A 72,089-nucleotide genomic window follows, 5' to 3' on the forward strand; every position below is an offset into this window, starting at 1 on the left:
GTTGGAAGTGTTTCCAAGGTTGATATGATCAAGCATCGCACGCTCCCTCTACCATCGAGATTGGTATTAAAACCTAAATAATTGTTATTTGGTGTTTGCGTTGAGCATAGACATGATTGGATTATGTCTATCGTGATACGGTTATTCATTTAAGGAGAATAATGGTTACTCTGTTTATTTGAATAATACCTTCAATGGTCTTACACCTAAAATGAATGGTTTATTGAATCTCAATCGTAGTGGTACACATGTTCAGCCAAAAGATAGTAATGATAGTACCACCTACTTGTGGCACTGCCACGTAAGTCATATCGGTATAAAACGCATGAAGAAGCTCCATGTTGATGGATCTTTGGGCTCACTCATTTTTGAAAAGTTTGAGGCATGCGAACCATGTCTATTGGTGTATATGCATGAAGAAACTCCATGCAAATGGACCGTTTGGACTCACTTGATTTTGAATCACTTGAGACATGCAAATCATACCACATGGGCAAGATGACTGAAAGCCTCGTTTTCAGTAAAATGGAACTAGAAAGCAACTTGTTGGAAGTAATACATTTTGATGTGTGCAGTCCAATGAGTGCTGAGGCATGTAGTGGATATCGTTATGTTCTTACTTCACAGATGATTTGAGTAGATGTTGAGTATATTTACTTGATGAATCACGAGTCTGAATTATTGAAAGGTTCAAGTAATTTCAGGGTGAAGTTGAAAGATCGTCGTGACAAGAGGATAAAATATCTATGATATGATCATAGAGATGAATATCTGAATTACGAGTTTGGCACAGAATTAAGACATTGTGGAAATTGTTTCACAACTAATACAGCCTAGAACACCATAGTGTGATGGTGTGTCTGAACATCATAACTGCACCCTATTGGATATGATGCATACCATGATGTCTCTTATCGAATTGCCACGATAGTTTATGGGTTAGGCATTAAAGACAACCACATTCACTTTAAATAGGGCACCACGTAATTCCGATGAGATGACACCGTATGAACTATGGTTTAGAGAAACCTAAGCTGTCATTTCTTAAAAGTTTGGGGCTGCGACGCTTATGTGAAAAAGTTCCAGGCTGATAAGCTCGAACCCAAAGCGGATAAATGCATCTTCATAGGACACCCAAAACAGTTGGGTATACCTCCTGTCTCAGATCCGAAAGCGATAAGGGATTGTTTCTAGAATCGGGTCCTTTCTCGAGGAAAAGTCTCTCTCGAAAGAATTGAGTGGGAGGATGGTGGAGACTTGATGAGGTTATTGAACCGTATCTTCAACTAGTGTGTGGCAGGGCACAGGAATTGTTCTTGTGGCACCTACACCAATTGAAGTGGAAGCTTATGATAGTGATCATGAAACTTCAGATCAAGTCACTACCAAACCTCGTGGGATGACAAGGATGCGTACTACTTCAGAGTGGTACGTAATCCTGTCTTGGAAGTCATGTTGCTAGACAACAATGAACCTACGAGCTATGGAGAAGCGATGGTGGGCCTGGATTCCAAAATGGCTCGAGGCCATAAAATCCGAGAGAGGATCCATGTATGGAAACAAAGTGTAGACTTTGACAGAACAGCTCGATGGTCGTGAGGCTGTTGAGTATAGATGGATTTTAAAAGGAAGACGGACAATGATGGTAAATGTCACCATTAAGAAAGCTCGACTTGTCGTTAAGATGTTTTCAGACAAGTTCAAGGAGTTGACTACGGTGAGATTTTCTCACTCGTAGCGATGCTAAGAGTCTGTTGGAATTATATTAGCGATTACTGCATTATTTATGAAATCTTGCAGATAGGATGTCAAACATTGTTTCCTCGACGATTTTCTTGAGGAAAGGTTGTATGTGATACAACCGGAAGGATTTTGTCAATCCTGAAAGATGCTAATAAGTATGCAAAGCTCCAGCAATCCTTCTAAGGACTGGAGTAAGCATCTCGGAGTTGGAATGTATGCTTTGATGAGATGATCAAAGATTTTGGGTGTATACAAAGTTTATGAGAAACTTGTATTTCCAAAGAAGTGAGTGGGAGCACTATAGAATTTCTGATAAATATATGTTGTTGACATATTGTTGATCAGAAATGACGTAGAATTTCTGGAAAGCATATAGGGTTATTTGGAAAGTGTTTTTCAATGGAAAGCCTGGATTAAGCTACTTGAACATTGAGCATCAAGATCTATAAGAATAGATCAAAACGCTTAATGGTACTTTCAAATGAGCACATACCTTGACATGATCTTGAAGGTGTTCAAGATGGATCAGTCAAAGAAGGAGTTCTTGCCTGGGTTGTAAGGTATGAAGTTAAGACTTAAAGCTCGACCACGGCAGAATAGAGAGAAAGGACGAAGGTCGTCCCCTATGCTTAAGACATAGGCTCTACAGTATGCTATGCTGTGTACCGCACCTGAAATGTGCCTTTCCATGAGTCAGTCAAGGGGTACAAGAGTGATCTAAGAATGGATCACAGGACAGCGGTCAAAGTTATCCTTAGTAACTAGTGGACTAAGGAATTTTCTCGATTATGGAGGTGATAAAGAGTTCGACGTAAAGAGTTACGTCGGTGCAAGCTTAACACCTATCCGGATAGCTCTGAGTAGAGATACCGGATACGTATAATGGAGCAACAATTTAGAATAGCTCCATGTAGAACAGTTATTTGAAATGGCTCCAAATATAGCGTAGTAGCTGCATCTACAAGATGACATAGAGATTTGCGAAGTACATACGGATCTGAAAGATTCAGACCCGTTGACTAAAACCTCTCTCACAAGCAAAACATGATCAAACCCAGAACTCATTGAGTCTTAATCACATGATGATGTGACACTAGTAAACTCTTTGGGTGTTAGTCACATGGGGATGTGACCTTGAGTGTTAATCACATAGCGATGTGAACTAGATTATTGACTCTAGTGCAAGTGGGAGACTTGGAAATATGCCCTAGAGGCAATAATAAATTGGTTATTATTATATTTCCTTGTTCATGATAATCGTTTATTATCCATGCTATAATTGTATTGATAGGAAACTCAGATACATGTGTGGATACATAGACAACACCATGTCCCTAGTAAGCCTCTAGTTGACTAGCTCGTTGATCAATAGATGGTTACAGTTTCCTGACCATGGACATTGGATGTCGTTGATAACGGGATCACATCATTAGGAGAATGATGTGAATGGACAAGACCCAATCCTAAGCCTAGCACAAAGATCGTGTAGTTCGTATGCTAAAGCTTTTCTAATGTCAAGTATCATTTCCTTAGACCATGAGACTGTGCAACTCCCGGATACCGTAGGAGTGCTTTGGGTGTGCCAAACGTCACAACGTAACTGGGTGGCTATAAAGGTACACTACAGGTATCTCCGAAAGTGTCTGTTGGGTTGGCACGAATCGAGACTGGGATTTGTCACTCCGTGTAAACGGAGAGGTATCTCTGGGCCCACTCGGTAGGACATCATCATAATGTGCACAATGTGATCAAGGAGTTGATCACGGGATGATGTGTTACGGAACGAGTAAAGAGACTTGCCGTAACGAGATTGAACAAGGTATCGGGATACCGACGATCGAATCTCGGGCAAGTATCGTACCGAAGACAAAGGGAATTGTATACGGGATTGATTAAGTCCTTGACATCGTGGTTCATCCGATGAGATCATCGTGGAACATGTGGGAGCCAACATGGGTATCCAGATCCCGTTGTTGGTTATTGACCAGAGAGTCATCTCGGTCATGTCTGCATGTCTCCTGAACCCGTAGGGTCTACACACTTAAGGTTCGGTGACTCTAGGGTTATAGAGATATTAGTATGCGGTAACCCGAAAGTTGTTCGGAGTCCCGGATGAGATCCTGGATGTCACGAGGAGTTCCGGAATGGTCCGGAGGTAAAGAATTATATATAGGAAGTGCTGTTTCGGCCATCGGGACAAGTTTCGGGGTCACCGGTATTGTACCGGGACCACCGGAAGGGTCCCGGGGGTCCACCGGGTGGGGCCACCTGCCCCGGGGGCGACATGGGCTGTAGGGGGTGCGCCTTGGCCTATATGGGCCAAGGGCACCAGCCCCTAGAGGCCCATGCGCCAAAGGGACAAGAGGAGGGGAGAGTCCTAAAAGGGGAAGGCACCTCCGAGGTGCCTTGGGGAGGATGGACTCCTCCCCCCCTTGGCCGCACCCTTCCTTGGAGGAAGGGGCAAGGCTGCGCCCTCCCCCTCTCCCTTGGCCCTATATATAGTGGGGGGAAGGGAGGGCAACCAAACCTAAGCCCTGGCGCCTCCCTCTCCCTCCCATGACACATCTCCCTCCTCCCGCAGCGCTTGGCGAAGCCCTGTTGGTATCCCGCTACTTCCACCACCACGCCGTCGTGCTGTTGGATCTCCATCAACCTCTCCTTCCCCCTTGCTGGATCAAGAAGGAGGAGACGTCGCTGCTCCGTACATGTGTTGAACACGGAGGTGCCGTCCGTTCGGCGCTAGGATCATCGGTGATTTGGATCACGACGAGTAAGACTCCATCAACCCCGTTCTCTTGAACGCTTCCGCGCGCGATCTACAAGGGTATGTAGATCCACTCCTCCCTCGTTGCTAGATGACTCCATAGATAGATCTTGGTGACACGTAGGAAAATTTTGAATTTATGCTACGTTCCCCAACAGTTGCCTTGTACTAATGGAATCTGACAAGTCTCTAGTGTTTGAAGGGTATCGGAAAGATGATTTGTACGTGGTAGAATTCTCAGCAGGACCAGAACTTACAGTATGTCTTCTAGCAAAAGCTTCTGAATGCTGGCTCTGGCATCGAAGTCTAGGGCATGCTGGCATGAGGAACCTCCACACCTTTGCAAGGAAGAAGCATGTCATAGGCATCGAGGGCGTCAAGTTCAAGAAGGATCACTTATGCGGTGCCTGTGAAGCAGGAAAGATGACGAGGTCCAAGCATCCCTCGAAGAAAATCATGACAATGACTCAACCCTTCGAACTGCTCCACATGGATCTTTTCGGTCCCACTCATTACTCAACTATTACTACTACTGCTTGTCTCTATGGCTTTGTCATTGATGATGATTATTCAAGAAAGTTGAAGAAGCCTTCATGGAACCTGAATGGATTCAAGCTATGCAAGAAGAGCTTCAACAGTTTGAGCTGAATAATGTATGGGAACTGGTTAAGCGTCCTGATCCTCGCAAGCACAATATAGTAGGCACCAAATGGATATATCGCAACAAGCAAGATGAGCATGGTCAAGTTGTCAGAAACAAAGCTCGTCTCGTTGCTCAAGGATACACTCAAGTTGAAGGGATTGACTTCGATGAAACATTTGCTCCTGTGGCTAGACTTGAAGCCATACGCATACTGCTGGCCTATGCAAATCATCATAACATACTTCTATATCAAATGGATGTGAAGAGCGCTTTTCTCAATGGCAAGATTGAAGAAGAAGTGTATGTTGCACAACCGCCTGGCTTTGAAGATCCAAAACATCTTGACATGGTGTACAAGCTCAACAAGGCATTGTATGGCCTCAAACAAGCCCCTCGGGCTTGGTATGACACACTCAAAGACTTCCTGAAGAGCAAAGGCTTCAAATCTGGTTCCCTCGACCCCACTCTCTTCACAAAGACATATGATGGTGAACTGTTTGTGTGCCAAATATATGTGGATGACATTATCTTTGGCTGCACCAATCAGAAATACAGTGAAGAGTTTGGATATATGATGCAAGAGCAATATTAGATGTCCATGATGGGTGAGCTGAAGTTCTTCCTTGGTCTTCAAATACGTCAGCAACGCAACGACATCTTTATATCTCAAGAGAAGTACCTCAAAGATTGCCTGAAGAAATTTGGTATGCAAGACTATAAAAGCATCACGACGCCAATGCCAGCCAAACATCATCTGGGTCCCGACGACAATGGTAAAGAGTTCGATCAAAAGGTATACCGCTCCATGATTGGTTCTTTACTTTATCCATGTGCATCTAGGCTAGATATTATGCTTAGTGTTTGCATGTGTGCTCGATTCCAAGCGGCACCAAAGGAATCGCATCACTTAGCTGTGAAGCGAATTCTTCGATATTTGGCTCACACCCCAACATTAGGATTATGGTATCCAAAGGGATCAGAGTTTGATCTGGTTGGATTCTCGGATGCTGATTATGCTGGTGACAAGGTGGATCGCAAGTCTACATCAGGCACATGTCATTTTCTGGGACGATCACTTGTATGTTGGTCTTCAAAGAAGCAGAACTATGTATCTCTCTCCACTTCTGAATCTGAATACATTGCTGCTGGATCTTGTTGCGCTCAGCTTCTATGGATGAAGCAAACACTCAAAGATTATGGCATTCATCTGAAGCAAGTGCCACTCTATTGCGACAACGAAAGCGCCATCAAGATTGCCAACAACCCAGTTCAGCACTCGAAGACAAAACACATTGAAATTCGTCATCACTTTATCAGAGATCATGTTGTGAAGGAAGATATTGACATCATACACGTCAACACTGAAGAGCAATTGGCAGATATCTTCACCAAGCCCTTGGATGAGAAGAGGTTTTGCAAGTTACGGTGTGAGCTAAACATCTTGGAATCCTCAAATTTCCTGTGATCAGGCACACATCCTAACACTTATGCATATTGATGACTTAGATGTGCAACACACGAAGTAAAGTATATCTTCAATCAATGAAGACATGCACTCTAAGTGTGAATACATTAATGTGGAATTTGACTTCGGAGCGCCACGATAATTGTGCGCCGTGTCTTGGTCTAATACTTCATATACGGTGGGTAACACCACCACCAAATTCTTCTGTTTGAAGTATTTCACCCATGCGTTACATTTGCTATGTCTTCACATTTTGTTTGTATTCATTCTCAAACTGTCTTCATGATTATCTTCAGTATGTTGGTTTGATTATCTTTCTCACACACACATATATATATACTAGTGTTCTGTCCTCTACAGCATTCACTTATAGCTATGTCTTCTTATTGAATCTTTTGAACTAAGTGAATGTGATCGGACCCTAACCTCTCTATGCTTTCTATCTCAAACTCTATCTCTCCAAATCATATGCATTTTCTTGAAACTGCCGAATGTCTTCTCTGCGTCCTTGTCAGCAGAAGATACAGAGACAAACATTAAGTCCGCTTTCAATGCTAATTCCTTCACCTGAAACCCGGAGAAGTGGGAACGACCACCCGACAATCCAGGCATGTGTGGGAACGTGGAACAACCTCCGATATGTTGCATGATGGCCACGTGTCCTTCAGACGTGAATTGCCAGGGGCACCTGTGTAATAACACTGTGCCGTCCATGTCCCTATAAATACACGCCTCACCACAGTCAATATCCTTTCTTTCACTCTCGCACAAACCCTAGCGCCACCGCTAGCTCTCGACGATGCCGGCGACGAAGCGCTTAGATGCCGCGACCTCTCCGATGCCGTCTTCACGCCGGCCGCGGACATCGTCTTCTCCGCCGTCGCTGTAGGTGTCCTCCGTCGCCAAGTTAGGGCATGGACAATCGAACTGCTCAGCCTCATCTCCCTCTTCGTCTAGCAGTTCTTCATGTGGTAAATAAAACTTCCTTTTTACGGCCCCTTTGATCCTATAGATTCCTCACTTTCTGCCACAAGAAGTTTCTATTCACACAAGTTGGATCTATTTCATACTGCATCTCATAATATGCCTAGTATGTTCACTTATGCTTCACAAAGTAGTTATATTCCTCACTTGTATTGATCCATGGATCCATACAAATCTGGAACCAACTCTTTATCTATGAGTGAATGTCTTCGCACGATGAGGTCAATGTCTTCTAAACTGATTTATCTTCAAAATCTTCTGAAAATGCATATGACCTCTTCCCCTTCCCTCGCACCTTAATGCTGTCACAGGTACATGTCCGTGGGAGAATCCCTTGGTTCTCATAGTCTGCATTCATTTGCAGAATTCTTACAGCATCACATTAACTCTCCCGAAGCCAGTTCATGTTTGTCCAGCAAGCGAAAACCTTTGAAAGCCTTTGAACGTGTTGAAGCCATTCAGTTTGAAGTTCATGGTTGCAGAGAAATCAGTAAGGAAGGGTGGCAGACAGCGTCGTGGGGGAACGTCAAGAGATTTGCCTGATGACCTCTCAGAGCTTTACAAGACAGATACTGAAGAGGATTACAATCAGCGCAAGACCCGAATCCAATGGATTCGAAGATATTGGGCAGAACAATGGTTTAAGTACCGGTTTGTGACCCAGGAATATGCTGAGAAAAATGCCATCAAGCGACCATGGGGAGACATCCTATACAGAAATCTTCAACCCAGGTCCAGAGATGAAGCCATTGAACAAGGCTTCTATCCCTGCATGGTCCGTGGACCACAGCCTGCGGATGCACACCCATCGTCATTGCTATGGTGTCGTGACGACAATCTGTTCAAACGCAACTTCCAGTTTGCCAAGAATTTGGCGAAGCAGAACAAGAAGTCATTGGGACTAGACTTCAACCCTGGTCCCTCTGCTCCCCGTGCCGATGGCACCCGCGAAGCTGAACCCAATCTTGTTGGGCCCTTCTACAACCTGGAAGGTCTCATCACTCATATCATGGTTCAAGGGACAGCCGTGGAAGAGCCTGTAGATGACGCTGAATCTGATGAAGTGCCTGCACCGCCGAAGCCAAAGAAACTGAAGCAGCCTAAAGCTTCAAAGCCTGCCTCAGCACCAAAAATCTCACGGGCGAAGCCACTGGCTACTGCACCTCCTAAAGACAGTGTGCAGTCTGAAGATTTGTCACGCATCTCCAAGCCCTCGAGAGTCAAGATGCCTTTGCAACACACCAGCCAAGAACTGACTGCTGCTGCTATTCTGCGCAACGACGCCATTGATCTGTCCAACGATGAAGATCTTGCAGATGACGCTCTTGAGCAACTGATCAAGAGCAAAGAAGAAGCAGAAATCTTCAATGATTTTCCTCTCTTTGATGTGGCAATCATCCACAACTTCATTGATGAGTGGTTTGACACGCCCAACCTCAGCTTTGAAGATCTGCAACTTCCAATTGGCCTCAGTGTCGCCTTCCACGGCGCCATTGCTTCAGAGCTAGCTCTAGCTCGGCGCATCATTGAACTGAAGCAAAAGATTGACTTTGAGAAAGCTCAGTTCAAGAAGCACATGGCCAAGCTCAGCGTGCAAGAGGTCAAAAAATTCAAGATCATGTTGCACGAGCTCAAAGAAGCCTTTCTCAAGAAGCGTGAAGAAGCTCAAGGTTCTCGTGAGCACATGAAGAGCCTGGCTGACAAGTGTGTGCAAGCCTACAATGAGGCTGAGAAGCGCAAGGCCCTTGGTCGTCCTGGCATCGATCCCAGGATGGCTGCAAAGAAGAAGAAGAAGCCAGCTGTGGCCGAACCCGAAGCACCAAGGCAAGAAGCACATCCCATTGTCTTCCCAGCCAGCATGACTGGCTCGAAGCCAAAGGTCAGGTCAACCGCTTCAGAACTGAAGAAGACGAGGACTGCTGCGGCTGAAGCGAGAAAGAGGAAACATCATGAAGCCTCTACTGCTCCTCCCTCCAAGAAGAAGCACAAGACCAAGAAGGATCGGGCTGCTCCCATAGAGCCCTTAGTTGTTGAACCTATCTTCATGGTTCGCCCTGCCGCTGAACATCAAGAGCGCCAACTGACTATCCATGAGCCTGCTTCCACAGAGGCTCATGAAGCTGAAGACATTCCAGCAGCTGATCCCACCACTGCTGAAGACATTGGTCACCATGACAATGTTGAAGATGATGTAGTTCTTCCTCAGATCGAGCACAACTTGGTATCATCGCCTGTGCTTACGCACAGCGAACTCATCAGCATTGGTCGTCCTCTGACGCCAATTGCTCAGGATGCATCATGGGATGATCACCCACAACAACAAGTCACACCACCCCGGCAAGAAGAAGAAGATGACTTTGAGGCCCAGCTAACTCCATCTCCAGAGGCGTCGCCAGCGTTACGCAGGATTCTCAAAGGACCAAGGTCTCAAGTCCCTCTTTCGAGCGTTCCAGAAGGAGAAGTGCCCCACCAATCTGTTGCACGTCAAGTGTTTCCAGATGCCACTCCTACTGTGAATGTCTCCGAGTCTAAGGCTAAAGCTGCTGAAGACATTCCGGCTGCATCAGCCGACGACACACAAGAAGAAGAACGTGTCCCTACTCCCCCCATTACTGAAGAAGTTGTTCTCGAGGAGAACGTGTCTGTGCCCGACCCTCCAGCTCATCAAGTGGAGGTTGAAAATCTTGAGGCTGCCACCACCAACACAAATGAAGCCAATGATGTTGTCATGGCTGAAGCAAATGTGGAGCCTGCACCAACCAATGTGCCAGAAGTCAGTGAAGCCAATGATGCTACTGCTCCTGCGCCTGCTGCTGGTCCTCAGTTTGACTATCACATTGAGCACAGGCCTCAGGTACAGAAGCCAATACCAAGGTTGCCCAGGTTTCCAGGTCCTGCATCAGCACCCGGATCCTTTAATGTCAACAGCTTCAAAGCAGACAACACCTTCTTCAATAGCTCCAAGAACCCATACTCAAGGGAAAGAATATCTTCTGATCGGTTCTAGAGCTATCCGCAGCGAAGTTATTACTCATGCATTCTGTACAATCAAGGTCGCATTTTCCCTCATATGCGTCTTGACACTGAAGCCATAACTGGTCTGCCTTGTTTGGAAGAAGCTCTGAATTGCTTCAAAGAGTCTGGACTGTTGCCTTTCGTCACCGACCAAGAGCACTGGAACGAAGAGTTGCTGCTCCAATTCTATGCCACTCTTCACATTCGTGGCTACAACAGAGATCCGAAGACTTGGGTCCTTGAGTGGATGACCGGCAATGTTCATCACAAAGCCAAAGCCTTTGATATCATTGAGCTCACTGGTCTGCCCACTCCTGGAGATCTTTATGAACCTGGTTGTCAGCTTCACAGTGCAGCTATGGAGAGCATCTTTCAGAAGTCTGAACCGAACATGAGTCAGATTCTTAGCATGATGAAGCCTTTGCCTCCAAATGCTGCATACCCTAAGGAGTTCTTTGTTGAAGACCTTGAGTATCTGCCACGCACTATCTATCACATTATCAGGCGAACTCTCTAGCCCATCAAAGGACATTCTCCACATGCAAAGTTGGAAGGTGCAACGAAGACTTTCGTCTTTTATATTCTTCACGGAAAATGCTTCAATGCCCAAGACTTCTTCATCTGCCAACTTGCTGCATCAGGATCTGATCTTTTTGGCTTGAAGTTTTATGCTCCATGGATAATGCGGCTGATCAAACTACACTCAACTGTCTCATATCAGCCCTCTGCTCACAATCATCGGATCTCTCTGCCTGACGTTGATATGTCCGTTGAAGCCATCTATCAAGAGCCTGCCAAGGAGCCTCTTAGTCTTCAGAATGCTGAGCATCAAAGTTTCTCTCAAAACATTGAAGGAGTTGAAGCAGTCACTCGTGTTTATCCTCTGGCTGGTACTACACGTGCACCTCATCGTGCCCTCACTGAAGCCACTGAAAGCACTATTGCCCAACGGCCCAAGAAGCGATCTCGTGTTCTCAATGACCGAGAGCTTCTGGTTGCCCTTCATCAGAAACAGGATATGCATCATGACTGGCTGAAGCGCCAAATGCAAAGCCTCTTGGTGGATGTCAACCGCATTCACAATCTTGCCACCAAGAATGCCTTTGTTGCCCATGAAACCTGTCGGCGTACATGGAAAGGGCTGACGCTTATGTGTTCTGAAGATGATCTTCGGGAGGATGGCTTCTCTGAATGTTTCAAGTTTGACTCCACACCTCCAAGAAGGACTGTGCTGCGACGAACTCCGTCTCTTGAAGACTCTGAGTTCTCTTCCTCCGCGGCAACTGAATGCCAGAGTGATCAAGGACGAAGACGATGCCACTTCACCGCCCCCTACTTCTGCACGCATCGACACTGCCCCGAGTTCGTCTGCACCACCGAACAACACCGACGACCTTGCTGCTTCACCTACTCCTCATGGGAACGAGTAGACGCTCTATGTATTCAAACCTTTTTGGTCCTTGCTGACAAAAGGGGAGAAGCATATGAGTTTGATAGTCTTCAAGCGGGTCCATATGGGCGGTTGCTTTATGTTTTGCCTAGTGTTTACAACTCTCGTTTTGATACATTTGGTTCTTTGAGTTGTAACACTTAAACTCGATGGTCGTCTGCTACTTATTTGCTATTCTATGATGCAATGATAAATTCCGCATGTGCGACGATAAATTCCACACTTAGATCATTTTGCAGACATCCATTTTTCATTATGCATGTCATTATCTTCACATACTTTTCATGCATGATGAATTGTCATCATAAGTTGAAGAGGATCTCCACAAGTACAACCTGCCATGTGCATTTTCATTCCAAAAGCAAATTACTTATATGCACATCTTCAGGGGGGGCCTTGCAACTAATGAAGACAATTCCCTATCCTTTACAATTTCACATATTATATTCTCCGTTGAAAACTTCAACTAGTTTGTCATCAATCACCAAAAAGGGGGAGATTGTAAGTGCATCTAGTGCCACCCCTAGTTGGTTTTGGAGTATTGATGACAAACCTAGTTGAGGGACTAATGTGTTTGTGAGAGTTGCAGGATAACACAGGTAGAAGTCCCTCATTGATTCGGTTTTCCTACCAGAGATGACCCCTAAAAATGTATAAAGACATTGAAGTCAAAGGTGGTATGTGAAGACATTCACATTGAAGACTATGACAAGAGAAGACATCGCGTGAAGACTATGGAGCGCAAAGACTTAGCAGTTTCGTCGTTCTGTGTTTTTCTTTGTGGAGTCATAGAAACCACCATACTGTTAAGTGGGGTCCAAGAGAACCAGTCAGAATGACTGAAGTGATGCTTAACCAAAATCATATGTCTTCGAGTGAAGACTATGAGAGCAAATCTTGTCCAGAGTTGGATAAGTCAGCTTTGCTTGTAGCCCAAGTAAAGTTGCCATGTGTGTTTGAAATCTGACCGTTGGAACATGTGTCAGTTCCTTAGTGACCCAGGGTCATTTCGGACAAATCAGGTCGGGTTGCCTAGTGGCTATAAATATTCCACCCCCTACAACCATAAACGGTTGGCTGCTCAGAGTTAGAGTATGGCTTTTGTCGTTTGAGAGCAACCCACCTCGAAGCCTTTGAGAGAGAATTCCTTGCGAGGATAAAGCCCTAACCACCCAGAGCCAAAGAGTGTTAGGCATCACTTAAGTCTTCTTGTCTGTGTGATCTGAAGACTTATTACACTTGAGTACTGTGAATCCTCCAGCCGGTTAGGCGTCGCGTTCTGAGCATCCAAGAGTCATTGTGGATCGCCGGTGAACGAAGTCTGTGAAGGTTTGGAAGTCTACCTTGAAGACTTACCAGAGTGATTGGGCGAGGACTGGGTGTCCTTAGCTCAAGGGGAATAAGGTGAAGACGAGGTCTTCTGAGTTGAATCTCAGCCTCCCCAACCAGACGTACAGTTGTCACAGCAACTGGAACTGGTCCAACAAATCGTTGTCTTCAACGAGTCACTGGTTTCATCCTTCCCTTCCCTTTCCTTACTGTTGGTCCTTGTGAAGTCATTGTATGATTGAATTATCTTTTGTCTTCACTGAGTGACTACTTGTTCTGATTGGCTTCACATTATCTTCCTACCTGATCCTTACTGCCTAGCTGCTATTAGTCATTGTGCTTTCACTTCATTGAATACTTGACTATGTTTTGCCTAGTGTAGTCTACCTTCCGCTGCATGGTAATAGGTTTATTTCTATCGTTTGTCTTCGAAGCTTACATGTTTTGAAGACTTTCATAAAAATCGTCTATGCACCCCCCCCCCCTCTAGTCGATCACTAGCACTTTCAGTCTCCACACTAGATGCCCGTGTCACTCCGGTAACTCTCGATGAACTTTTTGCCATGCTCAGTAACTTTGATCAACGCATGGCACAGTATCATGGTCCCGGTGGTGGCTTCAAATCATCGGCCAACTCTGCATCCAGAGGAAGCGGTGGTGGCTCTCGCTCGCGTTCATCTTCCCGTGGCAAGGGGAGGTTCGGCTCCAGCGGAAGTGGCTACTCCAACAACTACTTCAACAATTCACGCGGCGGCGGGCGCTCCGGTAACTCCAAAGGGCGCCGTGGTGGTGGCAGTAGTGGTTCCAACCGGTCCCGTACGGACTTGCCTCGCTGCCAAATTTGTGGCAAGCCTGGCCATACGGCAAAGGACTGTTGGTACCGCTACAAAGAACATGACAGCGACTCCTCACAAGATGAAGAGAAAGTTGCTGCGGCGGCCGATGGCTCCTATGGAATTGACACAAACCGGTATGTTGACAGTGGTGCCATCAACCACATCACCAATGAACTCGAGAAAGTCACCATGAAGGAGAAATATCGTGGCAAAGATCAAATTCATACGGCCAGTGGTGAAGGTATGGGTATAAGTCACATTGGCCACTCAATTTTTAATACCCCTAGTCGTAAAATTCATCTCAAAAGAATCCTGCATGTTCCTAGTGCTCATAAGAATCTTCTCTCCATTCATAGAATTACTATTGATAATCATGTTTTTCTTGAATTTCATCCTTTCTTCTTTTTGATCAAGGATCAGGCCACGAGGAAAGTTCTCTATCGAGGTAGATGTGTTCGAGGGCTCTACCCGTTGATTCCGGAGTTTAGAAGGTTCAATAAACAAGCTTGTGGTGCTATCAAGCTTTCGTCCACACGATGGCATGATCGTTTAGGACATGCCTCATTTTCTTTGGTTGAAAAATTACTTAGGAAAAATAAGCTCCCGTTTGTTGGTGAGCGCAATGTTGAAACTATTTGTGATTCATGTCAGTGTGCTAAAAGTCATCAATTACCATATCCCATATCTACTAGTGTCTCCACTAAACCCTTGCAATTGATCTTTTCTGATGTGTGGGGACCGGCCCCCTCCTCTGTTGGTAGACACACGTACTATTTTAGTTTTATCGATGACTATAGCAAATTCTCATGGATCTATCTTCTCAAAAAAAGATCTGATGTGTTTCAAGTTTTTCACAACTTTCAAGCACTCGTTGAAAGAAAGTTTGACAGTAAGATCATTGCTGTCCAATCCGATTGGGGAGGGGAATACGAGAAACTCAATTCCTTCTTCCAAAATATAGGCATATCTCACCAAGTATCATGCCCACACGCTCACCAACAAAATAGGTCAGCCGAACGCAAGCATAGGCACATTGTTGAGGTTGGCTTGGCCCTCCTCGCAGGAGCCTCCATGCCTCTCAAGTTTTGGGATGAGGCCTTTCTAACAGCTGTTCACATCATCAATATGCTTCCTAGTCGTGTCATAAATAATGAAACACCTATGGAACGTCTCCTCCACACGAAACCTGATTACACCTCTCTTCGTGTTTTTGGGTGTGCGTGTTGGCCAAATCTTCGGCCTTACAATCAACGCAAGCTCATGTTTCGCTCAAAACGGTGTGCTTTTCTTGGCTATAGCGCCCAACACAAATGTGTCAAGTGTCTTGACATCTCCACTGGTAGGGTATATATCTCACGTGATGTTGTTTTTGATGAGACAACATTTCCCTTTGCGGATCTTCATCCCAATGCCAGTGCCCTACTCCGCAAGGAAATCTTGCTTTTACCCTATCATCTCTCCGGCTATGATCAAGGGGGTATTACAAATTGTGATGATCATATGTTGACTAACCCTACTAATGGTCTCCATGAGCTTTGTGATGATGCAGAAGAAAACAGTGCAAAAATCATAGAAAATAATGAAGAAAATGGCGCCGCAGACCCTTATTTCATGTGTCCTGGCTCGGGGGACATATCCACCTCGGGATCAGCGCAGGTGCTACAGCCAGGCAGCAGATCTTCCTCGGATCCCGCGCCTGGCAATGATTCTGCCGCGCCAGCCGAAACAGGAGCAGGCAGGCGCGCCGCTGAATCTGCACCAGCCACGCGGCAGAACCTGGTGGGCGGCAGCACTTCCCCTCGTGCGCGTGACTCCGCGCCTGACAAGCGGCGGGCCGGTACTGGCTCGGGCCGCGTTCAGAGTCAGGCCCAACTGCGTGTGTACACACGTCGTGCCGCTACTCGTCAGGCGGACGCAGGGGCAGATTTGCTCAGCCCGGGGCCCAGGCAATCATTGGGCCATGATGACGCCTCCAGGCCCGGATCTTCTGCGGTGATATCGGCTTCCACACCACGACCCAGGACCACAGAAGATCCCGCTTCGACATCGCCTGGTGACGCTGCTGTTTCTGGAGGCCCGCGCGGATCCTCCTCGGGATCGGGTGAGGATCAGTTTGATCCAGACCCGGGATCCTCTACGCCGGATCTCTCTACAGAAGCGCCTGCTCCTACTCCTCCACGTCGAACGCGACTACAACAAGGGGTAATTAAACCTGTTGATTATAAACACGTTACAAAATATGGGCTGGTATGTTCTACAGGTGAACCAGGAGAACCCAATACACTTGAGGAAGCTTTGGGTGATGCAAATTGGAGAAAAGCAATGCATGATGAAATCATAGCACTTAAGAAAAATAGAACATGGCACTTGGTTCCTTCACAACGAGGTAAAAATCTTATTGACTGCAAGTGGGTTTTTAGGATTAAAAAGAAAGCTGATGGAACCATTGACCGTTACGAAGCTAGACTCGTTGCAAAGGGTTTTAAACAACGGTATGGTATTGACTATGAGGACACGTTTAGTCCAGTTGTAAAGGCTGCTACTATTCGTCTTGTTTTGTCCATTGCTGTGTCCAGGGGATGGAGTCTACGTCAGCTAGATGTTCAGAACGCGTTCCTCCATGGTGTTCTGGAAGAAGAGGTTTACATGAAACAACCACCTGGGTTTGTAAACACACATGCACCACTTCATGTGTGCAAACTTGACAAGGCGTTGTATGGACTAAAGCAGGCACCAAGAGCATGGTATTCTCGTCTCAGTAAGAAGATTCAAGCACTTGGTTTTGCTCCCTCAAAGTCTGACACGTCATTGTTCATTTATAACAAATCAAGTATATCCATATATGTTCTCATATATGTTGATGATATAATTGTGACAAGCTCATCTGATGAAGCTATAACTGCACTGTTGAAAGATTTGAGTACAGAATTTGCCCTCAAGGATCTAGGAGATCTGCATTATTTTCTTGGTATTGAGGTAAAGCAACACAAGGATGGTCTTCACCTCTCTCAAGAAAAATATGCAACAGACTTGGTAAAAAAGGCTGGTTTACAAAGTTGTAAGCCTGCGCCCACTCCTTTATCCAGCACAGAAAAATTATCTCTTGTTGAAGGAGAGCCCTTGAGTTCAGAAAATGGTACAAAGTACAGAAGTTTGGTAGGTGCACTTCAATACCTAACACTGACTAGACCAGACATTTCCTTTGCTGTTAACAAAGTGTGTCAGTTTGTTCATGCACCTACCACTGTTCATATGACTGCTGCAAAGCGTATAGTAAGATATGTGAAAAATACGCTGAATGTTGGCCTAAATTTCAGCAAGTCATCTTCTACACTTATCAGTGCCTTCTCTGACTCTGATTGGGCTGGTTGTCTAGATGACAGACGTTCAACAGGTGGCTTTGCAGTTTTCTTTGGACCAAATCTGATATCTTGGAGTACCAGGAAGCAAGCCACAGTTTCAAGATCTAGTACAGAGGCAGAATACAAAGCATTGGCAAATGCAACAGCAGAGATCATATGGGTGCAGTCAATTTTAAAGGAACTAGGTATGAAAAGCACTAGAGCTCCTTGTTTTTGGTGTGATAATTTAGGTGCTACCTATTTATCAGCAAATCCAGTCTTTCATGCTAGAACTAAACACATTGAGATAGATTTTCACTTTGTTCGAGAAAGAGTTGCAAATAAACTTTTGGATATTCGGTTTATTCACTCTCAAGACCAAGTTGCGGATGGTTTCACTAAAGCTCTACCCACAAGAAGCTTTGAAGACTTCAATCATAATCTCAACTTGACGAAGTTGTGATTAAGGGAGGGTGTCAAACATGAGATATTGCGTGTATGTCAAGGAGTTGCGCCGGTATAAGATCATCCCGTGGAGTAGTTAGTTAGCTAGAATAATATGTAATCTTTATCTTTCTTATCTCTAGTATTCTTTCTCTCCAAGAGATGTATCCCAACAACCTGTACGCGTATCCGGGCTCGCAACCCAGCTATTTAACACGCAACACGTCTGGCCAGGAAAGCTAAGACGTTTACCGCATCGCACAGTGAACTCTTTGATGGAAATCCTTAAAGGGGCTTCGGGACCGAGTCTTAAATTATCCAAAAGTTCAATCTCACCCATCCTATGTGATGATTATCTAGCCACATTCTGTTGCAATATGCTCAGCTGTAGGCTCGCTCACTGAACTGCAAAAGGGCTAGTAAAGAGGACGTTCAAAGATTATTGGACATCATAAGGTCGCGTCTTGCATCATGGTAATCTGCAATGTTAACGCAGAGTGGTCATCCTGTGTTGGTCAAGTCTGTCCTAACCCGCATATAAATCTTCAATCTGATTTCTCTTGATCCTCCTCCTTGGGTGTTCAAGAAAATTGACAAGATTTGCAGGGCCTTCCTTTGGAAGGGCTCTGAAATTGTTGAAGGGCACTGCCCTGCAAAATGGGGGCCTTGGGGTCATTAACCTTACTGGCATTAGTTCTGCAATGAAGCTTCGCCGGGCGTGGATTGCTAGGATTGAACCTGATAAACCTTGGAGGCATTTGGATCTTGTCGCTTCGGTCCCAAACAATATCAAATCCACGCCCAAGGTGGCTGATGGCCTTACTGATGGCCGTTGGTTGAGAGACATCAAGATTAAGTTCACCATTAAAAAAATTATTCAATTGCTTAATATTTGGGATGTCATCAGGGTTAATCCAACTTGATCCATCTCAGGAGAATTGTTGGAGTTGGAGGTTAGAACCTTCCGGTCACTTAACTTCCAAATCAGCATACCGAGCTTTCTCCCAAGGAGTTCCTTTATGTGCCTTTGCAAATGCAATCTGGAAGACGTGGGATCCCCTTTGTTGCAAAATATTTATCTGGCTAGTTATCCGGAAAAGGATCTGGATCGTCGATCGTCTCGCGAGGCGTGGCCTCCCACATAACGTGGAATGTGTTCTTTGTGGCAATTCGCTGGAGGATACTGACCACCTTCTGGTGGGTTGCGCTGTATCGTGCATTTTATGGAGTAAAGTTCTAGATTGGATTGGGCACCCTATGATTTCACCCTCCATCGGTGTGATGCCCATATGTTTTTTAAGCTGGTGCAAAGCGCCTCCAACAATTATCTGATTAAGTTTTTTCGCTGTCGAGAATGGCAATATTGTGTTGAGGGTTCTCTACTGGTATGTCTGAATTTTCTGCCAGTCTCACTTCATTCCTCAACGTGAGGCTGGAGATTGGCACTTTCTATTTGGATATATTGGGCTCCTCTCAGCTCCTGCTGTAGCTTCTGTTCTTACAGTGATCGCGCTCTTGTCATATGGTGGACTGGGGCTAGTTTGAGTTTTCAGGAGATAAACAAAGTGCTCTCGATCTGCTCCTTAATTTCCCTGTCCTCCCTCTGCCCCGGCCACCGACGAGGACCTACCTCGTGGTCCGGCAGGGACAGTGGGGGACGTGTGTGGCCAAAATCATGGATCAGGAGACCCACACCCAGTGGCGGCTCGGGAGCTTCCATACGCCCGAGCTCGCGGCCAAGGAGTACGACCGCTGGTAGGTCCGCTACCACAGCGCGGCGGCCCGACTCAACTTCCACTTCGGCACGGCTCCGGTCCACCTCGTCACGGAGGAGCCGGGGGTGGTGAGCTCGGCTATGGCACGGGAGGGCTGCGAGGCGAGGGAGCGCCTCGAGGCCGAGGCCGCCGACAGGGCGTACATGCAAGAGCTCTGCCGGCAGCACCTGAAGCTTGTGGAGGCAGAGCGGATGATCTTTGCCAATGGTAGTGGCGAGATTATCGTTATCTCCTCCGACAAGGTCGAAGGCGGCGAGGACGACGGTGCGAAGGGCAGCAAGGACGAGGAGATCAAAGTCGAAGAGTGGAGGAGTGTCTTCCCCGGCGACGAAGACGACGACACCAGCACGGACCCAAATCACGACACACCGTACCTGACGAGGAAGGATTGGCTCAACCTCACATTCGATCGAAAGTACTTTAGTTAAGCTTAATTTAGTTTAAATTTGTGTTTTATATTTGGTTCTGCAAAACTATCTATGTATATGTTTGAATGTGGTTCAAATTGGTTTGAATTTGATCAAATTGAAGTTTACTCCGTTAAGTTTAGGGAATCGGCTAGAAACGGCAAAAAAACAGTAGAGTATATATATACTCTACTAAGGGTTTTACTTTATTAACTTATAGGGGACTGGCTAGAGATGCACTTAGCTGATTGTGCGATTTTGTTAACAGATATGTTTTTTCCTGGAGCTTTTAGCTGTTTGTGCGTTTTGTTGTCCTTTTGTATCCCTCTCCTGTTCTAGTTTGTCTTCTTGCTTTCTCCTATCTATATTATTGTTTTCATTATTTTTTGGAATGTATTTAAAATTCAAAGCATTAAAAAAAGAACTTCAGGAAAATCATGAAAGCTATTTAAAATGCATGAACAATGTTTTAGTCTGTGATCTCTTTAAAAATTCATGAACATTCTCTAAAGTTTTGGGAACATTGTTTAATACTCCCTCCGTCTTGTGTAAAAAAACGCTCTTATATTATGGGACGCAGGGAGTATGTACTACTTGTTTTAGAGAAATTGTTTTTGAGAGAATTTATCTTTTTTTTGAGACATTCGAGAGAATTTACAAAAAAAATCTGGCTCAACCCCGGAATGGGCCCATGTATGCGCCTAGGCAAGCTATACCCCGGAATGGGCCGAACCGAGTGCAAAACAAAACAAAAAAGAAAGAAAGAAGGGAAGCAGAGGGCGGCGGCCACACCAAGATTTCGGCGACCACGGAGGGGCGGCGCGTCTCAACTGCCTTATTTCTAGCCATACGGGCGGCCCGGCAACTCAAGCAGTCCACGGGCGCGTGGAGCACGAGAGCGGCGGCGACGACTCCGGCGACCATGGCACGGCAACTCCGGTGAGGCTCTCTTGTGGAGTAGTGCGCTCGTCATGGTGGTTCTGCTCCGACTCGGGGTCTAGCTAGGCACTCTGCCATTGCCTATTTGCAATCCGAGCCCGGCTGGGAGTCATGTTAGATCTGTCGCCTCCTCCTTGCCCTTCCGTTTATCTATAAATTTCTTCTCCTCTACTGGCAACCTCGTAACCTCCATCAGAATCAAAAATTCAATCTTTATATCCAGTTATTAGTGCGGGAAGATTGATAGGAGGAGTCGAGGAGACATGTCCAAGCGTCAACACTCGCACCTCGACGGCGACCTCACCGGGAAAAGGCCGCGGCGTGCGCCGAAGAAGCACCTCTACCTAGTGCTGGATGATTGGGACACGGGCTTCAGCATCTACAAGGTTGATGCCGACACTTTGCAAGATACTACCTGCACCAGCGATGTGCAGTTTGGGTTCCCTGACCCTCCCGTCCTCCGGTTTCCCGTGCCAGTATGCCATCTTGGCATGAGCTTCACGGCCTTTGGTCACAGCATCTTCATCGCCACCAACCCACACTGTCCACAGACTCCCATCCTCGTATATGACACCGAGATAGCGGGAATCACCATCGGGCCAAGCCTGCCACGTTCACTGCTTGGTGGCATTGACATCTCTGTGGCCACCGGTGATAAGTTGTATGCATTGACATCTCGCCATGACGGCGAGCAGCACTCTTTTGAGGCCATGTCATGGGCAGCCATGGGAAGCGATGAGCTTGAGGATCCACGGCCAGCCATGGATTGGTCCTGGAAAAGGGTGCCATCGCCACCGCCATTTGCCATGGATGATATAATTTCCTCTTACGTGCTGCACCCGGACGGGCACACCATATTCATGTCTGCACACGACAGTCTTTATCAACATGTTCCAAAGGGTACCTTCTCATTCGACACCAAGCGTTCTGAGTGGAGGTGGCGTGGGGAATGGGCTCTGCCTTTCCAAGGGCAAGGCTACTACGACAGCGAGCTAGGCGCATGGATTGGGCTCCATAAAGACGGGTACATTTGTGCCTGTGAAGTCGCCTCCCGCAGCCGCGAAAGTGCTGTGCAGCCATATTGTAAGATTGCGAAGGAGAAGTTGTTCCTCAAAGTCCCGGAGCGGCGGCTGGCAGCAACAAGGGCCAATCTGCCATGTCATGCAAACAACTTGACAGCCGACACTATGCCGTTTCTAACTGCTTTTTGTTCTTTGTTCGTCCTATCTTTAAGAGGAGAGCATATGACCCGTTCTTTCATTTTTTAGCTCACTGGCCATCCGCTGGCAATTTCAGGCTTTATACCAAAAAGAGATCTGCAACAATATTGGAAAGCTTGGGTTCCATCCAATCCTAATTCCTTATGCATGAACATATAAGAAGTGAACCGATACAGAAACTCTTGCTTTTCCTTCTCCATGAACGCAGTCATCGCGTAGGAACCAAGCTCTCCAGAATAGTAACATTAGCTTCTCCCTTGTGTCTTCATCGCACTTCGCTAAGAGGCATTGGAGCCAGTCCCTCCCTGTGTACCTGAATTCTTTCTCTGTGGGTAAAGCCCAAACTTTTCTCATCTCACTCCGGAGAGCTTTAGCTTTTGTGCACGCCACCACTGCATGGAACTCATCTTCATCCTCCTGACCGCAGATGGTACAAGTTGCAATCTTCCCCAAGGTGCGCCTGACTTTAATTTTGATGGTGGCCAGAGAATTTGTTGCAATTCTCCAAGCATTTATCTTTATTTTCTGGGGTATTTTGGACTTCCAAATCAGGTCCCAGCTGCTCCTATTATTTGCTGAGCCTGAAGAGCTAGATGCCTGGGCCTTATCCCTCACTTTGATTTCCTCGGCCAGTTTATACGCACTTCTTATAGAGAAAATACCTGTATTTTCATGATGCCAAGCAATGATGTCCGTAGACCTCCTGGTGGGCAGTTTTATCCTACAGATTGCCTCTGCATCGTAAACAGGGAAGATTTGGTGAATGAGTTCTGAATTCCATTCATTGCTGTCCGGTTTGATGAGCTGATTCACCCAACGAAGGCGTGAATTCCTTATAAATGTGGCCGCCTTTAATCCATTAATCCTGGGGATCCAATTGTCTCTCTGTATCCTAATTTTTCGTCCATCACCGATCCTCTAAATGACTCCTTCTTTCAGGAGTTCCAGACCAAATTCAATGCCTCTCCATACCGGCGATGCGTTAGTCGCAAAGACTGTATCTAGTAACTCCCCATTCGGGTAATATTTGGACTTTAGAACCCTAGCACACAGGCTGTTCGGATACTGGAGTAATCTCCATCCTTGCCTCGCAAGCAAAGCCTGGTTAAAGGACAGCATATCACGGAAACCAATTCCACCTCCCCGCTTCGGTTTCACCATTTGTTCCCATGACATCCAGTGCACCTTCCTGTGTCCCTCTTCATCACCCCACCAAAAGTCCCTAATAAGTTTCTCATACTTTTCACAGAAACTTTTGTTCATCTTGAAAATTCTCATTGGGTAGGTGGGTAATGCTTGAGCAACCGAGATTATGTGGACCTCTTTTGCTGCGTGAGACATGTACCTTTCATTCCAATCCGAGCATCTCTTCACAAACCTCTCCATAATAGGTTGAAACTTTTCACCCTTCATCCTACCCTCCGGGGTTGGGAGGCCAAGGTACTTGCTCTCAAAGGATGATGCCACTACCCCTAGTGTATCCTTAATACTTTCCTGGACATGCACTGGACAGTGTTCACTAAATAGTAAGGAACACTTCGCTTGACTCAGTAGCTGCCCCGTGCCTCATTGGAACTTTTCGAGAACCTCCTTTATCACTAAAGCCTCCCCATGTGAAGCTTTAAAAAATAGCAAACTGTCATCAGCAAACAACAAGTTGGAAATCCCTGGGCTTCCCCTAGCCACCTTTATGGGAGTTATTCTTTTAGCTGCAATCTCCTTACGGAGGGTGCTAACTAGTCCATCTGCTACCAGAAGAAACAAATATGAGCTTAGGGGATCACCCTGCCGAAGCCCTCTTGTGGGTATAAAGGATTCAAGGAGTTGGCCATTCCACTTGACAGCATATGACACCGATTTGACACAGCTCATTATCCACCCAATCCATGTTTGGCAGAAGCCCGGTTTGTGCATTGCTCCCTCAAGAAACCTCCAGTCACATCTGTCGTAAGCTTTGGCAAGATCCATTTTGTACGCACAGTGAGTATTCGATCCATTCTTGCTATGTTGGATCTTATGGAAGCACTCGAAGGCAATGGTCGCATTATCGGTAATCATCCTGCCGGGAATGAAGGCGCTCTGCGTCTCTGAGATGATCTCATCCAAAAAAGGCCTTAGTTTGTTTACCAGACATTTTGACACCACCTTGTAAAGTACATTGCATAGGCTGGTCGGTCTATAAACCTTCAGACCTTGTGGATCACTCCCCTTGGGGATGAGACAGATAACCGTATCATTTGTACCTGGTGGCATAATCCTTGACTTAAAGAATTCTTTCACAGCTTGTATAACATCTTCTTGCACTAACTCCCAGTTCCTCTGAAAAAAGCAAGTGAGCTCAATAGGATGGGTCGAGGGCTGTTCTAAAGAAGGCAGGCTATTGGATTGGCTACTGAACCAAAAGGAATTGTTGAAAAACTGATTTCTCAAGAAAACACAATGACACCACCAGCTAAGAAGTCCCCTGTAAGTATGGGGTATGCCTTACCTTACATTTTTATTCATTACATTATTGTGGTCATGCATTTTATTAGCACATATGAAAGCACCTCGAAAGGACTCTACTCAATCTTTATCACTGTTACAGGAACTGCAAGTCAACGGGCTCTAAAGTCCTGAAGTGTAGTGCTAGGAACAAGCTAGGAGTTCCAAGGAGGCTGAATTTTGATGCTCATCACAGGTACCTCAGGTGTGCGGTAGAGATCGAAGACACAGAGAGTTTGTATGATTATTCTTTGAGGTACAAGATGCACGAGTACTGTGAGCTCCCTGGATGTAGAGATGTCCTGAGCTGCGAAGAGGTTGCTGAGATAATGATACCGACCACTCTGAAGTTATCTATGCTTCGTAGCAGAGTGATCTTGATGCGTTCATTTAACAAAGTTGTCAAGCTCCATCATGAACACTTTGCTCTTGCTGGAAACTTTTCCTCGAAGAACTTCCAAATCTATCAAGATGACTCCATCAAGTTTGATGGTCTAGCCGAGGGCGCGATAGTGGAGTACCGTGAGGCTGTTGGGGACCTTGACTACCGCCAATTTGTTCATATGGTTACCGAGGAGGTATTTCATGGTCAGAAGCTACCATTTGATCTGACCGAGTGGCTAAGGATCATATCCCAGGGAGTGAACGCGTGTGATGGCAGCCTACTCTGTAGTCATATTGACCTGATGGAGCCTTATCAAGGATATGGAAACTTTGTCTCATTGTTTCAGCTGTTCTGGAAAGTCAAAGATACCGCTGGTGGAGAAGATCTTCTGAACTCCTTGGGACATTACAAAGGATGGAAATCTGAAGGCCTGCGTTGTTCGTTTCTTCGTGATACACTGAACTACGAGGACGATGATGGCCATAGATTTGAATATGAAGATGACATAAGAGGCCTTCTGAGGTTGTTGATGAACTCCTTCCGTCACTTAGCAAAAAGCCACTGCAGGCTCGCTATCTACCTGATTATGAATGAGTTCCGCAGGTTGCTATCTGATCTTCAAAGGGCATTGCACTAGGGTGGCTACCTCAGTCACCTCTCTGTGAATTACAGCGTCTGAAAGCATCCTACATTGTACTTTTGCACACAGTAAGATTCCGTCATCTGATAGAAGGCCCTCGCAAACTCTGTACGTCCACTTGTGTATGACCGCACATGATTCAAGCCATGCTGTAAATCTCAATAGCAGCCTTAGCTCTTCTGCGCCGAGAATGTGTGCTGCAGCAGCAGGTCCTCATCCTTCCATTTCATCATGGACAGGTACAATGCAATGAAAGCTGAAGGCTGGAGACCTGGTGCTCTGTTTGAACACAGCTTGTAACTAGAAAACGGATAGCGATTTGATATTCTTCTTTTCTTTTTGGGCTGTATAGTAGAAATCTTGCCCTTCTTTGAGATGTCCTTGTGGTGGACACTTACATTTGTGTGTGATGACTGGTGTATGTCATTTACGCTCTTTGGTATGCGGTGGAACATCACCTGAAATCAACATATTATTTCTTTCTGGTGGTTTTGTTGTGAACTTGTTCCTAATGCCATGATAGTGCTTTGTGATGCTGGCGCGGTGGAGCTTTATACCCTCTTGACATGTATGCATTTTATTCTGCACTGGAATATCACCTGAAGTGTATTTTCTTTTTCTGTCTGTATTATTTATAATGCCATGATATACCTTTTTGTCTTGATGATTGATTCATGTCAGTTATGCACCGGAGTGTACAACTGCAAAATCACATCCTGTCCTCTGCAGCAGAATAAAGAATAAATTATCTTTTCGGTAGATCATCTCTCTCCCTCTCTCTCTCTCTTAGCTTTGCTGTGTAAATGGAAAAGCTATGAAAATTTTCCTTCAGTTAGTGAATTGATTCTCAAAACACAAAAGGGGAGTCAAGACCTGAGGTCAGCTTTAGTTTGACACCAAATGAAGCTGAAAGACTAAGATTCAGATCGATAATGTGGAGCATGTCTCCTTTCGGGCTGCGGTCAGACGTGGGTAGGAGCCCTCGGAGATTTCTGCTTCTCTGTTACGTTTGGCGTAAAGGAGAAAAGATCACGGTCAGTGAGGGCATCCTCAATGGCAAGTGGATGAGAGGAGTCCAGCGTATCTCCTCTCCTCTTAAGATCACATGGATATCTTCATCACAGTTTCTTTGGTCAGCCTATGATGCTCATTTCTTTCTTTGGTCAGATTCAGAACACCAACAGCCGCAACATTTGGCCCTTCCGAACTAAAGGTAAGATCAGGTTTTCTCTCTGGCTCCTTCAGAACAGACTGTGGACTGCTTAAGCTGGGTTTCAGTCTGCACAGATTTTCCTTCTCCTTTAATGCTTAAGTAGAACTTCTGATATTCCCTGTAAAAAAGTTAAAACCACTGTGGTGGCTTCAGCAGAGATTCAGTCTGCACACATAGCTTAAGTTTCTCTTGCGTGAAGACTAAGGTTGGTTTTCATCCTTCTGAAGTCAAGTTTATCTGCACTTGCACATATTCAGAATCTTCAGTAGATTCAGAGATCTACCAGTTTAATCATTTTCTTTACTGAATCTGAAAGTCGATTCATATCAATCGGACAGTCAATACTCAATAATCTACAACTTGAGGCATGGACGAGCTTTCCTCGTTTCTCTCTTCAACGCGCGCACCAAGCCACTCGACTAGAGAATAGAGATCAATTTTGAGTGCCGTGCCTCCCCATGTGCGGGGTGGTGTAGTTTCGTTTGTTTTTCTTCCGGTTTTGCTTATACTGGTTCATAATAGATAAACATTTTTCAAAAGAGGATCAATTTTGAAAAATCATGACCATTTTTAAAATTGCAATTTAAAGTATTCACGAGCATTTCTTAAATATTTAATTTTGAAAGAACCATGTACTTTAAACAAATGGTGTACCTCTTTTTTATAACGTAGGAATGTATTATTATTATTATTATTATTATTTGAATATATTTAAATTCAAATCATTTTAAAAATAAACTTTATAAAATCATGAAAGCTATTTAGAATGCATGAACATTGTTTTAATCCATGAACTCTTAAAAAATTCATGAAAATTTTATAAATTTTGGGTAACATTTTTTAATATGTATTTTCTTGGTGGCTTCGGCCGGTAATATGTAGTCCCTCCCTAAAGAAATATAATAGCGTTTAGATCACTATTTTTACAGAGGAATTATTTGTTTTAGCGAAGTATATTTAAAGAAAATTTTATCTTTTTTGAGGATCTTTTAGAGAATTTATCTTATTTTTTAGCAAATTTAGAGATTTTTTTTGAGAATTTATATTTTTTTGAGAACTTTATTTTTTGAGGATCTTTTAGAGAATTTATCTTATTTTTTGAGATTTACAATGGAGGCGTCTGAAGAAAGAATAGCAGACGCGCAAAGTAGCCCTCAAAAGAAAAAAAAAAGCAGACGCGCAAAGAAAGGAGGGGAAGCAGAGGAGGGCCGGAGCGCCGCCGGCCACATCAACATTCCGGCGACCCCGGGCGCGGCGGCAACGACTCCGGCGACGACGGCGCGGTAACTCCGGTAACTCCTGGCTGTCCTGTAGGGGGTTCCCATTGCCGGGAGTTGGATTAGTCATTTCGTGCTTCTGCTCCGACTCGGGGTCTAGGTCGGGAGTTCTATCTGCAATCCGAGCGCGGCCGGGAGTTGGATTAGTCACTCCAATCCGAGGCCCCGCTTCATAAATAAGGGGAGGGGTTCCAAGACCTATAAGTAACACACCATTGCCAGGTTAGATAGATAGATCTGGATCCCCATTGTCGTCTCCTTGCCCTTCCGGCTCGTTTCTTCTCCTGTACTGGCGACCTCGTAACCACCAGAACAAAAAAAATCAATCTTTAGGGCCGGAAGATCCATTGCAGAAGCATGCCTAAGCGTCAGCACTTGCACCTCGACGGTGACCGCACCGGAAAAAGGCCGCGGCGTCCGCCGAAGAAGCACCTCTACCTGGTGCTGGATGATTGGGACACGGGCTTCAGCATCTACAAGGTTGATGCCGACACTTTGCAAGATACCTGCACCAGCGACATGCGGTTAGGGTTCCCTGGCCCTCCCGTCCTCCGGTTTCCTGTGCCAGTACGCCATCTTGGCATGAGCTTCACGGCCTTTGGTAACAGCATCTTCATCGCCACCAACCCACACTGTCCACAGACTCCCATCCTCGTATATGATACCGAGATAGCGGGAATCACCATCGGGCCAAGCCTACCACGTTCACTGCTTGGCGGCATTGACATCTCTGTGGCCGCCGGTGATAAGTTGTATGCATTGACATCTCGCCATGACGGCGAGCAGCACTCTTTTGAGGCCATGTCTTGGGCAGCCACGGGAAGCGATGAGCTTGAGGATCCACGGCCAGCCATGGATTGGTCCTGGAAAAGGGTGCCATCGCCACCGCCATTTGCCATGGATGATATAATTTCCTCTTACGCGCTGCACCCGGATGGGCACACCATATTCATGTCTGCACACGACAGTCTTTATCAACATGTTCCAAAGGGTACCTTCTCATTTGACACCAAGCGTTCTGAGTGGAGGTGGCATGGGGAATGGGCACTACCTTTCCAAGGACAAGGCTACTATGACAGCGAGCTAGACGCATGGGTTGGGCTCCGTAAAGACGGGTACATTTGTGCCTGTGAAGTCGCCTCCCGCAGCCGCGAAAGTGCTGTGCAGCCATATTGTAAGATTGCGAAGGAGAAGTTGTTCCTCAAAGTCCCGGAGCGGCGGCTAGCAGCAATAAGGGCCACTCTCGCGTACATGGGCAACAGCAACTTTTGCCTTGTCGATTGTGTGCAGCGCGACGGAGTGGAGCCTACATGCATCGTCGATTGTTGCGTGCTCCATATGAGCACGTTTGGGCTTAAGTATGATCACAGGGGAGAGCTGCAAACCACGCACCACTGCTATAGCTCTTGTGTAGTGTCCAAGCATATCCTGTCCTTTTCTCCTGTAGTGTTCTGGATGTAATTAAGAAGTGTTTTGCTTGTTTTATGCAAGACCTGCTGTGTAATCTTGATGTAAACTGCTGTGATATGTGGCACTACTATGAAGAGAAATAAAAAGAAGTTGGTTCCCTTTTGCAATTTTCTTGAACCTGAGCCCAGAGATGGTCACATCACATGTTTCAAGAACTAGAAGCGGTGTACTTTTGCTGCTTGCAATATCACGATTGACAGGGATTACAAAAGGTGGTGCAACTAAAGAAGTGTTTATTCATTTTTTTCCTCCAAAGATTAGATAATCTTGTATCTAACTGCCATGATCACTCTTTCGCAACTAAGAGTCTAAGATCCCCATGTCTAGTCACTATATCTTATTTCAGGATTAGTGGCAGGGAAGTGTCTAGTCATCTCTCCTCAGGTAGTCATCAGAAAAACAATGGCAGGGAAGCAGGATTAATGGCATGGATAGATAGGTAGAATAAACCTTGAACGCAATACCTGTGTTATACGTGACTAACATTTTTTATCAAGTCCTCATGTACTACCTTATATGTTCATGCATAAGGAATTAGGATTGGATGGAACCCAAGCTTTCCAATATTGTTGCAGATCTCTTTTTGGTATAAAGCCTGAAATTGCCAGCGGATGGCCAGTGAGCTAAAAAATGAAAGAACGGGTCATATGCTCTCCTCTTAAAGATAGGACGAACAAAGAACAAAAAGCAGTTAGAAACGGCATAGTGTCGGCTGTCAACTTGTTTGCATGACATGGCAGATTGATTTAAATGCAGTAACAACTTAACAATGGCCTTGGGCATAAGTTATTCCGGAGGAACAGTAGACCAGGAAGCATCCTTTCTTGCAACTTATAACCCTTTTTTCTATTAGCCCATAAGATAGAACCACACACCAAAAGATATAACAGCATCCGCCTCCAGGTTAGAAATAGCTTCATCCAAAATGTCAGCCCGTCAAGTAAGAGCATCTGAGCATTTGAGAAGGGCATTTTAACTCTTTCTGGGCAGCACACAGAGATCAGGCAGCAATTTGAGATGGTTGTTCCATGGCTGGTACAGATCATCCTCTTTCCTTATCTTCTCTTTGATATTCTCATTTTCACATTTCTGATTGTTTGCTGGTTTATTTTCTTTTCAAAAAATCCGGTGGTCAATGGCAGGTTTGTCCTCAATCATGAAGAGTTGAAGACCAATCCTTCCAGTGCGGATTTATTTATCTTTTGAAGCTACGGCCGTGTTGATGGATCATATAGAAGGTTCAGTGGTAACTTTTTAAATTTGTTCAGCACAAGTGTGCATCCATACACACACATACATACTTCATAGCGTTTCTTTATTGTGTTATTGTTACCGTTTACCAACTAGTGTTGGTTTACTCTCATAATTGACCCAACACATTGCCTTCAGTTTGCAGATACAACAAAACACTTTTATTAGTCTATGATTCCCTAATATTCAGATTTATTCATCCCCATAAGGATAAGTTAAGTATTGTCCATTGCATCGAGAGGATTCATCAAACCATGACTCTCTGTTTTTGGTTTCGTAGTTTCTGTATCTGACATCCATGAATTGTATTATTTGACATCCACTCACTCAAACTAATTATGTTTGATATATCACTTTATTAATGATTTACTGGATCTTCGATTGTTGGTGTACCAAATTTTTTAATATTGTGATTTCGGCCAATTACCATTCCTGTTTGGTCTGTGTTTGATTAAACTCCATTCCCCATATACTTTTGTTTATTTTGTGAATAGGCTGCATACTCTTTTGTTTATTTTGTACATGGACAGGGATGCGGGTTTAAGCTGCAAAATATAAACTCAACAGTGAGTTATCAGTTCGGTTTTCTGTATTTCATTTCATATATGTTTGAGTGCCAATGATGATATGGTTCAGGGAGACAATTTAACCCTTTTCTTTTCTTGATCAAGTTTTTAGGCTTCAATTGGTCTACACAGTTTATTTAAATCATGAACCTGACACTCTTTGGAGTAGCCAACTGTGTATCTCTGAATCGCCAAGTGGCGGTTCATTGTAGCAATCGACGCAGCAGAGACAAAATATGATAAAGATAGTTTGCTTGCCAGCTCTATGTTGGCAGTGGAGGTGTTGTTGGAGAGCAAAGCCCTACAGGCAACATAGGTGGTGCTTTTTATAAGTTAAGCTGAGCTGTTCAAGCCGTTATTCCGTAGGTATCTTCCATAAGAGCACGGCAAATTAATAATTGATTATGTTAATCCAGGAAATATGATTTTATCTTAGTTGCCTCTGTATACCTTGAATCTTTAACTAAATATCCACTCTTCCTATTTAACCATCAAAATATTACGATGTTGTGTCCTTTTGTTCAACTATACGCATCCACGACAATTCCGACAGCACTATGCGTGAGTTACTTTCCTTTTTTAGTTGCTAATAATCTACTCTGGGCCATGCATTTTAAATTCCAATGCATGTCTAACAGAAGATCCTGCCTTTAATTCACAGTAGACATAATCCATTGTCAAACACTCAAATCTGTCCAAACATAAAAAAAACTATCACGCTATGAGTCCATTGGTTGGGAACTTGGGATATACTAATTTGCTGTGCACTTTCTTATGCTCTAAAATGAAAATCTCATGTATTAGGATTTGTTCCCTGGCTTAGATATATGGATGTAAGTATGCTGTTGCTGGAGTTAGTAGTTCTCGAACCTCCCCCTCTCTTTGTTCTCTGGATTATCAGAGATCAGGCTTTAATTGTTTTATATAATCTATTTTTGAAGTGTGGTGGGTTTGGGAAATTTCTGGATAACTCTCTTCCTCTCTAGTCTGTACAATACATATACTGGTTTACATGGGCCATGTGGGCCAGATTCACACATATACAGCCCAACACTCCCCCTCAAGATGGGTGATAGATATCTATCATTCCCATCTTGTCACACGCAGAATTACACTCCTTGACACTTAAACCCTTAGTTAAACAATCAGCCACTTGTTCTCTAGAGCTCACATAACTTATCCTGATTATGCCATCATCTAACTTCTCCTTGATGAAGAAGCGGTCTATCTCGACATGCTTGGTTCTGTCATGCTGAACTGGATTATTAGCAATGTTGATAGCTGATTTATTATCACACCATAACCTTAGGGGATCCTTCCTTATTACCTTTAACTCAGAGAGAAGATTTCTTACCCATAACATCTCACTCAAGCCTTGTGAAATAGCTCTATATTCAGCTTCAGCTGTTGATTTGGACACCACTGGCTGCTTCTTACTTCGCCATGACACCAAGTTTCCCCCAACAAACACACAATAACCAGAAGTTGATCTTCTGTCATCCAAACAACTTCCCCAGTCTGCATCACAGTATCCATCTATATTAAGATGCCCATTCTTCTTAAACCATAGCCCCCTTCCTGGATTACCCTTCAGATATCGGAGGATTCGATAGACAGCCTCTAAGTGTCCACTCCTAGGATCATGCATGTATCTGCTCACCACACTCACTGCATATGAGATATCGGGTCGTGTATGACATAGGTAGATGAGCCTTCCAATAAGTCTCTGGTACTTCTCCTTATCCACTGGTTCCCCAGATTCAGCACATAACTTATGATTCTGGTCAATAGGTGTTGAAGCAGGCCTACACCCAAGCATGCCTGATCACTAAGCAAGTCGAGAGCATACTTCCGTTGTGACAGAACAATTCCTTTAGGGGATCTAGCAATTTCTATACCAAGAAAGTACTTCAGTTGGCCTAAATCCTTTACCTCAAACTCCTTGCTCAGGCTCTTCTTCAGTCGTGATATTTCCACATCATCATCTCCGGTGATTATAATATCATCCACATACACCGCAAGGATTGTAATCTGACAATTTGAGTGCCGGTAGAATACTGTATGATCCCCATTGCACTGTTTATATCCCATATTGCACACAGCACGTCTGAATCTATCAAACCATGCTCGTGGAGACTGTTTGAGGCCATACAAAGACTTCCTTAACTTGCATACCTTTCTTGATGTCTCGGGCTTTGAGAAACCAGGTGGAATCTCCATGTAAACTTCCTCATGTAAATAACCATGCAGGAATGCATTCTTTACATCTAACTGATGCAAAGCCCAACCAAAGTTAGTGGCACAAGAAATTAAGGTTCTCACTGTGCCCATCTTTGCGACAGGTGCAAAAGTCTCATCATAATCAATCCCGTATGTCTGACTATAGCCCCTAGCCACTAACCTTGCCTTGTATCTTTCTACCCTTCCTTCAGGAGTCTGCTTCACAGTATACACCCATTTACAGCTAACCGGTCGTTTTCCTGCTGGAAGAGGTATAATATCCCATGTCTTGTTCTTTTCAAGTGCTCTCATTTCCTCCAACATTGCCTCGTACCACTTTGGATCCTGCTTTGCCATTTTCCAATCTCTTGGAGTCACCACAGATTGCAATGATGCAATGAATGCTTTGTATCTCGGAGACAGAGATGTATATGATACGTAATTAGCTATGTCATGCTCAAAACCATACCTCTCTGGAGGTTTTCCAGCTCCAACTCGGGTTCCTTTCCTCCAGGCAATAGGCAAGTTCATTGAATCGTTTACATTAGATGGAGTTGGAGTGGCACATGTCTCACCATCAGACAATTCAACAATTTCAACACTTGTTGGAGCCTGTTGCTCCCCCTGCACATGTGTGTCACTTGCTATTGGAGATTGTTGTTGTTGCTGCTCATCTTGTAGTTGCCTCCTGGTATAGACCCTTAAATTTTCTTCCTCATTTGGCTTTCTCCATTTCTCTTCAGTCATAGGTTGCCTCCTGGTATACACCCTTAGATTTTCTTCCTCATTTGGCTTTCTCCATCTCTCTTCCCTTGCATGACATGGAATTGAACTAACCACAACTCTCGGTGGTTCATCTTCCTTTGTCCTTGGTGGTTCACTCCCGCCCTCTCGACTAGCACCACTCATGCTAGGAGAGTCGAAGTCAAATAACGAGCTGAGATCCGTTTTTTCTCCATAAAACGGTTCAGACTCCCTGAATGTCACATCCATGCTCACAAATGTTCTCCGCTCGCTGGGACTCCAACACTTGTATCCCTTCTGACCAGATGGGTAACCTATGAAGATGCACTTTACTGCTCGTGGATCCAATTTTCCCACTGAGGGTCTATGATCCCGGACAAAGCAGGTGCATCCAAATACCTTAGGAGGAACTAAGAATTTGTTCTCACCTAGTAACATCTCACATGGCGACTTCATTCCAATCACCCTTGACGGCATCCGGTTGATGAGGAATGTAGCTGTCATTACAGCCTCACTCCACAAGAATTTTGGCACGTTCATTGTATACATTAGTGACCGAGCAACCTCCAAAATATGGCGATTCTTCCTCTCAGCTACTCCGTTTTGAGGTGGTGTACCCGGACAAGATGTTTGGTGCAATATACCTTGACTTGATAGGAATGTGACAAACTCCTTATTCACATACTCTGTCCCATTATCTGTCCTGATCATCTGTATCTGTGTATTGAACTGATTTTTCACATAAGCATAGAAATACTGAAAGCATTTAAAAACCTCATCCTTATGCTTCATAAGATACACCCATGTCATACGAGTATAGCAATCAATGAATGTAACAAAGTACTTCATTCCACTTAGAGAGATAACAGGACATGTCCACACATCTGAGTGAACAAGCATAAAAGGGGAAATACTCCTAAGACCCTTACTCACATAAGATGTCCTTGTGTGTTTAGCAAACTCACATGCATCACACACAAGCTTGTTCTTATCCACCCCACACATTACATCGGGAAAGACTTTACTCATCTTCTCAAAAGACATATGTCCCATTCTACAATGGTGAAGCATTACCTTTGTTTCCTTTTCTCCCATCATTGTTGCTAACATCGTAGACACCGCATTATTTGGCACCTTGCGATCCATGTACCATAGCCCATTACGCCTGGTTCCAGTCCCAAGCCTCTTCCCCGTTTGCCTCTCCTGAATTAGACATAAATAGCGGTCAACTATTACTCGACAATCCACATCGTCAACCAAAGCACTCATTGACATAAGATTGACTGGAAAGGCAGGAACATGCAAAACAGATGAAAGTTTAATAGATGGTGTGCATTGTATTGTGCCAATGCCTTTAATGGGTTGTGAGGTGCCATCAGCAGTTTGGATAGTCTCCTTACATGTGGGTGGATATGGAATATATGACTCAAATTCCATTGATGTGCCGGCAACATGCTTTGATGCCCCCGAATCTAATATCCAATCAGGATGTGATCTTTGTGAGAGAATAGATGCATGAGCACAATTACCTTCATCTGTAGATACAAAGTGAGCAAAGTTGCCGTAACTACAATCCTCATGATCCTTATCACCTGTGCTTTCTGTTCTTTTCTTTGATTCTTCTTGGGTTGCGAGTGAGGATCCTTCTTCTGAGACTGCCACATTTGCCCTTTGACCACCAGAGTATCCCCGGCCTCCCCTTAATCCACCTCGGTTATATCCTCTCCCCCTTCCACGCATGTTCCTACGTGGAGCCGTGCAAGAACGAATCAAATGACCCTTCTCACCGCAGTTGAAGCACTCTCTGCTCTTATAGTCGGTTGCTATGAAGGCTGGATGAGATGGAGTCGTTGTATTGTTCTTCATCAACTTTAATCGGACCTCCTCCTGTGTCATTGCTGCTATGGCATCCTCTAAGGCAGGTAGAGTAGGTTGATGAAATAAAGTAGCACGTCTCGCCTCAAATTCAGAGTTCAATCCTTTGAGAAACTGCATCACTCGTCTGCGTTCAATCCATTTTCTAGCAGCTGCTATGCAATCTGCATGTGGCAAATCCAGAGGATCATAGTGATCTAAATCAGCCCACAAACGCTGCAGTTCAGCAACATACTCCATCACAGAATTTTCCCCTTGTCTGAGTTCACCAACTCTCTCCTCTGTTTCAGCTATTAACATCACATTCCCTTCACCTGAGTACACTTTTGAGAGGGTTTTCCATACCTCAGTAGCAGTTGAGATAGTCTCAACAGTTGCAGCAATGGTGGAGACAAGGAGTTCAACAACCATGCCACTATCAAAGAGTTGGTACTGCTCCATATCCTCCATTCTGAAGTTTTCTTGTCTCCTGGCTCCTCTGCCTCACCACTGACAAAGCCCTCAAGCCCTTTAGTCCTCAAGATGAGTAGCGCCCTTCTTGACCAGCTCAAATAATTCTTAACACCTTCCAGCTTAATTTCATTTGGCATCAAGTCAATTTTCTGAATTGGCTCAATGTGAGGAACAATTGCATTATTTAGAGATGCTGCAGCTCCTACCTTGGCTGTTAGGAGCTCAGCCAATTTTTCAATTGCCTTCTCGAGTCCCTGATTTTCTCCCATGTCTTGCCTCAATCACAGCAGGCAAGAACTTTCCTTCTTCCTCAGTACGCTATCTAGCAGCCCCTCACACAGCAGCACCAAATCAATCCAGGAGCTCTTACCTCCTCTTCTCTGCTAACTCCACTGTAGTACACCACCACCAGCAACAGAGTCAGCAGCAGCACTTGCAAGCAGCAACAACTGCAGACTGTTCTCAGTCTTTCTCCAGCAGCAGCAAGCCAGCCGCACAAGCAGCAAACCAGCCAGTACTTGGCCTCTCCCCTGGCGCAGCCGCCTCCTTCCTCTGCCCTCTGCCACACACAGTAGCACCCGCAGCACCAGGAGCACTTCGCGCGCGCGCACCTCTTCACGGGAGAGAGCAGTGCCGCCTGTAGCCTCCAATCCCCTCCAGGCGCTCCGCAGGCAGCCCGCGCGCTCGCACGCAGCCGCGCCCGCCGGCCCTCTCCAAGCGCGCCTCTACCGCCGCCGGTCCCGCCTCCAGTGCCCCGCGCAGCACACGCGCGCCAACAACCACCCTGGGTGCCCGGAGCTCCGCCCCACGCTGCCGATTCACCGCCGGCGACCTACAGAACCCAGCGTCGCCTCCCGCCTGTGCTCTGACACCATGAAGTGTGGTGGGTTTGGGAAATTTCTGGATAACTCTCTTCCTCTCTAGTCTGTACAATACATATACTGGTTTACATGGGCCATGTGGGCCAGATTCACACATATACAGCCCAACAATTTTGTTCGACAATTACAGTTGAAGTTCTTTATAATTGGGGTGAACATGGTTTTGAACATAGTTTGGAGTCAGGGATTGAGAATTAAAATTCGTTTTTCACCAAAAAGAAAAACTTTGTACTAATTACTCATATCTGTTTTCCTCTCTGATGCTTGATGCCTCCAATTATTTAATAGTTCTTTTTTCTCTATATATTTTCAGTGTATATTTGGTGATTACCAAGTTTATATTCGTAAAAATCAAGGCATTAGTGTAGGAAGAGAAATGGCACTGGCTCTACAAATAAGTCTATTCAGCTTCTTATGCATTAAAATAACATTGAATCCCTTGCTGCAGATAATCTGTATAGACAAAAGTAACAATCTCATTTGTGTGTTCTATTGTTAGTATGACAAATGGGTACATGAAAGTAGTAGCTTTTGTCATTCAGTTGGTAATATTGGTGTACTCTAAAATGCTGTAGTTGTCTTATTTTGTTCAGTCTATCCATGTAGGTGTTAAACGTTACACGAAAGAGAAGAAACGACCGTGTTGATGGACCCTATAGCAGGTTCAGTGTGCAGTTATTTAGTTTCTTTAGCACGAGTGTGCATGCATGCACACGTACATACAGAGTTACTAGTAGTAGTTTATTTTGATGATGTGGTTGTTGTCCTTCATTTGCCAACTATTACCTCTCTTCACTAATGTAAGACGTTTTGGCCAAAACGTCTTACATTAGTGGACAGAGGGTGTAAATACGATGGCTGCCTTGGTTTACTTTCCATGTTGTAATTGACCCCCCACGCCGCCTTCAGTTTTTACTGATATAAGAACATACTATTATTGGTCTGTGTTTCCCTGGATATTCAGATTGATCCATCCTCATAAGGGTAAGTTCAGTATTATCTGGATTCAGTTTCATAGTCTCTGTATCTGACATCCATGAATTGTGTTATCTGGTATTACAGCTTGGAAATTCTCAAAGCACATTTGTTCAAACGTTGGTTATATGAGCTATATTCTTAGTTTTTTTTTGAAGGTCTAAATTCTTAGTTTTTATGGTCACTCTGTCAGAGTACTAATTCCTGTTGCATCTAAAGTCAGTTAGTAATGCTGATTCCAGTACTGATGGATCGGATAACCTATAAGTATAGATGTACTTATCACAAGCAGGCTTGTTTCAGGCGTTCGGCTCTCAGATTGCTGGTGATTGAAGATCAGAGCCTCTGGCCCAAGGAAGATGGGACAGAGATATCTCTCACTCGCTCAAATCGTCGTGCAACACCCCCTTCTATGGTATCGATATGGTTCAGGCACCCCCAAACCTCTGGCAGCAAAATCTACACTTGGCTAGCTGCGGTCAACAGGTGCCGGCCTCCAGCACCCCAGGTGTTTCTTCCCTGTGCGAACAATCTGACAAGTCTCTTGTTCAACTTTTCTTCACAAAGGGTAATATGTTAATATAAATATATACTCTCTCCGTTCCTAAATATAAGTCTTTTATAGATATTTTAATGCGGACTACGTACGGTTATATATAGACGTACTTTAGAGTATAGATTCACTCATTTTACTCCGTATATAATCCGCAGTGGAATCTTTAGAAAGACTTATATTTAGAAACGGAGGGAGTATAATTCGAAAGACGAGCCTTTGGCACCATAAGCCTTCCCCCGCCAAGCCTTCTACCTCCATGAAGGTCGGCGTGGTATCAATTATCTAATTCTTTTGGTTCTCTCCATTATCTAAATATATGCATTTTCTTGGTCATTGCACTTTACATTCTCCATTATAGAAATCTAAATCAAAATAATCATAAGAGAAAAAAGAAGTCCCTCGTGCCCCCGGCGTCGCCCTCCCCGAGCGAGGCGACCGGGGCGGTTCCCCCCCCCCCCCCCCCCCGCCCCTCCCCGCGAGTCCCCGCCCCCCTTCCCCCTCGCCGCTGCCGCCGGCGGGCGCGGCCGGGCGTTGCCCGCGCGATGCCCCGCAGTCTGGCGGTGGCGGCCCTCCTTCTTCCCCCGTCGCTGGACCCCGGCTTGGGCGGGCGGTCCTGGCGGCGGAGCCCTTCGGCCGGCGGCGTTCTGGCGCAGATCTGGACGGCGGCGGTGCGGAGGCGTTGCCCCTTGGCGGCGGTGACGACCCATGGCTTGCGGCGGCCGGCGGCGCCCGGCTGGCCCAGATCTAGGCCCTACGGGCCCGATCTGGGTCGGGGCGGGCCTGCTGGGTGGCTGCAGTGGGCTGTTCTTCGGTGGTTTCCGACGAGCTCCTCGCGACAGGGACGGCGGCTGCTGTGCCGCGACTGCTGCAGCACGGCGGCGGAGCTTCACGGGCCCACGCTGGGCCTGGCCGGACAGGGCGTCTGGTGTGCCTCTGCTGCTGTGCCCGGTCTGCTACCGCCTACGCCGGTGGAGGTTGTTCCCTCCCTCGTGGCTACGGTGCTGTCAGTCCTTGTCTTCGGGTGTCTCGTGTGGATCCGGCCGGCCTCGCTTCGTTGGCCGTGGTGAGATGACGGTGGTGTCCTCGTGACCGTTGGCGCATGTTGGTGGGCGGCGGGTGTGGTGGAGCCGAAGGTTGGTCCTGGGTGGTGGGCGCGAGAGGTCGGGAGAAATCCATGTCGGGTTGCCGGCACCAACAAGGTGACGCCTGCGGGCGCCGCCATCCTTCTTGAAGGGCGTCGGGTGACCCTCTCCCCCCCTCTACCCTTCGTGAACCGGGAGAAATCCTAGGATTCGTCCGGGCAGTAGGGTCGTCATCGTCGCATTCCTTCTTGAAGGTGGTGCTTGGTACACGGCAACTTGGTGGCTTTGGAGCATGGTGGTTATCTTCGGTGGGCGCAGCGATCGCGGTGTGCCGTAGCTTTCGTTGATCCGGCGTTGTTGGCATTTCTTCTCTTATTTTCTCTTGTTTTTTTTCTTTTGGGCGTGCTTGTGCTGTTTGCCCCAGCGTGGTTCGGAATGTTGTATCGGGTGGTTGCTATATCAATATAGCGGGGCGTAAGCCTATTTCGGTAGAAATCTAAATATGCATTCGTTTATTCTTATCCGTGCCAAAGGACTGTTCCTATGTTACAAACTTATAGTTCAACTATAAATTATGCATCATCTCTATACTCCTAAAGGGGAAGTTGGTAGTCTCGCCTCAGGTCTCACCAATCATATATTACGTTCGCGAGCGTCTTACAGGCGACCTTTAGCAACCAAGAGCAACCAATTTGGGCCGGCAAATTTCACGTGTGCATTAACTCAATGAAATCGGCACTTTCCCAAAACAATGTCATGCATTAACACATTCAAATCAAATCTTAAGAAAATCTCATCTAAATCCAAACTTTCATTGCCTTCTACTACTCATAACCAAATCAAATCAAAACTTATCAAAACATCAACTATAATCAAAGTTGCCTGGCACATTTGACGTGTGCATTAACTCAATCAAATCGACACTTTCCCAAAACAACGTCATCCATTAACTCATTCAAATGAAATCTTAAGAAAATCTCAACTAAACTCAAACTTTCATTGACTTCTACTACTCATAACCAAATCAAATCAAAACTTACCAAAACATCAACTATAAGCAAAGTTGCCCGACACATTTGATGTGTGCCCGTGTTATTTATTTTTCATTTTTTTATGTTTCGTTTTTTGGTTTCATTTTTTCCTATTTCATTCTTCTCTGACTAACCTATTATTTTGTACTCGATATACTATCAGAATCAACACAGAGTTGTACGTCATGGTGAGTTGGTAGCATCGCCTCCATTTCGGCTAAATAAAAATGAACACATTAATGCAATTAATTTGATAAGTAGTTAATTACATGTGCAATTAATTAGATCCAGTTAAATAGGGATTTATTCGCACCGAATAAATTCGAAAATTGATTCATTAATAATGAGGCTGTTAATTAGGCCTAAATATAACTAGAAGTAGCTATTTTTCAATTAGGAAGACAATTACTTAATTAGGCAGAAAACATTTTTTTTGAAAACTCAAAACAGTTTTTGAAAAACAAGTTTTTAAAAAACATGACCATTTTTAAAAATTATGAATAATTTTACAAAAACTCAAAACATTTTTTGAATTTGCAAATTTTTTAACATGAACTTTTTAAAATTTGTGAACCCAAAACGGTAGTATTTTTTGAATTTGAAAACAAAGACGGAAAATAGGAACATTTTTTGAATTTCTAGAACATTTTTGAATTTGTGAATAAAATTTAAAAATGAGATATTTTTTGAATTTGTGAACAAATTTTGAATCATGAACATTTCTTTAATGGGAGAACAAATTTTATAAATGGGATAGTTTGTTTTGAAGTTCTTGAACATTTTTTTAGTTTGTGAACAAATTTTAAAATGCGAAGATTTTTTGACATTCAAACGTTTTAGAATTTTCAAACATTTTTTCAAAAGATGCAAACAAAATTTGAAATTCTATACTTTTTTGGAATTTCTGAACAAAATTGAAAAATAGGAACATCCTCTAAAAAAGTGAACAAAACTTGAAAAATGCGAACATTTTTAAAATTTCAGAACATTTGTTGAAATACAAAAAATAAATTGTAAAAAATAGAAATATGAAAGGAATGAAAAAAGGAAATAAAATAAAATAGAAAAAAAAGGGGGGAAGGAAAAGAAAAAATGAAACCCAGTTCAGGAACCTCCTAGAAGGCTCCTAAAACCGTAAAAAAGAAACCGGCTAGACACACCATAGAAGGTTCCAAAAACAGGATCGCTGAAACGCTAAACAGACCGGCCCACGCCTCGAACACTGGATCGATCGCCCAAACAAAATCCACAGACAACATCTGCAACAGATATGCAAATTTATTCAGTTTTCAACCTCATCTCACAAACACATTACCCTTTCCCTTGCTTAAAATAGCCACTGGCTTATGAATGGGACACCAAACTTAACTGCAGTTCACAACCCCAATTGTTCAATGGCACCATCCTGGATCAGCTAGAGATGCCTTCTACATGCTGTGGCCCTTTAGCAACTACCACATGCAGGAGCAACTTTAACTGAATTTACATGTACAGAACACCTAAACTTAACTGAATACCACACAAGTCAGCTACATTATATATATAAACCGGTACAAGCACGAGTAGTTCCATGTTATCATCAAGCAGCTCACATAAGGCATGTAGTGTCATCACATGGGATCACACACAAATAAATATAGTAAGCGCAGAGTGATGACAAGATGAGCTACCAATAAAAACAATCCTGGAAGAATGTCTGGCCAAGCAATGCACCCGTTCCAAATAAAACTGTTCCCAACATACCAAACATGCTCCTGAGAAAAGTAATTGGCCATGCACATTGAGCATGGTTTCCAAGGAAACAATTTACACCAATGTTGAGCTTTACTGTTTGTGGTAAAACCAACTGTAACATGTACAAACAGAGACTGTATAGTGTACAAACAAAGACATTTACCAACCACTACTACTAGCGGCAGTTCAGCTGCAGATGACTTAGGTAACCTCCATCATACAATGCCCTCTGCAGATCACACAGTAACCTTGGATAATCTTTCATGACCATCTGAACAAAAAACTGAAGATCACGCCTCGACTGATGCTTCGAGCTGTTCCAGATGAGCCTGAGGAGTCCTCTTACATCGTACTCATAGAAGACACGGTTCCCATTCTTATCAAGATAGTAATATGTCTTCAGGAGCATTTTGCATCTTGGTAATGACCAGCCATCAAAGTGAGACAAAGATGCTGACAAAGCACTCCACCCCTTCGTACTTTCAATGCTGCTGAACAACTGGTACATCACTACGAATGTGCCATATGCTTGAAAAGGCTCCATCAGATATATGTGATGTGCTAAGATGTTGGGACTGCAGACTGCTACGCCCTGTGAGATGACTCGAAGCCATTCAATCATATCTACAGGCAAGGGCTGCTTATGGAAAACTTCGTCCGTTATCATTTTCACAAAACTAGCATAGTCCTTGTCACCTTCGGCATCAGAATAGTCAACAAGCTGGTCCTCGCTGAAAAGGAGCTTAATGGAATCGTCTTTGTATATGATGAAGTTTCTTGAGCTGAAATTACCCCCAAGCGACTTCCCTTTGCCATGCAACCCAGCCAATTTACTATACGAGCCACCTACAGCGACCTTTGTAGATATCTTAGACAATTTGGACTCAGTGGTGAAGCCTGGAAGTAATGTGTTGTGGTGTAGCTTAAATCGAAGGGCATGATCATACAGCGATTCAGACCACCCACTAGCAGACTCACAGACCAAGATAGAATGATACAGACCAGTTGGGAGACTGGGGACTCTTGGTGGGTCGGGAGTGGGAAATTTCAGCATCTTTCTTCTTGATTGCGATATCCTGAGCTCTTCATCTTTCTTGCTGGTTCTTTTGTTACTAGGCGAGCAGTTCTTGCTTGATATTTTGCTATCAGATTAGCAGTTCCTGAAATAAAGGAACAAATCATATCATTCAGTCACTAAATAAACATCATCAGGCTAAAAGCTCCATCGATCGCCCCGGGATGTCAGAACACTGATCAGTCAATCATCAGGCTAAAACTACTGTAAAAAGCAGTCACAAAACATGGAACTAGAATCTAGTTCTTCAGAACTGTAATTACAGTCATTAGACACTAAAAATAAAGCAGCCATTCGGCAGTGTAATTACTAGTTTCTTCAGAACTGCAATTATTACAGTCTGAGGATAAATATTACATGAAACTACAAGTTCTCCATAACTCCAAATACATACAAGAGCACTGCTATTGGTAGTCTTAAATTTGATTAACTAAAAATACACCCAGTAAAGGACTGTGGCTTTGGTGGGATATGACTGTAAAAACATGATGCTATCCACTAAAAGTTCACTGCATCAAGATTTTTTCTTTACAAATTACTAACTTTGATGGGCTGCAAATACAATTAAAACGAACTATAAATTAGAGGGGAAACGAACTCCAGTTTGTAATTCATGGATGACTCCAAAGACAAGTAAAAGAAAAAGAATGTAGCTCCAGTTCACCATAAGTAGAATTTACATTCAAATCACAGTGTAACTCTAGTAGTTTAGAACAATAACTGCTAGTTCTAGAGAAATAAGGAACAAATCTTTGCGATGCAGCAGTGAACTGGAGTTACAATCTGTAGAATTATAACTGCTAGTTCTAGAGATGATCCACACAGCAGAGAAGATCCAAAACCAACTTTACTCCCTCCGATCCACACTTTGAGGTATGAAGGTTGGAGCTACAATACATATCCCAGTCACAAACAACAATTTTTGAGGTATAAGTTAGTACCTTGACTTAATCGTTGCCAGGGGTGTCATATCAGGAGAAGGGAGCAGGCTTTCGCTGCTATCTTTACATGGATTCGTTAATAACTTCCTCATGTTGAAGCAATTCTCAATCCAAGCAGTGGTAGTGACTGTCTTCCCATCTGCTTCCCAGAATATTCTGGCCCCTGGTGGTACCTGACCCTACGTGGACAAGAAAGACAATAAATGATTAAAGTAGTAAGGCAAATATTTGGGGATTCAGCTCAGTTGGGTCTAGCCTAAAGCTTCATAACAACACAGTAGTACTAAGCTAAATGCGAGTTATTCTTCTTTAGTAAAAAGTATATTTTAGTTTATGTTTACTGAAAACTACTGTGTCAAGCTGAAAATTACTAACACATACTACTATTTTCCAAGTATCAACAGGGGACTAAATAAAAATGTAACAACTTGTGCATATTAACAGCTCATAAAAGAATGAGATCAATGTATCACCAAGTTGAAACGAAGGTCATTTAACTGTGTAGACAGAATAATTGGTCATTACAGGAATTCTAAGCTGTGAAATGTGAAACTCTGAAATTCTAGCTGCAGTCAGGTGCTTCTTATGTTAAAAAAAATTAGTTCAATGGTTATCCCAAGTATAGCATAAATTCCCCCTCTCAGGCAGTATACGTCGCTAGTGACTACAGCTGAACGCACAATAGAAAAGCAGGTAAGAAAAACTCACTTTCACAGCGATGTGTGTGGCTTCGTTGTAGTTGATTCCTGTCCCAACCTTGCCACCCAAGCTTTCAATTATTTGAGTATAATCGTCAAGTCCCTACACAAACGTAAATATAGTAGACACAAAGTGTTATTGCTCGTGGTGTTAAAATATGTAATTAGCTTAACATCTTGCTTCTTAATTCTCTTTCATATCATCATTCCCGGTCTAAAATAATTATTCTAATCCCTTAGTTTATCTTCCTCTCATATAAACAGAACGCCTTTTCACAATAAAGGATTGTAATGCACAAAGTGTTGGAGCTTTAGAAACTACACACAGTTTACTCGTCATGTATCTAGATTTTTCATATAGTAGACCAAAATTTGAGCTGGTGTATAACCTGAAAGTAACTTGAATTCGTGTCACCCTTCCAACTTTCCAAGAACAGAATTAAAGAGACGGGGATGGGAGATATCCAAACTCTCACCACATCCTCGACGAAGTGGTCGACGAAGATGAAGAGCAAACCAAAGAAGGGCTTGTCGCCTCGGCTGGCCCTGGCTTCTTCCCGGGCGGGCGACCTCCCCGTCGTGCCCCCGCGTCCTGCGCTCTCCTCCTCTGGCGCTCGCTCGATCATCCTAGGCGCGCCTTCTCCGCCCGCATCTCCGAGTCTTGGTGGCTCCCCAGCGGCAACGGAGGAGGGGGCTGAGGGCTTGACGACGGGAGGGAAGGTCTCCCCAGCAGCAACGGAGAAGAGGACCGAGGGCTTGACGACGGGAGCGAGGGTCTCCCCGCCAGCAACGGAAGACGGGGCGGAGGGCTCGACGGTGGGAGCAGGGCGCGCGGCAGCTCGGGCCGCCCCAGCGGCAGCGGAGGATGGATCCGAGGTCTTGAGGGCGGGAGCAGGGGGCGCCCCAGCGGCGAGGAAGGACGGAGCCAAGGGTGCAGGCTCTGGCTCGGGAGCAGCGGCTCGATCGAGAGGCTCACCGCCGCGGGGCGGCTTCCCTCCGCTGCCGGGCAGGCGGAGTACCGGCTTGATCACGATAGTCTTGGGGAGTGGCTGCGTCCCGCCGACGCGCGGCGGCCTCCCGCTGCCGTCTGGGGGCAGGCGGCGCCCCGGCCCCGGCATCACGGCGAGGAGGGGGGAAGGGGAGGGAGGGAGGGCTTGCGATTTTACTCCGACGGGGAATTGGGGGAAGAGGGAAAGGGGGGGGAGACGGAAATTTTGGGGATGGGAGGGGCGGGGGCTCGGGCTCCGATTCGAAACTCGAAACTCGAAAAGCCTCGGCCCAACCTAGGCGTCGGCTGACCGATCCCGCCCACGATCGGTCCCCTCCAGGCCGTTGGGTAGCCGTTTGATCGGTCCTGGTGCATCAACATTCCCGTCGTCTCGCACCTTGTACGACATCGCATGAAAAAATTCCTCTCCTCATCATGCGCACAAAGGAAGTCAACGAGCGCGCAGAAAAAAAAATCCAACGAGCGACTTCGCACGAGTCACGGCCAGCGTGCCGGCACAGGTCCTCATAGGAAACACAGCACGAGTCACTGTCGGCTATAGAGCTGGGTGCTCACTGTCCCAGCACAGGTCGCGGCCGGTCCCAACACGAACGCTCGCCATCCCCAACATTGGTCGAGATCGTCTCAACACGGACGCTCGTCGTCCCAAACATGGGATGGCCGTTCGCAGCATGGGTGCTCGTTGTCCCACATTCGTGACCAGCGGTTGCAGAAGCCTCGTGGCCTACTTATAGCCACATCGGAGGGCATCCGCGTAGATTAGCCAGCAGTGTCGGCGGACGGCCTTGCAGCTCCCTACAACAGCGCAACACTGCCCCGTAGCGGTGCCTGGCTGGAGGGGCCAGTAGGTGTGAGCCATAGCAGTGCAGTGATTTTGGGAGGGGGGGCGTGAGTGAGGATGGCAAGAGAAAGATTAATCCATGTTGTTGTTTGTGGGGTTGTCAAGGTGAACGACAATAAGAGAGGTACGAGACACAAAAAAGGTGTGTGAGAGCAAGCGAGAGGGAGAGGGAAGGTTGAAGTGGAGTGTGTGGCTACATGAGATGCGCTGGATGATTATGACATAGATTGAAAGTCGCGTCGTCACATTTTGTTGGCATCACAAATCGGTAACATTCACAGGTTCACCCTTTTTAACAAGGGTGGCATTAATAAATCAAAGGAGTTACAACACTGCACAAAGAATCCCAGAGGAAATAAAAATTACAACATGATCCTCCCTTTATCAAACATGACCCCAAAATGATATGACGAAAATGCAATTGAGTCCTAATAATGCTCTAGAAGACCTCGCTGGAGATGCTATCACCACGATCTTCGGCCAAATCCTTGACATCTGCAAGGAGAAGATTGTCTCCCCAATGGAGGTTGAAATTGGGGTGTCATTTTCTTCGGCAAATCCACCTTAGCCTAGTGTTCCACCCTAGCCACTCATAGGGTCCATTTGAGACTTGAGAACTTTTTATCCATGGTTCCAGCTGCTGAGATTGGAGCAACAATATAAGATAGCCGAAGACGAACCATAAAACCAACTTCAACTCACCCTTGAGCTCCAGATCAAAGATCACTTGATACAAATCCACCTCCCCTTGTGCCACAACCACGGCAGGTCGAAGAAGAGGGCTAGATGGGGGATGCACCAACCAAAACTAGATCTCCATAGAGATTATTGAGGACCTGTTGCACAATCCATATCCTCCACAGCCGACCTCCACCATAGAGGAGAGACGCAAGAGTGAGAAACCAACTCGCAAATGGCACAAAGCCAGATGCCCACATGAAGTCCTAGCACTACATCTAACCTAACACTACTCTATACATGAACGCCTCCTCCCCTCCCCCACGTCGGTTATTCAACCAAAATCATAGGTTGCTATTGTAGTATGTAAATATCAAAGGCATATATTAGGGAAGGAAGGAACGATGTTTACCTTTGGGTATGTAGAGAAGGCCAGAAATTATTTTGTCAAGTCTCTTGAGGTTGATGGTGGCAGACATGGTGTCATGCATAGAGAACTTCTAGACCTACATGTTGTTGCCATCGAGAAATCAAATACTATTGTAGTATATGAAGGAAATATGCCCTAGAGGCAATAATAAAGTTATTATTTATTTCCTTATATCACGATAAATGTTTATTATTCATGCTAGAATTGTATTAACCGGAAACATAATACATGTGTGAATACATAGACAAACTTAGTGTCACTAGTATGCCTCTACTTGACTAGCTCGTTGATCAAAGATGGTTATGTTTCCTAACCATGAACAAGGTGTTGTTATTTGATTAACAAGGTCACATCATTAGTTGAATGATCTAATTGTCATGACCCATTTCATTAGCTTAGCACCCAATCGTTTAGTATGTTGCTATTGCTTTCTTCATGACTTATACATGTTCCTATGACTATGAGATTATGCAACTCCCGTTTACCGGAGGAACACTTTGTGTGCTACCAAACATCACAACGTAACTGGGTGATTATAAAGGAGCTCTACAGGTGTCTCCAAAGGTAGATGTTGGGTTGGCGTATTTCGAGATTAGGATTTGTCACTCCGATTGTCGGAGAGGTATCTCTGGGCCCTCTCGGTAATGCACATCACATAAGCCTTGCAAGCATTGCAGCCAATGAGTTAGTTGCGAGATGATGTATTACGGAACGAGTAAAGAGACTTGCCGGTAACGAGATTGAACTAGGTATTGGATACCGACGATCGAATCTCGGGCAAGTAACATACCGATGACAAAGGGAACAACGTATGTTGTTATGCGGTCTGACCGATAAAGATCTTCGTAGAATATCTAGGAGCCAATATGGGCATCCAGGTCCCGCTATTGGTTATTGACCGTAGACGTGTCTCGGTCATGTCTACATTGTTCTCGAACCGTAGGGTCCGCACGCTTAACGTTATGATGACAGTTATTATGAGTTTATGCATTTTGATGTACCGAAGTTAGTTCGGAGTCCTGGATGTGATCACGGACATGACGAGGAGTCTCGAAATGGTCGAGACATAAAGATTGATATATTGGAATCCTATTTTTGGATATCGGAAGTGTTCCGGGTGAAATCGGTATTTTACCGGAGTACCGGGAGGTTACCGGAACCCCCCGGGAGCTGTATGGGCCTTAATGGGCTTTAGTGGAAAGGAGAAGGGGCAGCCCAAGATGGGCCGCGCGCCTCCCCCCTCCCCTAGTCCTATTAGGACAAGGAGAGGTGGCCGGCCCCCCTCTCTCTCTTTCCCCCTCAGCGAATCCTACTCCAACTAGGATTGGGGGAGGAATCCTACTCCCAGAGGGAGTAGGACTCCCTTGGCGCGCCCTCCTTGGCCGGCCGGCCCCCTCCCCTTGGCTCCTTTATATACGGAGGCAGGGGGCACCCCTAGACAGACAAGTTGATCATTGAGATCGTTCCTTAGCCGTGTGCGGTGCCCCCTGCCATCATATTCCACCTCGATCATATTGTAGCAGTGCTTAGGCGAAGCCCTGCGATGGTAGAACATCAAGATCGTCACCACGCCGTCGTGCTGACGGAACTCCTCCCCGACGCTTTGCTGGATCGGAGCCCGGGGATCATCATCGAGCTATACGTGTGCTAAGAACTCGGAGGTGCCGGAGTAACGGTGCTTGAATCGGTCGGATCGGGAAGGCGTACGACTACTTCCTCTACATTGTGTCAACGCTTCCGCAGTCGGTCTGCGTGGGTACATAGACAACACTCTCCCCTCTCGTTGCTGTGCATCATCATGATCTTGCGTGTGCGTAGGAAATTTTTTGAAATTACTACGTTCCCCAACAGTATAAAGAGAAACCCATGTATTCATAAACGAGGTTACTATAATTTCTCAAATCAACCATACAAATGTGGTGAAACTCATGGGATACTTCCTTCAGACAAATGTTCCTCGGTGTAAGGGTGGTCTGCTGCAGTATTGAGACCCACGAGCGAGACATTGTTCCTCCTGGAGGAGATTGGACTGTGCTTTGTGGAAGGTAAGGCCGACATGCATGGTTGATGGTGAGAGCAGCGAATGCCCGAACAAATCATCAAGGCCGTTGATGAGCGCAAGCAGCATGTCTTGATCGCTCACAGGAGAGCCGACCTCGCGAAGGGTGTCGGCAATGCATTTGAGGCGGCTTGAGTAGGTGGTGTTATTGATATTTCCATTCACAAGGTTATGGAATCCGTGCTTCATGAAGATGGCATGTTGGAGGTGATTGTCGAGGAACAGATTGTTGAGGACGGACCAAGCATGTTCCTCGTGTGAAAATGCTGAATGATAATGTCGGGGATGTTATTGGTGATGGTGGTGTAGAGCCAAGAGATGATGCATTGGCTGATGTGCCTCCACTCGACATGATGGACCATGAGTTATGCACCAAGAGTCACGTTGATGTGATCGATGAGGTCGAGCTTCCGAAAGGTGAGGTTGAAGTGCGTTTGCCAAACGATGAAGTTGGACTCCTTGAAATCAAGGATCGTGGGGACGTGAGACCAGATGGAGAGGAGTTGGGTAGCCGCAATGGCTGGCAAGCTGACAGGAGGAGCAACATCATGAAGATCGGTGAAAGGGTTGCCATCACCGCTGCCGCTAAGACTAGAGAAGGAGGAGGAGATCGACATTGCAGGGAGACGAGGGGCAACAGAAATACATGGAGGGTTTAGGGCTGGAAATCATAGGTACATGATACCATTTAAGGTTTGAGAGAAGTCGACGCTATGCAATTTACTCTTACACTGGGATGTTGTCATAACACTGTATTAATGTTGAAGGACCAATATAGTTATCATGTTATCATCACTTTTCTCAGTTGGAGGGATGATCGTTCAAGGATTGCACTTGAGGTTGCTATTGCTACAACTTTACCATATATGCACCATGACTACTTTAATGCTCACTAGCATGATGGTCGTGCGTTGCCATAGAGTCATTGGCTTAGTAGGTGGTCAAACGTTTGTATCCTTTGTGACCGTTGTGTGATTTATGATTAGAAAATATAGCGTAAGTATGGTGAGAGACATGCAGCGTTAAAGAATTTTTAATTGACCATAGTAGGCCGGGAAGAGAGACTAAAACCAAGATTGATTTTGAGTTGAAGTCACACTTTTCGTGTTTGTTATTTGTGCCTTTTTTATAAAAAGTTGGTCTCACATGAAAGTAATATATTTGTTTATTTAAGATAGATCCCACGTATGAATAAAGTATATTTATTTATATTTTTTTTGAAAGGTTGTTGGTCCCACATATGAACTCACAATCAACTTTAATTTTTATAAGTAGAGATGGCAAGTCGTTTGTACATACTTCTCAACGACAGTTTAGCAGTAATTGTACATCTCAATAGATCAAACAACAATGATGCCATTTTTTCAGGGAACATTTTGGTTGTTTACATCTCATGTTTTATTACCCATGTCAACTACTCCCTCCGTTCCTAAATAATTGTCTTTCTAGAGATTTCAACAAGTGACTACATACGAAGCAAAATGAGTGAATCTACACTCTAAAACATGTCTACATACATCCGTATGTTGTAGTTCATTTGAGATGGCTAGAAAGACAATTATTTGGGAACGAAGGGAGTAATAGACAAGAAAATGTTTCAAGCTTTCATGTTATCATTATAGGAATGCTAACCAGGAAGAAACCATATGTGTGCAGATTAGATAATTATGTTAGTCCTGTTGTGCATTTTTTTTGTTCCATCGCACAAAGAAGACAAGAGATAACTCTTTATTTAACACTATCCAAAATTCAGATTCTATATTTGACACTGAAAAAATGTTTCTTCTTTATCTAACACTGACTTCAAAATTCATTTCTAATGTAACACTTCCGTCCATTTGTTGAGCTGGCGGTCTTAAATGGCACATGAAATGACAAGTTAACCCCTGACACAGCACCTCAGCCAGGTCTGCGGGAGAAGCACAGCCGCCCCCATGACACCCCCCTCCTCCCCTCCGTCGTTGATCAATAGAGTTGTCTCTCTGGTCCGACATGGTCAACATGACGTGAGCATTCTATTACTGTCCCGCTCGTCATAATTCGTGCACTAACCGCGACGAAATCGAGCTCGCGATCCATCCAAGTGGTCGGCTCCGTCCATGATTTTCGCCGCCTCGATCAACCCTTTTCCCTGCCGTTTGCTGCGATCGATCCGCGCCATGACACCCTTCATTTCCCACTAAGTATCTGCCTCTCACTCCTACCGAGCACCAGGATCGAGCTTGACGCCCAGAGCACGCCGTCGGCGTCATAGACATAGCACATGCGGACAGAGGCCTATTCGAGCCCAGCCACCATGTCTAGAAGCTTCTCCTCATCATCTTTAACATTCTTGACGAATGAATCTACGGCTGAACCCTCCAATCAGCCACGCCATGGTCGTCTTCCTCACTCCGGAGCACCAGCCGCTGTATGCCTTCCTTGCAGGCATGCCGCATGAGCGTGTGCTGCGGTGGACTTTGCCAAACAGCGTCGTCTGCCTAATGGGTCTCAAGGAGGCGGCTAGCTGTGACCTCGATCTGCGCGAGCTGATGCTGCACAAATTCCTCAAGGCGGAGCGGCCAAGGCGCAGCGGCAGAGGGTGGTTAGGGTCGGCGTCCTCGTGCTCGTGTGGCCGGCATCGTGGGGCTCGCGAAGGTGAGCGCAGCGGGTGGCAGGCGGCTGGCAGAGGCTGGGGCAAGGCGAGGCGCGCGGGGCCGACACACGCGGAAGCATGCGGTGATCCGAAGCAGCGCGTATGACGTCCGGGAGCGTCGCACGGTGGCCAGCAGGGTGACCGGCGGTGGCAGCGCTCTGTCGTGGCGCGGTGCAGCACAGCGCCACTTCCTCGTGGATGCGCGCCTCGTAGCGACCGGCGGCGCCAAGGTCACCTGCACATGTGTCGGGGAGTACGTGATGCTCGGTGCTCCCAGCCACCCATGGAAGCTCTTGTGTGAATAAAAAATAATTACATGGGATTTGGTGTATACACATCAACTCAAAAGAAAAAAATGTCATAAATACACCATTTGGTGTGTAGGCACGTGACATTATTGTATAAATGAACAATTCCAGCACAATTCAGCGTTATTTTGGGTCACATTCTGCACTAGGGACAAAATTGACTTTTCAGGTGTTATTTTAACACCTTTAGTACTCCCTCCGTCACAGTTTAGAAGGTACAATTAAATTTGCGTGCGTTTCCACAATAGACAAGGTTTAGGGCGCATTGCATTTATTTCTAATAGCTAATTAGTACTCCGATATACTATTTCTATATGCATGCGTAGTGTGAATGCTATTTTTTAGCCCATCTCACAACCAATAGATAACCACCTAGATTCCAGAGAACTTCCAAGCGCGCCTTCTAAATCGTGACGGAGGGAGTAGTCAAAACGGACGAAAGTGTCATAAATGAAAAAAAAATCTAAACTTAGTATTATATAAAGAAATCAAGTTCCAATGCCAAATAGTAAAGCCACATTTAAAACTGTGTTAAATAAGGAATTCTTTGAATTCTTTCAAAAGACAGCCTTGTTGACATGATAGACCCACCAATAATATCATCATGGAATAAAAAGATGATGGAAAACTCCAAGAAGTAGCTATGCTGGCGGTAACAGCAATGTGGTACGGCTGGACAAAAAGCTTAGCTCGTGGACTTTAACGAGCGCTCGATAGCTCGACTCGCTAAGTTTCGTAAGTCACTTTTTAATGAACCACCTTTTCCGGAAAACTTTTTAATGAACCAAACTAATCATTAATTTGAGCTTGCTAAAGCATAATGAATTTAACAAGCAACTCGTGATGCTCGTTAAATATTTTTATCGTAAGTGACAACAATTTGTGGCGGCCTTACTCACTTATTCCATCAATATGTACTTTCAAATTCTAGCATTTAATTCTGAGAGACAAATTGTTGAATGATTTGAATACCTAGGATGTTTATGGTAATGTATATGTTAACAAGCGTCCACCTGTGCTCGCGAGCTTTAAATGAGCCGAGCCAAATATTACTTTTTACTCATTAAGCTTAACAAGCGACTGCGTACATGATGTGATCCCATGATCCAGGACCATGTGGGCCATTGGATCTGAACCGGATGAACAGGATTGAGCAGTCAACCTTCCCTTTGGAAAATATACACAATACACCCTAGCTTATTTCTATAATGGAGCTGCAAGTGCATATCCATCCGTCCTGTCACCTTCTTTGATGGGGCTTGTCCCGCCGCCACTGGCCACCATGGTGCATGCCCCCATCCATCTATCCTGGTTAGCCCCAATCATGCACGCGCGCGTGCCAAATCAGTCGCTCGGATCCGATCCAAACCCTACCATGGGAGCCGAGACAGACCTCTCCCCACGGCCGCCGAAGCCTGTCGCGTCGCCGGAGAACCCACGCAACGAGTGTTGGGTAAGAGGCAACGCCTTCTCCGTCGTTGCATCTGTGCCGCTTTTTGGTGTTTTATTTCCTGATTTTGTTTGTTTTCTTATGTTTGATTTCCTGATTTCACTTGTTTGCTTTAAGGATTGTATGTCATTGGGGGAATCGGTGTCGTTCGGGCCACTCCTCTTTGAGCCGCTGGAGAGAGATGACATGGCACATGTACCAGCCGTGCCGCTGGCTGCCATATCACATTTCCAATACAGAACGGTTATCAACCATTTTGTAATCATGGAACTGCTCCATAGCATACATCTGAAGGAAATATGCCCTAGAGGCAATAATAAAGTTATTATTTATTTCCTTATATCATGATAAATGTTTATTATTCATGCTAGAATTGTATTAACCGGAAACATAATACATGTGTGAATACATAGATAAACAGAGTGTCACTAGTATGCCTCTACTTGACTAGCTCGTTAATCAAAGATGGTTATGTTTCCTAACAATGGACAAAGAGTTGTTATTTGATTAACGGGATCACATCATTAGTTGAATGATCTGATTGACATGACCCATTCCGTTAGCTTAGCACCCGATCATTTAGTATGTTGCTATTGCTTTCTTCATGACTTATACATGTTCCTATGACTATGAGATTATGCAACTCCCGTTTACCGGAGAAACACTTTGTGTGCTACCAAATGTCACAACGTAACTGGGTGATCATAAAGGTGCTCTACAGGTGTCTCCGAAGGTACTTGTTGGGTTGGCGTATTTCGAGATTAGGATTTGTCACTCCGAATGTCGGAGAGGTATCTCTGGGCCCTCTCGGTAATGCACATCACATAAGCCTTGCAAGCATTGCAACTAATGAGTTAGTTGTGAGATGATGTATTACGGAACGAGTAAAGAGACTTGCCGGTAACGAGATTGAACTAGGTATTGAGATACCGACGATCGAATCTCGGGCAAGTAACATACCGTTGACAAAGGGAACAACGTATGTTGTTATGCGGTCTGACCGATAAAGATCTTCGTAGAATATGTAGGAGCCAATATGGGCATCCAGGTCCCGCTATTGGTTATTGACCGGAGACGTGTCTCGGTCATGTCTACATTATTCTCGAACCGTAGGGTCCGCACGCTTAAGGTTTCGATGACAGTTATATTATGAGTTTATGAGTTTTGATGTACCGAAGGAGTTCGGAGTCCCGTATGAGATCGGGGACATGACGAGGAGTCTCGAAATGGTCGAGACGTAAAGATCGATATATTGGACGACTATATTCGGACATCGGAAAGGTTCCGAGTGATTCGGGTATTTTTTGGAGTACCGGAGAGTTACGGGAATTCGCCGGGAGAAGTATTGGGCCTTATTGGGCCATACGGGAAAGAAAGAGGGGCTGCCTAGGGCAGGCCGCGCACCCCCCCAAGGTCTAGTCCTAATTGGACTAGGGGGAGGGGCTGCGCCCCCTCCTTCCTTCCCTTCTCCCTTCCCCTTCCTTGTCTCCTACTCATAATACTTGAAAGGACTCCTAGTTGGACTAGGAAAGGGGGAATCCTACTCCCGGTGGGAGTAGGACTTCCCTAGGGCGCGCCATAGAGAGGGCCGGCCCTCCCCTCCTCCACTCCTTTATATACGGGGGCAGGGGGCACCCCATAGACACACAAGTTGATCTTCGTGATCGTTCCTTAGCCGTGTGCGGTTCCCCCTCCACGATATTACACCTCGGTCATATTGTAGCGGTGCTTAGGCGAAGCCCTGCGACGGTTGAACATCAAGATCGTCACCACGCCGTCGTGCTGACGGAATCCTCCCCGAAGCTTTGCTGGATCGGAGCCCGGGGAGCGTCATCGAGCTGAACGTGTGCCAAGAACTCGGAGGTGCCGGAGTAACGGTGCTTGGATCGGTTGGACCGGGAAGACGTACGACTACTTCCTCTACGTTGCGTCAACGCTTCCGCTTCGGTCTACGAGGGTACGTAGACAACACTCTCCCCTCTCGTTGCTATGCATCACCATAATCTTGCGTGTGCGTAGTTATTTTTTTGAAATTACTACGTTCCCCAACAGTGGCATCCGAGCCTAGGTTTTTATGGTTTGATGTTATATGCACGAGTAGAACACAAGTGAGTTGTGGGCAATATAAGTCATACTGCTTACCAGCATGTCATACTTTGGTTCGGCGGTATTGTTGGATGAAGCGGCCCGGACCGACATTACGCGTACGCTTACGCGAGACTGGTTCTACCGACGTGCTTTGCACATAGGTGGCTGGCGGGTGTCAGTTTCTCCAACTTTAGTTGAACCGAGTGTGGCTACGCCCGGTCCTTGCGAAGGTTAAAACAACACCAACTTGACAAACTATCATTGTGGTTTTGATGCGTAGGTGAGATTGGTTCTTTCTTAAGCCCGTAGCAGCCACGTAAAACTTGCAACAACAAAGTAGAGGACGTCTAACTTGTTTTTGCAGGGCATGTTGTGATGTGATATGGTCAAGACATGATGCTAAATTTTATTGTATGAGATGATCATGTTTTATAACCAAGTTATCGGCAACTGGCAGGAGCCATATAGTTGTCGCTTTATTGTATGCAATGCAATCGCCCTGTAATGCTTTACTTTATCACTAAGCGGTAGCGATAGTCGTAGAAGCATAAGATTGGCGAGACAACAACGATGCTACGATGGAGATCAAGGTGTCGCGCCGGTGACGATGGCAATCATGAAGGTGCTTCGGAGATGGAGATCACAAGCACAAGATGATGATGGCCATATCATATTACTTATATTGATTGCATGTGATGTTTATCTTTTATGCATCTTATCTTGCTTTGATTGACGGTATAATTTTAAGATGATCTCTCACTAATTATCAAGAAGTGTTCTCCCTGAGTATGCACCGTTGCCAAAGTTCGTCGTGCCCAGACACCACGTGATGATTGGATGTGATAAGCTCTACGTCCATCTACAACGGGTGCAAGCCAGTTTTGCACACGCAGAATACTCGGGTTAAACTTGACGAGCCTAGCATATGCAGATATGGCCTCGGAACACGGAGACCAAAAGGTCGAGCGTGAATCATATAGTAGATATGATCAACATAGTGATGTTCACCATTGAAAACTACTCCATTTCACGTGATGATCGGTTATGGTTTAGTTGATTTGGATCACGTGATCACTTAGAGGATTAGAGGGATGTCTATCTAAGTGGGAGTTCTTAAGTAATATGATTAATTGAACTTTAATTTATCATGAACTTAGTCCTGATAGTATTTTGCAAATTATGTTGTAGATCAATAGCTCGTGTTGTTGCTTTCATATGTTTATTTTGATATGTTCCTAGAGAAAACTATGTTGAAAGATGTTAGTAGCAATGATGCGGATTGGATCCGTGATCTGAGGATTATCCTCATTGCTGCACAGAAGAATTATGTCCTTGATGCACCGCTAGGTGACAGACCTATTGCAGGAGCAGATGCAGACGTTATGAACGTTTGGCTAGCTCAATATGATGACTACTTGATAGTTTAGTGCACCATGCTTAACAACTTAGAATCGGGACTTCAAAGACGTTTTGAACGTCATGGACCATATGAGATGTTCCAGGAGTTGAAGTTAATATTTCAAGCAAATACCCGAGTTGAGAGATATGAAGTCTCTAACAAGTTCTATAGCTAAAAGATGGAGGAGAATCGCTCAAGCAGTGAGCATGTGCTCAGATTGTCTGGGTACTACAATCGCTTGAATCAAGTGGGAGTTAATCTTCCAGATAAGATAGTGATTGATAGAATTCTCTAGTCACCATCACCAAGTTAGTAGAACTCCGTGATGAACTATAAAATGCAAGGGACAACGGATACAATTCCCAAGCTCTTCGTGATGCTAATATCGACGACGGTAGAAATCAAGAAAAATATCAAGTGTTGATGGTAGACAAGACCACTAGTTTCAAGAAAAGGGCAAAGGGAAAAGGGGGAACTTCAAGAAGAACAGCAAGCAAGTTGCTGCTCAAGTGAAGAAGCCCAAGTCTGGACCTAAGCCTGAGACTGAGTGCTTCTACTGTAAAGGAACTGGTCACTGGAAGCGGAACTACCCCAAGTGATTGGCGGATAAGAAGGATGGCAAAGTGAACATAAGTATATTTGATATACATGTTATTGATGTGTACTTACTAGTGTTTATAGCAACCCCTCAGTATTTGATACTAGTTCAGTTGCTAAGATTAGTAACTCGAAACGGGAGTTGCAGAATAAACAGAGACTAGTTAAGGGTGAAGTAATGATGTGTGTTGGAAGTGGTTCCAAGATTGATATGATCATCATCGCACACTCCCTATACTTTCGGGATTAGTATGGAACCTAAATAAGTGTTATTTGGTGTTGAGCATGAATATGATTTGATCATGTTTATTGCAATACGGTTATTCATTTAGTAAGTAAGAGAATAAATTGTTGTTCTGTTTACATGGATAAAATCTTATATGGTTACACACCCAATGAAAATGGTTCATTGGATCTCGATCATAGTGATACACATATTCATAATATTGAAACCAAAAGATGCGAAGTTAATAATGATAGTGCAATTTGTAGCACTGCCATTTAGGTCATATTGGTGTAAAGCGCATGAAGAAACTCCATGCTGATGGGCTTTTGGAATCACTTGATTATGAATCACTTGATGCTTGCGAACCATGCCTTATGGGCAAGATGACTAAAACGCCGTTCTCCGGAACAATGAAGCAAGCAACAGATTTGTTGGAAATCATACATACTAATGTATGTGGTCCGATGAATATTAAGGCTTGCAGCAGGTATCATTATTTTCTGACCTTCATAGATGATTTGAGCAGATATGGGTATATCTACTTGATGAAACACAAGTCTGAAACATTTGGAAAGTTCAAAGAATTTCAGAGTGAAGTGGAGAATCATTGTAACAAGAAAATAAAAGTTTCTACGATATGATCGCAGAGGTAAAATATTTGAGTTGCGAGTTTGGCCTTCAGTTAAAACAATGTGAAATAGTTTCACTACTTACGCCACCTGGAACACCACAGTGTAATGGTGTGTCCGAACGTCATAACCATACTTTATTGGATATAGTACAATCTATGATGTTTCTTACCGATTTACCAATATCATTTTGGGATCATGCATTAGAGACAGCTGCATTCACGTTAAAAAGGGGCACCATCTAACTCCGTTGAGATGGCACAATATGAACTATGGTTTGGCAAGAAACCAAACTTGTCGTTTCTTAAAGTCTGGGGTTGCGATGCTTATAAGAAAAGGTTTCATCATGATAAGCTCAAACCCAAATCGGAGAAATGTGTCTTCATAGGATACCCAAAGGAGACAGTTGGGTACACCTTCTATCACAGATCCAAAGGCAAGACATTCGTTGCTGAGAATGGATACTTTCTAGAGAAGAAATTTTTCTCGAAAGAAGTGAGTGGGAGGAAAGTAGAACTTGATGAGGTAACTGTACCTGCTCCTTATTGGAAAGTAGTTCATCACAAAAATCTGTTCTTGTGACTACTACACCAATTAGTGAGGAAGCTAATGATGATGATCATGTAACTTCAGATCAAGTTACTACCGAATCTCGTAGGTAAACCAGAGTAAGATCTGCACTGGAGTGGTACGGTAATCCTGTTCTGGAGGTTATGTTACTAGACCATGACGAACCTACGAACTATGAAGAAGCGATGGTGAGCCCAGATTCCGCGAAATGGCTTGAGGCCATGAAATCTGAGATGGGATCCATGTATGAGAACAAAGTGTGGACTTTGGTTGACTTGCCCGATGACCGGCAAGCCATAGAAAATAAATGGATCTTCAAGAGGAAGACGGACGCTGATAGTAGTGTTACTATCTACAAAGCTAGAATTGTCGCAAAAGGTTTTCGACAAGTTCAAGGTGTTGACTACGATGAGAGTTTCTCACTCGTATCTATGCTTAAGTCTGTCCGAATCATGTTAGCAATTGCCGCATTTTATGAAATCTGGCAAATGGATAAACAAAACTGCATTCCTTAATGGCTTTATTTAAGAAGAGTTGTATATGATGCAACCAGAAGGTTTTGTCGATCCTAAAAGTGTTAACAAAATGTGCAAGCTCCAGCGATCCATCCATGGACTGGTGCAAGCATCTTGGAGTTGGAATATACGCTTTGATGAGTTGATCAAAGCATATAGTTTTATACAGACTTGCGGTGAAGCCTGTATTTACAAGAAAGTGAGTGGGAGCACTACAACATTTCTGATAAGTATATGTAAATGACATATTGTTGATCGGAAATAATGTAGAATTATCCTGCAAAGCATAAAGGAGTATTTGAAAGGAGTTTTTCGAAGAAGGACCTCGGTGAAGCTGCTTACATATTGAGCATCAAAATCTATAGAGATAGATCAAGACGCTTGATAAGTTTTTTCAATGAGTGCATAACTTGACAAGATTTTGAAGTAGTTCAAAATGGAACAGTCAAAGAAAGAGTTCTTGCATGTGTTACAAGGTGAGAAATTGAGTAAGACTCAAAGCCCGACCACGGCAGAAGATAGAGAGAGAATGAAAGTCATTCCCTATGCCTTGGCCATAGGTTCTATAAAGTATGCCATGCTGTGTACCAGATCTATTGTATACCCTACCACTGAGTTTGGCGAGGGAGTACAATAGTGATCTAGGAGTAGATCACTGGACAGCGGTCAAAAATTATCCTTAGTGGAATAAGGATATGTTTCTCGATTATGGAGGTGACAAAAAGGTTCGTCGTAAAGGGTTACGTCGATGCAAGTTTTGACACTAATCTAGATGACTCTAAGTCTCAATCTAGATACATATTGAAAGTGGGAGCAATTAGCTAGAGTAGCTCCGAGCAGAGTATTGTTGACACAGAAATTTGCAAAATACATACGGATCTGAATGTGGCAGACCCGTTGACTAAACTTCTCTCACAAGCAAAACATGATCACTCTTTGGGTCTTAATCACATAGCGATGTGAACTAGATTATTGAATCTAGTAAACCCTTTTGGGTGTTAGTCACATGGAGATGTGAACCAATCACATAAAGATGTCAACTATTGATGTTAAATCACATGGCGATGTGATCTAGATTATTGACTCTAGTGCAAGTGGGAGACTGAAGGAAATATGCCCTAGAGGCAATAATAAAGTTATTATTTATTTCCTTATATCATGATAAATGTTTATTATTCATGCTAGAATTGTATTAACCGGAAACATAATACATGTGTGAATACATAGACAAACAGAGTGTCACTAGTATGCCTCTACTTGACTAGCTCGTTAATCAAAGATGGTTATGTTTCCTAACCATGGACAAAGAGTTGTTATTTGATTAATGGGATCACATCATTAGTTGAATGATCTGATTGACATGACCCAATCCGTTAGCTTAGCACCCGATCGTTTAGTATGTTGCTATTGCTTTCTTCATGACTTATACATGTTCCTATGACTATGAGATTATGCAACTCCCGTTTACCGGAGGAACACTTTGTGTGCTAACAAATGTCACAACGTAACTGGGTGATCATAAAGGTGCTCTACAGGTGTCTCCGAAGGTACTTGTTGGGTTGGCGTATTTCGAGATTAGGATTTGTCACTCCGAATGTCGGAGAGGTACCTCTGGGCCCTCTCGGTAATGCACATCACATAAGCCTTGCAAGCATTGCAACTAATGAGTTAGTTGTGAGATGATGTATTACGGAACGAGTAAAGAGACTTGTCGGTAACGAGATTGAACTAGGTATTGAGATACCGACGATCGAATCTCGGGCAAGTAACATACCGTTGACAAAGGGAACAACGTATGTTGTTATGCGGTCTGACCGATAAAGATCTTCGTAGAATATGTAGGAGCCAATATGGGCATCCAGGTCCCGCTATTGGTTATTGACCGGAGACGTGTCTCGGTCATGTCTACATTGTTCTCGAACCGTAGGGTCCGCACGCTTAAGGTTTCGATGACAGTTATATTATGAGTTTATGAGTTTTGATGTACCGAAGGAGTTCGGAGTCCCGTATGAGATCGGGGACATGACGAGGAGTCTCGAAATGGTCGAGACGTAAAGATCGATATATTGGACGACTATATTCGGACATCGGAAAGGTTCCGAGTGATTCGGGTATTTTTTGGAGTACCGGAGAGTTAAGGGAATTCGCCGGGAGAAGTATTGGGCCTTATTGGGCCATACGGGAAAGAAAGAGGGGCTGCCTAGGGCAGGCCGCGCACCCCCCCAAGGTCTAGTCCTAATTGGACTAGGGGGAGGGGCTGCGCCCCCTCCTTCCTTCCCTTCTCCCTTCCCCTTCCTTGTCTCCTACTCCTAGTTGGACTAGGAAAGGGGGAATCCTACTCCCGGTGGGAGTAGGACTCCCCTAGGGCGCGCCATAGAGAGGGCCGGCCCTCCCCTCCTCCACTCCTTTATATACGGGGGCAGGGGTCACCCCATAGACACACAAGTTGATCTTCGTGATCGTTCCTTAGCCGTGTGCGGTGCCCCCCTCCATGATATTACACCTCGGTCATATTGTAGCGGTGCTTAGGCGAAGCCCTGCGACGGTTGAACATCAAGATCGTCACCACGCCGTCGTGCTGACGAAACTCCTCCCCGAAGCTTTGCTGGATCGGAGCCCGGGGAGCGTCATCGAGCTGAACGTGTGCCAAGAACTCGGAGGTGCCAGAGTAACGGTGCTTGGATCGGTTGGACCGGAAAGACGTACGACTACTTCCTCTACGTTGCGTCAACGCTTCCGCTTCGGTCTACGAGGGTACGTAGACAATAGTCTCCCCTCTCGTTGCTATGCATCACCATGATCTTGCGTGTGCGTAGGATTTTTTTTGAAATTACTACGTTCCCCAACAACAGCTCACTTCCAGCATCGGTTGCGCCGAACTTAGCTTCGAGCGCATCCCACAAATTATTGGCAACGCGCATATGGAGATATGCGTCGACTAGCTTCTCTCCGATCACAGTGAGAACGGCTCCCACAAAGATGGTAGTTGCCTCCCTAAACGCATTCTCCTGTTCAGAAGCAATCATTACCGTATAGTATGGGACTAAACTTTTCACACTTCCCACCACTTGCCGTACACATGTATGGGCCTTAGAGATTAACTATGGATTATTGTCTTACATGGGCCTAAGCCCATCTGTCGTGGAATTAACACGTCAGATGTCCTCTTGAAAGGACTTAGTCGTGGAGCCATCGCTACGGGTTAGCTTGAAGGGGTTAAATCGGACAAAGGACACGGGAGTTTATACTAGTTCGGCCCCTTCGATGAAGGTAAAAGCCTACGTCTAGTTGTGATGGAATTGCTTGGGTTTCGATGACCAGGGAGCGAATACGCTTTGCCTGAGTCTCGAGTTGTTGTCTCTCTGCCCTGAACTGCCGCCGGGTCACCCCTTTATATACTCAGGAGGACCCCGGCCGGTCTATAGAGTCCCGGGGCTGGCTCATACAAGTGTCTGCCTCGGTCTCCTCTTTTCTATCTTACAATACAAGTTTATACAATCATGGCGGTTTACTATCATGGGCCCTAAATTGCCCATGGGCTCTGGGCCTCTAAGCTTCATTCGTAAAGCGCCATCTTCTGGGTCTTCTTGGGTTTCAGTATAGCGGAAGGTGAACCGGCCCCTCCTGGGCGGTTTACCCTTAGTAGTTATATCCTCAACATTAGGCCCCAGATTGATTTGAACCTGTTTATGTCAATCTTCAATCCTTAGAAAAACTACTGGAGTTTCTAACAACTCTCGTAAACCGCCATATTGTCTTCTCCCTGTGAATTTTGGTGAACCGCCATGACATCATCTTCTGGCACTACAGTAAATCCTTGTGATGTCATCCCGGTATAAAAAGATTTATGAAGATTCCCTTCTCTTTAATTAATTCCTGAAGATCGAGGCGACAGCTGCATCCTCTTTTGCCGCTTAGACTCCTCGATTTTCGCACCTGCCGTTTTATCCCCCTTCCTTTATAAATAAGACCAGGGCTCCTTCCATTTTCCCCCTTTCCTCTTCGTGTCGTCTTCCTCCTCGCGACCCGAAGACCTCAAGCATCGCCGCCACCACCATCGTCGATCTTCAAGTCTGCACCAACTAGGCCGCTGCATCACCCTGTTCGTACCAGATCTCATGTGATACTCCGCCGCTGCGTGGCCCTGGTAAATACCTTTTCTTATTAGATCTACATTAAGGGTTCGAAGTTTCTTCGGTGTTCATCAGTGTTCATCAGTGTTTATCTGCTTTTCCTTGAGCATCTTACTGAATCTAGCTAGGCCTGATAGTTTCTCTTTGCGGCTGGATCTGTAGCTTTACTCTGCCATACTACAGCATCTTACTGTTCCTGGATAGATCCTTATCTGAACCTTCCCTGTTCTGCTTCTCACCATTGTAGGGCTCAGAAAAATTTCTTTATTGAACGACGGTAGATCCAAAATTATATCACCATCTTGTGAAACTTTTTTCTGCAACACTTAGCAGATTTTCAGATTGGGTTCTGCCTCCCAAGGGCGGTTTAACCTTTAGTAGTTGATAATCCGTCATATGCCATTAGCCCTCACTTAAACCGCCATCTAGACTTGAATGGCAATTCCCGGTTCACTTCGTATGCACACTTTGATTAAATTGCCGGTTTAACATTTGATAAATACACATGAACTGTCAATCGTAAACTGTCCATTTTCCTTTTTACAGACCTTGTGAGATGGCGAAGCAATTTTGCTGCTTGCAATTGGGTTCCATCTCGGATCACAGAGACACAAATCAATGGATATGTCATCACGGGTGCTTTAGCTCCAAAAAATGTCCTTCGTTGGCGAGTTCCGGGCCCTGAGTGCCCTCCTAAGCCTCAAGATGGAGAAGTGATTGTGTTTATGCAACATTTAGCTCGAGGGTTTAGTCCCCCCGGATCAAAATTTTTCTGGGATGTACTTGCCAGCTTCCAGCTCCATCCTCAAGACATTGGACAAAATTCTGTGTCCAACATATGCGATTTCCAAGTATTCTGCGAGGTTTACCTGCAAGAAGAACCAACCGTTGATCTCTTTCAAGACCTCTTCCACTTAAACCGCCGGACCGAATTTTCTGACGGCCCCAATACTGAACTTGGTGGCGTGTCAATTCAAAAGAGGAAAGAGGTTGAATTTCCTCACGCTAAACTTCACAACCATCCAAAAGACTGGAACCAAACTTGGTTCTATTGTCAGAACACTGCCCCTGCTGAAGAAAATCCTTTGCCGGGCTACCGTCCGCACCGGCTTAGCAATAGCCACCCTTTACCTGAACGATTGTCTGCCAAAGAATGACAAGCCTACGCACCTCAACTCGCCAAACTCCAGGCTTTCCTTGCCAATGGTTTAACTGGTGTGGATCTCGTCCGCTGTTGGGTTTCATGGTGTATTCTACCTTTAAGCCGCCGCCCCGGATTGATGTGTGAATATACCGGCAAGACCAATGACCCACAACGGTTTAATGAAATAGAACTGACTGATGATGAAGTTACTGAGAGTGTAAAGAAAATACTTGACGAACCGCTCGCCGTATGCACTCAAACCGGTCTGCGCCCTTATTATGCCTCCAACAAACCGCCGGCGGTAAAAACTTTAACCTTGTACCTTCCTGATCCTTCTCCGCTTTAACACTTCTATAATAACCCTTTGTGCAATCCCGCAGGCCAATAGCTCCTTCTGGAAAAGGAAACCACAAGAAAAACCGGCCAAGGCTCCTCGTGTCAAGAGCAAGGCCACCAAGAGAACTGTCAAGAAGAAAACTGCCGAGTCTTCTGAACCGCCAGAAGATGTCAGTGACTCGGCTGAAGAGGTAAAACTTGACTCCCTTGGCTTCTATTTCATACACCTTATTGATAATGATTACTCCCAGGATGATGCGGAGGCCAGCCGTGCAGATCATGTTGAGGTAATTTGCCTTTCTGACTCAGAACTTGTGCCGGTTCAAAGATTTCGCCGTGCAGTTCGGAAAGTGAAATGCTCTCACCCTCTTGCTTATTTGGGTCAAAAACTTTCTTTGAAGACATAGCAAACTGAAGGGCGTCGCACAACCCGGCATAGCGGTCAACGGGTCACTTCTTCCGGTTTACCTCATACACCAAACCGGAAACGTCGTCCAGAGGTTTCTTGTTCTCCTGAAAAACTTTATCCTTTGAAGGGTTTTTTCCGATGCCCTCCCAATCCATCTAATTCAAATTACCAGGTGTCTTCTAATTCGTCTGGCGGTTCATCCACTACTCAGCTGCCTCCACTGAAAACCGTCCCTGGGTAAGTATGCAGCCCTCCATTTTTCCTTCGTAATTCGGTTAATCATGCTAATCCTTGTTTTAATATTAGTGCCAAAGCTCGTCTGAGCAAGAAGGATAAGACTAGTGCCCCTACTGGCGAAGTTGAACCGGAGGAGATTCCTGAAAATGCGGATGAAAATCTTGATAATATCATGGATGATTCTGTCCCGCCGGAGCCAGCTACCAATGTTGATCCGCCGGAAGCTGATCCGGCTACACATGAGGGCACATCAAGTCCACATGCTACACCTGCAAGTCCAGTTGTTGATCCACTGAACTCAACTGCTAATCCGCCAAACCCTGCTACCACTCCAAACCCAGCCAAAGATGATGACGTTGTTGTTACTGGCACTGCTTATACCGCCCCGGGCAATCCAGTTATCTTGGCAAAACATACCGCCAAGGACGAGTTTGTTTCTATGGGAAAGGGGAAGATGGAGGCTGACTTGTCAAAATATGCTAATCTTTCTGCCGAGGATCTTCATTCCGGATTCTTGAATCGGCTTTATGCAAGCCGAGATTATGAAGCCGATTTGGTAAATCTGATGAAGGAACGCTATGAGGTGATAATTTTCGTCCTTATCTTGTATCCTCACTGCCTTGTATCTTTTAGCCCCCAAGGGCCGGTTTAACTTGCAAAGATAAACCGGGACTTTCGATCTTCCATACTGCACATTGTTGACTTTTCCTTGCTTATGTTCTTGAGCAAATATACATTAGCCCCCAAGTGCCAGGATTGAAACTTGTATTAATCCTCGAGACTTTGAACAAGCAGTAGTAAAGAAGCAATCCGCATTAGCCCCCAAGTGCCAAGTGTATAACTAGTTGTATACTTGGGACTTTGATAAAATATTGATATGCTCCTTTGATTGTGGCAGGCTGATATAAACCATCAACGCACTCAAATTGCTGATCTTCAAGAAAGTATCAAATCCCATCAAGAAGAATCTTCCAAGGCCAAAGATGAGCTAAGAGCCGCTTTTACTTCCCTGGAACAACTTAAAGAAGGATTCAAGACTGAACGTGCCAATTGGGACACTGAGAAGGATGCATTGCGGAAACGGGCTGAAGACGTCGAGTCAGCTCTTAAACCGGTGGCAGAGGAGCTTTCTGGATTGAAGCATCAAGTTAATGCCATGACCTCTGCAGTATTTGGTAAGTACTCCTACCAAGGCATCTGAAATAGCCATCTTGTAAGGTGCCGGTTGAAATATGAAATCCTTAAACCGTTGTAGGTAGCCGCATTACTCATCTGGGCTCGGATGTACGGATGAAACTAAAAGTAGCATATACTCTGATTGAACAACTGTATGCTGGTGCCCAACGGGTTATCTGCGCAGCATCCTACGATAATCCGGCCCCAACACTGATCAAGGACACTCTGGCAAGGCTATCCATGGCACCAGCACAGATAGAAGAGGTGAAGCGATCCACTGCCAGGGCTGGCGCTTTGTTGGCACTCACCCGAGCCAAAGCGTGGATAGCCGACCTGGATCCGGTTGACCTCGCCAAAGGCTTTCCAAGCACACAAGAAAACGGGGCAGATTTTGATGACGAAGCCCTTAAAAATGTGACAAGGGAAATGCGTCCTCTGGCGAGTTAGCTGGCAGAAGATGCTAACTTGACTGTTCACCGGTCTTATTATGATGCCAACAACAAACGGATTAATGCTGTCATGCCGGAAGTGCAAAATCTTATTCCGCCAATCCGTAAGCACACTTATGCCCCTGACGTTGATCCATCGGAACTTATCAGTGAAGAAGTTGTCTTTCAGGCTTTAACCCGGATTGACTGGACCACCGCGGACTTCCAGCCACTAGGTGAGGAGAAGGAGGCTGATCCGACGCCAAATGACCCATCAACTTCACATCAACATGGTAATGAGGCTTGATCCGGCAATCTGATTGATGCTCCATAAACTTTGTTCAGTTGGAAACAACACCATATTTTGGGCCTTAAAGCGCCTTGTAATAGGCTAGCGAAAATACTTTGATATGTTGCCATCGTGCATTGGGATATACTTTTTCCTTGATCCGTCATGATAATTTCAGTACTGGCTTATGTACTTTCACAATATTATGCAATCCCTGCATCTGCATAAGAGAAAATCTGTGATATGAAACTATGCTGTTGTTTTACCAATTTTTACTTTAGTAAGGGTGAAAACCCAACTTCCACCATGCAATGCTGGTATATATGATATAAAACCGGGTTGTGATGAACGCCGGATGATTGCTGGAGACAAGGTGTCAGAGCCAGACTGGTTTGAAGGATGTCGGGTTACCTTTAATTGTATGCTTTAACAGAAAAGATCCGTAAGCCATACCGGGTTAAGAAACACCGGGTTAACATAAATATTATGAAAGAACAAAAAACTTGGCAAGAAGCAAAAAAAACCATGGTCAAGGCTTTTCAAGGGCTGCCAGGCCCAAATCGAGGCTTTTCATGGGCTGCCAGGCCACTGAGTTAAACCATTTTGACAAAGCCTTTTAAGATGGGCCTCCAACTAACCAATCATCGTTTTAACTTTGACAAGTTCAGGGTCTCAATGAGAGTAACTGTCAAACGTTCGACGGGTCGTGCCAGGATTACCTGGATAGGAGTGGCTTACTTGATGAAGGCAGGTTAACCCGGGGTTTTAGGTGAATACACCAAGCTTCCAAGCCGTGGGTCGATACCCGGCTACAAGGGTCCTTTCAAACTCTTTGGTATTTGACACAAAGAGCCCCCAAGTAACTTTGTGAGCTGTGCTCAATGGGTGCCTATGTTTGAGTCATGCTTTGAGCAACCAAACTCTCTTTGGCCCCTTGGGTGTGAAGCTCCCAAGCTAGGTGGTGGCATGATAGCCGGTTTAACAGGTAGTACTTCGCTTTATTAGTTGAAGCCCCCAAGCAAAACCGATATTTGAAGAAAACGACGGAGACCCTGCTTAATAGCAAGGATGCCGGTTTATTATATTGGTCATAATATATACATTGTTGAAATATGTACATAAGAAAAGCCTGTGGCTTCAAGTGTAATAAGGCCGTAGGAGAGCTATGTTCCATGGCCGCCGGGTCTCCTCCTCAGAGCTGCGTGAGTCTTCTCGAACGTCAATGAGGTAGTATGATCCATTGTGCAGATCTTTACTGACCACAAAGGGCCCTTCCCAAGGTGGGGATAACTTATGCATATCGGTCTGGTCTTGAATGAGCCGGAGCACCAAATCGCCTTCTTGAAAGGTTCTTGTCTTAACCCGGCGGCTGCGATAACGCCGTAGGTCTTGTTGATAAACCGCCAACCGAGCCAAAGCCATGTCCCGTTTCTCATCTAACAGGTCCAGCGCCTCTTGGCATGCTTGCTCGTTGTCCGCTTCAATATAATTCGCAACCCGGGGCGAGTCGTGACGAATATCACTTGGGAGGACGGCCTCAGCCCCATAAACCATGAAAAAAGGTGTATAACCCGTAGATCGGTTTGGGGTGGTATTTATACTCCATAACACAGATGGTAATTCTTCCACCCAACAACCCGGCGTCCGCTTCAAAGGGACCATAAGCCAAGGCTTGATACCCTTCAGGATCTCTTGATTCGCCCTCTCAGCTTGACCATTAGACTGGGGGTGAGCCACGGACGCTACATCAAGTCGGATGTGTTCTCGTTGGCAAAACTCCTCAATTTCACCTTTAGAAAGGTTCGTACCATTATCTGTGATGATGCTGTGTGGAAAACCAAAACGGAAAATAATTTTTTTGAGAAATTGAACCGCCGTGGCTGCATCACATTTACTGATGGGCTCCGCTTCAACCCATTTAGTGAACTTGTCAACCGCCACCAACAGGTGGGTCTTCTTGTCCTTGGATCGCTTAAAGGGTCCAACCATATCAAGCCCCCAAGTAGCAAACGGCCAAGTGATGGGAATCATGCGTAACTCTTGAGCCGGAACATGAGCTCGACTTGAAAATTTCTGACAAGCGTCACACCGCTTTACCAGATCCTCCACATCAGAATGAGCTGTCAACCAGTAGAACCCATGTCGAAAAGCTTTAGCCACCAAGGATTTTGAACCGGCATGGTGACCGCAATCCCCTTCATGGATTTCACGTAGAATCTCTTGTCCTTCTTCAGGAGAAACACAACGTTGGAATACGCCTAAAACGTTAGAATGGTGTAACTCGCCATTGTGAACAACCATAGACTTGGACCGACGGATTATCTGTCTGGCGAAAAGCTCATCATCTGGTAACTCACCCCGGTTCAGATACGCCAAATATGGAACCGTCCAATCCGGAGTGGCATGTAAAGCGGCTACCAATTGGGCCTGCGGATCAGGAACAGCTAAATCCTCCTCTGTAGGCAACTTTATAGACGGGTTATGCAAGATATCTAGAAAGGTATTGGGTGGTACCGGTTTACACTGAGATCCCAGCCGGCTTAGAGCATCTGCTGCTTCATTCTTGCGCCGGTCAATGTGCTCCACCTGATAACCCT

At 45.1% G+C, this 72,089-nt stretch overlaps 3 protein-coding genes across 3 annotated transcripts; 2 read left to right on the plus strand and 1 right to left on the minus strand.

Annotated features, from left to right (window-relative positions):
- The first annotated feature begins 24,946 nt into the window (after positions 1–24,946).
- LOC125515971 lies at positions 24,947–26,250 on the plus strand. The gene has a single exon (XM_048681448.1). It carries the CDS (start codon positions 25,103–25,105, stop codon positions 25,859–25,861), a length of 759 nt encoding a protein of 252 aa, XP_048537405.1. The 5' UTR covers positions 24,947–25,102; the 3' UTR covers positions 25,862–26,250.
- A 2,461-nt stretch (positions 26,251–28,711) lies between these two features.
- Positions 28,712–29,815, plus strand: LOC125515970. Its single transcript, XM_048681447.1, has one exon. The coding sequence runs from the start codon at positions 28,712–28,714 to the stop codon at positions 29,813–29,815; it is 1,104 nt and encodes a 367-aa protein (XP_048537404.1).
- A 13,366-nt stretch (positions 29,816–43,181) lies between these two features.
- On the minus strand, positions 43,182–47,095 carry LOC125515973 (putative NAD(+)--arginine ADP-ribosyltransferase Mav). Its single transcript, XM_048681450.1, has 4 exons — positions 46,383–47,095; positions 45,917–46,009; positions 45,209–45,387; positions 43,182–44,352 (listed from the first exon to the last, which is right to left on the minus strand). The coding sequence occupies exons 1-4, from the start codon at positions 47,022–47,024 to the stop codon at positions 44,343–44,345; spliced, it is 924 nt and encodes a 307-aa protein (XP_048537407.1). The 5' UTR covers positions 47,025–47,095; the 3' UTR covers positions 43,182–44,342.
- Positions 47,096–72,089: the final 24,994 nt, after the last annotated feature.

Source organism: Triticum urartu, chromosome 6 (genome assembly GCF_003073215.2).
Source record: "Triticum urartu cultivar G1812 chromosome 6, Tu2.1, whole genome shotgun sequence".
NCBI classification, from domain to species: domain Eukaryota; kingdom Viridiplantae; phylum Streptophyta; class Magnoliopsida; order Poales; family Poaceae; genus Triticum; species Triticum urartu.

Coding starts and splice junctions, on each gene's coding strand:
- LOC125515971 (XM_048681448.1), top strand. CDS start 25,103: ATGCACGAGTACTGTGAGCTCCCTGGATGTAGAGATGTCCTGAGCTGC.
- LOC125515970 (XM_048681447.1), top strand. CDS start 28,712: ATGCCTAAGCGTCAGCACTTGCACCTCGACGGTGACCGCACCGGAAAA.
- LOC125515973 (XM_048681450.1), bottom strand. CDS start 47,024: ATGCCGGGGCCGGGGCGCCGCCTGCCCCCAGACGGCAGCGGGAGGCCG. Junction 46,010..46,382: donor ACCACTTCGTCGAGGATGTG/GTGAGAGTTTGG, acceptor ACGTTTGTGTAG/GGACTTGACGATTATACTCA. Junction 45,388..45,916: donor CCACACACATCGCTGTGAAA/GTGAGTTTTTCT, acceptor TTGTCCACGTAG/GGTCAGGTACCACCAGGGGC.